At 32.2% G+C, this 72,089-nt stretch overlaps 1 protein-coding gene and 2 long non-coding RNA genes across 6 annotated transcripts in view; all 3 read left to right on the plus strand.

Annotated features, from left to right (window-relative positions):
* The first annotated feature begins 4,115 nt into the window (after nucleotides 1-4,115).
* LOC134711345 (uncharacterized) lies at nucleotides 4,116-30,341 on the plus strand. Of its 3 annotated transcripts, XR_010106175.1 has the most exons (7): nucleotides 24,321-24,658; nucleotides 24,748-24,815; nucleotides 25,665-25,729; nucleotides 26,349-27,573; nucleotides 28,299-28,368; nucleotides 28,699-28,757; nucleotides 29,862-30,341. It is a non-coding gene; the product is annotated as an uncharacterized LOC134711345 (long non-coding RNA). The 3 variants fall into 3 exon arrangements; XR_010106176.1 differs by lacking the exons at nucleotides 24,321-24,658; nucleotides 28,299-28,368 and adding an exon at nucleotides 4,116-4,394; XR_010106174.1 differs by lacking the exon at nucleotides 28,299-28,368.
* LOC134711346 (uncharacterized) lies at nucleotides 21,392-23,831 on the plus strand. Its single transcript, XR_010106177.1, has 3 exons — nucleotides 21,392-21,464; nucleotides 21,771-21,832; nucleotides 22,695-23,831. It is a non-coding gene; the product is annotated as an uncharacterized LOC134711346 (long non-coding RNA).
* Nucleotides 30,342-40,853: 10,512 nt separating the features above from the next.
* LOC134711347 (G patch domain-containing protein 11-like) overlaps nucleotides 40,854-72,089 on the plus strand; it is a 65,657-nt gene continuing 34,421 nt past the window's right edge. For both annotated transcript variants that reach the window (XM_063571892.1, XM_063571891.1), the window contains exons 1-4: nucleotides 40,854-41,030; nucleotides 61,452-61,675; nucleotides 62,378-62,631; nucleotides 63,172-63,345. In XM_063571892.1, the coding sequence (XP_063427962.1) occupies nucleotides 40,969-41,030; nucleotides 61,452-61,675; nucleotides 62,378-62,631; nucleotides 63,172-63,345 (714 nt within the window). In that variant the 5' untranslated portion in view covers nucleotides 40,854-40,968. The remainder of the gene's footprint in view (nucleotides 41,031-61,451; nucleotides 61,676-62,377; nucleotides 62,632-63,171; nucleotides 63,346-72,089) is intronic.

The raw sequence follows: 72,089 nt of genomic DNA on the forward strand, positions 1-72,089 counted from the left end.
AGTATCAAAAAATTTGGTACAATTTCAGAGTAATCATAAAATTGAGAAAGGAAATGGTGAATACGTCAAAGCGACAACCATATACTTATACACAAGTTATTATCCTGAAACTAGAAAGTGCTTTTTTGGGCCCCTTATTCCAAAACGGTTGGGACCATCATCCCCAAAATCATCCCAACCTTCTATTGTGGTAATAAACCTTCTTAAAATATTCATAGTGATCCATTCACTTAAACTCAAGTAATTGTTCGGAAACTAAATGTGTCTTCCTATGACAACGCAGACGATGACATCATACCATTATACGATCCCAAAAAATATTTTGCAGTCGTTTAAACACACTTAGTGTAATCAAACTTTTTATACCAGTATATAATTAACAATTTCTGTTCATAGAGAAATAACTGAAGCACATTAGAAGTACAAGTACCACTTTTGGATATTAAAAAGGATGTTAACTCAACAAGAAGATATCTGAAATCATGAAAATTGCAATTGGCCTTCATTTAATCACAGGAAACAACTTATCTAAATTTGAAAATATTTCTTCCAAGGCTTTTCATGTAATTGAACACACATGCCCGCCAGCCGTATATCCCTAAATCAATAAAAGAACCTTAGTGAGCCCGCTCACATACCCCACGTCCCCACATTGTAATTGGAGAAATTAAATAAGTGTAAGGAAAAAAATTGTATAAGAAAAAATATTGAATAATAATTTCCTGTCAATATGCACATCTACATGCATAGTATGTCCTTATTATCTACAAAATTTCATGAAATTTTGTGTGGTTTCAGAGGAGTTGAGATGACAAACTGTTGCAGAAGTACATTGAAGCAAATAAGTTCAAAGGGGCATAACTCCTAGAAAAAAAATGAATAAAAATGTCTTGTCGATATGCACATCTACATAGTATGTCCTTATTATCTGAGAAGGTTTCATGAAATTCTGTTGAGTAGTTTCAGAGGAGTTGCGATGACAAACTGTTGCAGTAGTACACTAAAGTAAATAAGTTCAAAGGGGCGTAGCTCCTAGAAAAAAAATTGAATCGCAATTTTCCTTCAATATGCACAACTACATAGTATGTCCTTATTAACTGAAAAGGTTTCGTGAAATTCTGTTGTGTGGTTTGAGAGGGGTTGCGATGACAAACTGTTGCAGTAGTACATTAAAGTAAATAAGTTCAAAGGGGCGTATAACTCCTGGAAAAAAAATTGAATCGCAATTTCCCGTTGATATGCACAACTACATAGTATGTCCTTATTATCTGAAAAAGGTTTCGTGAAATTCTGTTGTGTGGTTTGAGAGGAGTTGCGATGACAAACTGTTGCAGTAGTACATTAAAGTAAATAAGTTCAAAGGGGCGTATAACTCCTAGAAAAAAAATTGAATCGCAATTTCCCGTTGATATGCACAACTACATAGTATGTCCTTATTAACTGAAAAGGTTTCGTGAAATTCTGTTGTGTGCACAGTGGTTTCAGAGGAGTTGCGATGACAAACTGTTGCAGTAGTACGTTAAAGTAAATAAGTTCAAAGGGGCATAACTCCTAGAAAAAAAAACGAATCGCAATTTCCCGTCGATATGCACAACTACATAGTATGTCCTTATTATCTGAAAAGGTTTCGTGAAATTCTGTTCAGCGGTTTGAGAGGAGTTGCGATGACAAGAAACAGGACTGACGGACGGACGGACTTGGTTAGTAGATTCTGTACAGCAATAAGCATTTTATCATCAATACCATTTCGTAACAATTTTTGCCATAGTTAACTATGGCAAGTTACGAAATGATATTGATGGTAAAATGCTTATTGCTGTACAGAATCTGTATGAAAATGCAAAATCATGTATAAGAGAAGGTAATAATTTCTCTGAATATTTTGCTCCAAATGTAGGAGTCAGACCAGGAGAAAACCTCTCTCATTTAATATTTTCATTTTTTCTTAATGATCTGACATAGTTCTTATCAGATGCCTATGATGGTCTTAATGATGTATGTACTATTTCTCACTTGCTGTTTGATAATGATGATATTGAAGGTTAAATTGTATTTGTTACTATACTAGTCAACACAAGAAACGATACAAGACTTTTTTCAAATTAAAGATGAAGTTTTTCGTTTATAGGACCAATATTGAAGGTAGTGATATTAAATGACCATGAAAATATAAATCCGTTTAAAAAAAAAGATTTTTTGGGGCTTTCGTGACGTCATTTTGCGAAATTCAAGTTTTTTGACAAAATTTACATAAAACAACAATTTTAAAAACAGAAGTTCTAACTAATGATGTCAACCTTTCAATGACAATAAAGACAATGTTTGACATTAATTCTTTTTTTAAAAATCGTACAGTTTCTTTGTTTATTTGTAAAGCAAAGTTCTGCCCAACAAGAAATCGTTAAAATGTAAACATTATCAATTGATTTACCTGATTGACTGTATGTGTAAAGTGAAATTAAAAAGAACGTTAACAATCTTAAAACTAATCCGAAAGGTTCTTAAGTTACAGTGTGTTGTTTTCATATCTAAAACATTGATTTGAGACGAAAACAATTTATTTTTTTGCATTTTTGAGATTTCATAAACACATTTTTTAACCATTTTTTTTCAATTCAACCCATTATATATAATTAGTTACAACATGAACATATTAACTTGATTAGCGTTATGAATACTTTTTAAACGAATTTGATAATTCTATTTGGTACTTAGAAAATTGTGTGACGATTTTGTGTCAAACTTTCCACAAAAATAATTTGCACCCTATGATCGTTTACATGGAATTAAGGTACTCTCCGAAAGGTTTTGATTTTCATTATCACAATTGCATACATTGCAAATGAAAGCCTTTGGAAATAGTGTAACTCATTTTGTTAAAATTTTAATACTCTTTGATAAATTTTATTCTAAAGTCGTGTATCGTTTCTTTTGTTGACTAGTATATATGCTGATGATACTGTTATTTTTGCAGAATCTGGCAGCTGAATTGCAATCTGCACTAAAGTCTAAATGTGATGTTTTTATATTGTGAGACCTGGAAACTTAAAGTCAATGTAACTAAGACCAATGTTATTCTACTTTCAAAAATAGGCAGTGTGAGAATACTCAGTTTTTATATAATAATGAATAAATAGTTGTTATAGAAGATTTTCAATATCTGGGAACAGTCTTTTTTAAGAAAAGGTACACTTTCAAAAAATAAAGCTCGGCTAGTCTAACAGGCTAGGAAGGCCATGCTCTATGCCATGTGTAAAGCGAGAAGGCTTTGTTTACCAGTTGATATTTTGTTACAAATATTTGATGCAACGGTTGCACCTATATTGTTGTATGGTGCTCAAGTGTGGGGCTACGAAAACAATGAAATTATTTAATCTTTGCAATAGAATTTTGCAAGTATATTTTGAAGATTAAAAAATGTACTCCAAATTGTATTGTTTATGGAGAGCTTGGTAGAGAACCTATGCCTATTTGTATTAAAGCCAGAATGGTTGTCTTTTTGCAACTTATTTTAAATGGTAAAAAAAGAAAATATCACGTACGATATGATATGTTATATAGACTTGACGAAGATGATGTGTATCACTCTAAATGGTTACCATGTATCAACGAAATTTTACTTGAATGTGGTTATATAATCATTGTAGGAATAACCAAACTATGGAAAGAAATGTTATTCTGTCAAGACAAGTTAAACAGTTTCTTCATGAAAAATTAATTGAAAATTGGAAAGCACAAATATTTAATTCACCTAAGTGTATTAATTATAGAATTGTAAGACTGAATTTGGTTTTGAGAAATATCTCTCTGTTTCCCCACCTGAAATGATGTATACTATTAATAAATTTAGATGTGGAAGTCACAAGTTGCCAATTGAAGCTGGTAGTGTTTGTTCAACTTCTATTGATGGATCTGGAAAAAAAATGTGATCTAAGTGATAAAGAACAACTAGATTATGATACATATTTAATTGTAACTTTTTTAATGGAGTTCGTGTTGTTTCTTATTTATTATTTGTAACTGTTTATGTATAAAATGCCACGGTCTCTTAATTTCATGAGTCTTTAGGATAAAAAAGATCTTTACAAGTCATTTTTATATCAAATGTATTATCACACCTTTTTATGCTCGATTTGAGATCTAAATTTTATTGTTAAAAAAGGCTAGCTGTTGTCAAATAAATTTTGTGAGCAGTTTTAATACCGAGGGTGTGTCTTATTTTGTGAGTTTTCATTGGTTTGGAGTTTTTAGACCCTTCATTGTTGACCAGTGGAAAACTTCCCGCCGAAGTGTTTCAAATAGCACTTTGTCTTCAAACGAACAAGATGGACACATGCAGTTTACAGAAGCAAAAGATTTGATTTGAACTGTTCGTGAAACCACACATACTCAAGGTAGATATTAACCCCTTGGTATTTTCCCAGATTATTTTCATTATTAAAAATATGGATCAAAACACGACTTTTGAAATCTTTTTCGAAAAATTAAGATATGATATAGAAGACTATCTGATGAAATTTAATAAGTTGGCTCGTGTTCATTGATCGTCCTGAATATGCATGAAATATTTGCCACTGGACACCAAGTAACCAACAATCAATCGTGTTCATTGACATCGGAATAAATAAAAAAAAAAAAAAACTAGAGCATGCACTGGTTACTACAAAACAAGTGCCTGAGTCGATGCTGTAGCAAGTATCGTGATGTTTGAAAAGGTTGCACCAACTGAAAATGCAGATGGCATATTTTTGCTCAACTATCGATAGCAAAGATTTGAAAATATTTTTATTTTACTTTTTTGTATTTTACTGATACATGGAATTATATTTCAAGTTTACAGTTTTCAAGTTTATAGTAGATGCAGTCTATTTGTATTTTATAAAGATGATAAAGCCATAATTCAAAAAGTAGAAGACTTGATTCTCCATTATATTGTCCTTGATCCTCGATTTACTTACAGCCGTTTTGGTGGTAATAAATATTATGTACATGGTTTAATCTCAATTGTTTTAACACTTTTTCACGTTTTTGTTATTGATCTGAGTAAAGTTCAGTTACATAATTTATTTGCAGTATGTCCTTTGTCAGTAGATATTTTTCTGCACAGCCAGTTACTAAAGTGTGAAATGAGTAGATTGTTGTGTAACACCTATATGGTCATGTGATCAAAAGGTTAGAATTTGAACCGATATATGGTCGTGTGATCAATAGGTTAGAATTAGAAGCCAAATCAGTTTAAATTGATTTTTACTTGGACAAAGACCTAGGTATTTTTATGCCCCACCTACGATGGTCCACTGAACATAGAAAATGAAAGTGCAAAGTTCAGGTTAAAGTTTTTGGTCAAGGTAGTTTTTGATGAAGTTAAACTGAGTCACATCTACTTGAAACTTAGTACACATGTTCCCTATGATATGATCTTTCTAATTTTAATGCCAAATTATAGTTTTGATCCCAATTTCATGGTCCACTGAACATAGAAAATGAAAGTGCAAAGTTCAGGTTAAAGTTTTTGGTCAAGGTAGTTTTTGATGAAGTTAAAGTCACATCTACTTGAAACTTAGTACACATGTTCCCTATGATATGATCTTATTAATTTTAATTTCAAATTAAAGTTTTGACCCCAATTACACGGTCCACTGAACATGGAAAATTATAGTGTGAGTGGGGCATCCGTGTACTATGGACACATTCTTGTTTCATTAGAATATTAGGGGACATGAAATATGTTTGAAAGAATTTTAAGGCAATTAATTGATTCAATGTGATCTGTGTTGGATTTTAGATTTTAAAAGTTCCAGAAAATTACTTTTGGAGAATTGAATGATTTCACTAATTTTTCATGTTGCATGTGAAATTACAATATGATGACTTTACCCCATTTCTTTAAGTTTATTGATTTATTAGAGTTGTTATGTTTTCAAGCTTTTACTCTTGTATAAACATCATCCAACTGTAACTATAAGTTCTGTAACCATGGTAAAATTCATGATTGATTGTGGGTGCATAACCCCCTGTGGCAAATATATCATGCATTTCAAGTTGAAAGATCCATGTAACTTGACCAGGTATTGCTTCCAAATAGTATCTACCTACAACAACAGGAATAGGGGACACATTCATGTATATGTCTAGGAGACTGACAGTGTACCAACTGAATTTGTTGGCAATACCTTCTGAATACATTTTTTATATAAAAGTTAATTACATTTGTTTTTTCAGAGAATTTACAAGACTATTATCCACAAAATGCAAGTCTTATTTTGATGAATTGTTGAACCAGAGAAATGTGAAGACTTACAGACACCTAGACTGTATAGTCAACATAACAATGATTAGAGAATCAGACTACAGTGAACATTACAATGATTAGAAAATCAGACTAGAGTCAACATTACAATGATTAGAGAATCAGACTATAGTCAACATTACAATGATTAGAAAATCAGCCAGCTGCATTTCATCAATCAGTTTATGATGAAGCTTTACAGCATTGGAAATGATTACTCAGGTATGTATTGGTTAAAATTTTGAGGTTTGTTTTATAGGATAATAGTGGTGTTTAATTTTATCTTTCTTGAAATAAATATATTAGAAATGAGGTGAAATATGGCATTGATTAAAGGAGATGTACCAAGGAAAACATGTGACTGAATAAACATTTTATTAAAAAAGGATGAACAATACAGTTTTGAGTTTCAATCCTTTCATATATTAAAATAAAATGATATTTTGTAGGGACCAAACAACTGAGCAGAAAGAAGAACCGTATGACCTTGAAGAGTAAGCAATGTATTAAGTATATTTGGGGTTACCAAAGAGTATGGTAAGAACCTCATCTTAAATTATACTTGGTGAGTATTCTTATTGTTGGTTAAATATTAAGCATCATTATGGAAAATGGGGGATCAAGGGTATACACCAACAAGACAGTGACCAAAGGAAAATAAATAACCAAAACCATCTAGAGGTTTCAACTATAGTCTGATGTTTATACAATACGTGAACTTGTAAATCATCCAAAGTCTAAAATATTTGTGAATAAAATGAACAGACTGACAAATAACTTACATACACACAAATATCTGACCTAAGCACATGAGCATGTTGCAGGGTGAAATTTTTTTTTTAAATAAAGCTTGAGCCTGTTTTGTGCAATGCCTAACCATTTAACGACAAAATTTCATACAGAAAACTTTTCAAATTGAGGGGTTTCAAATTTTAAATAAGCCAATTTATGGTTTAAAAAAATAATGGAAATCTTGACTCCCCAACAAGAGAAAAATGTCACTCTTATCATTGAGGAAAATGGCCACTACCTGAATGGTCTTTAGAATTAATTCAGTTGCTCTGGTCATTTTTCAAAATTTAACAATGTAAGTAAATATGGAGTTGTTTGATCAATGGGAGATAACTCCTACCACATGGAATAATTCTGAAAACTTAAAGAGGGGTCCTGATCCCGAAATCCCGGTCTTAAAAACACAAAATCCTGAGCTCCCGAAATTTAAATAAATTTAGATTCTGACATCAAGAAATTAAAAAAAACCAACTGTATCCTGAAGGGGTCAATCCCTAAATCCTGTGCTTTAAAATACCAGATTCCTGAGTCCCAATATAGGTCCTATCCCCCTCACATATATAATTGATAACTAAGATAAAAGAAATACAGAAATTGTTTTGCCTTTTGCCATGCTTACAATCAACAAAAGATTTTTTTCTTCATTTTTCAAAATAAATTCCAAGACTAAGATGTAGGATGCCATTCTTCTAACAAAATACCACAGCATGGAGACCCTAATCAGCACACTAAAATGTCCAAACGTGTGTCCTACATCTTAAAATAAATATAATTTTATAAATGTTCAAGTATCTTCAAAAACATTTTTTACTCATTTCTACTCTGTTGAGACAATTTCACTAGCACTGCACTTTGACTTTGACTAAGACAAACACAATGTTGATTGAAGTTGAATGGTACTAGTGACAACTTTGTTGGAGACATGGAAAGCATTTCGTCATTGTTAGTCGTTTTATGGGCTTTCACCTCTTGAGTCACAAAGAACCTTATGTACGTTAGTTCCATTGAAATGTTATATGCATTGTCAATGCTAAACATTTGATTGACTTTGACTGATTTTTTTTTTAGTTTCGTCAGAGTGTAAATGAGTTTGAACAAAAGGCAATATAACCTTTTTAGCTCACCTGGCCCGAAGGGCCAAGTGAGCTTTTCTCATCACTTGGCGTCCGGCGTCCGTCGTCGTCGTCGTCGTCCGTCGTCGTCCGTCGTCGTTAACTTTTACAAAAATCTTCTCCTCTGAAACTACTGGGCCAAATTGAACCAAACTTGGCCACAATCATCATTGGGGTATCTAGTTTAAAAAATGTGTGGCGTGACCCGGTCAACCAACCAAGATGGCCGCCACGGCTAAAAATAGAACATAGGGGTAAACTGCAGTTTTTGGCTAATAACTCAAAAACCAAAGCATTTAGAGGAAATCTGACATGGGGTAAAAATGTTTATCAGGTCAAGATCTATCTGCCCTGAAATTTTCAGATGAATCGGTCAACCCGTTGTTGGGTTGCTGCCCCTGAATTGGTAATTTTGTGGAAATTATGCAGTTTTTGGTTGTTATCTTGAATATTATTATAGATAGAGATAAACTGTAAACAGCAATAATGTTTAGTAAAGTAGGATTTACAAATAAGTCAACATGACCGAAATGGTCAGTTGACCCGTTTAGGAGTTATTGCCCTTTATAGTCAATTTTTAACCATTTTTCGTAAATCTTAGTTATCTTTTACAAAAATCTTCTCCTCTGAAACTACTGGGCCAAATTGAACCAAACTTGGCCACAATCATCATTGGGGTATCTAGTTTAAAAAATGTGTGGCGTGACCCGGTCAACCAACCAAGATGGCCACCACGGCTAAAAATAGAACATAGGGGTAAACTGCAGTTTTTGGCTTATAACTCAAAAACCAAAGCATTTAGAGGAAATCTGACATGGGGTAAAAATGTTTATCAGGTCAAGATCTATCTGCCCTGAAATTTTCAGATGAATCGGTCAACCCGTTGTTGGGTTGCTGCCCCTGAATTGGTAATTTTGTGGAAATTTTGCAGTTTTTGGTTGTTATCTTGAATATTATTATAGATAGAGATAAACTGTAAACAGCAATAATGTTTAGTAAAGTAGGATTTACAAATAAGTCAACATGACCGAAATGGTCAGTTGACCCGTTTAGGAGTTATTGCCCTTTATAGTCAATTTTTAACCATTTTTCGTAAATCTTAGTTATCTTTTACAAAAATCTTCTCCTCTGAAACTACTGGGCCAAATTGAACCAAACTTGGCCACAATCATCATTGGGGTATATAGTTTAAAAAATGTGTGGCGTGACCCAGTCATCCAACCAAGATGGCCGCCACGGCAAAAAATAGAACATAGGGGTAAACTGCAGTTTTTGGCTTATAACTCAAAAACCAAAGCATTTAGAGGAAATCTGACATGGGGTAAAAATGTTTATCAGGTCAAGATCTATCTGCCCTGAAATTTTCAGATGAATCGGTCAACCCGTTGTTGGGTTGCTGCCCCTGAATTGGTAATTTTGTGGAAATTTTGCAGTTTTTGGTTATTATCTTGAATATTATTATAGATAGAGATAAACTGTAAACAGCAATAATGTTTAGTAAAGTAGGATTTACAAATAAGTCAACATGACCGAAATGGTCAGTTGACCTGTTTAGGAGTTATTGCCCTTTATAGTCAATTTTTAACCATTTTTCGTAAATCTTAGTTATCTTTTACAAAAATCTTCTCCTCTGAAACTACTGGGCCAAATTAATCCAGACTTGGCAATCATCATCTTTGGGGTATCTTGTTTTAAAAATGTGTCCGGTGACCCGACTATCAAATCAAGATGGCCGCCACAGCTAAAAATAGAACATAGGGGTAAAATGCAGTTTTTGGCTTATAACTCAAAAACCAAAGCATTTAGAGCAAATCCAACACGGGGTTAAATTATTAATCAGATCAAGATCTATCTGCCCTATAATTTTCAGATGAATCGGTCAACCCATTGTTGGGTTGCTGCCCCTGAATCGGTAATTTTAAGGAAATTTTGCTGTTTTTGGTTATTATCTTAAATTTTATTATAGATAGAGATAAACTGTAAACAGCAATTATGTTCAGCAAAGTAAGATTTACAAATAAGTCAACACGACGGAAATTGTCAATTGACCCCCTAAGGAGTTATTGTCCTTTATAGTCAATTTTTAACAATTTTCATAAAATTTGTAAATTTTTATTAACATTTTCCACTGAAACTACTGGGCCAAGTTCATTATAGATAGAGATAAATGTAAGCAGCAAGACTAGTAAAGTAAGATTTACAAACACATCACCATCACCAAAACACAATTTTGTCATGAATCCATCTGCTTCCTTTGTTTAATATTCACATAGACCAAGGTGAGCGACACAGGCTCTTTGGAGCCTCTAGTTTTAGTGATAAGAAGATTTGACTTTCATTTTTGATAAAAGTTTTCACCAAATTTATTGTTGATAGCAAGGCTTATGGTTTGCACAATAGAATATGCCTTTTACACAATGAGCTCAGTGGTGAATCCAGGGGAGGGGGGGTCTGGAATTTGGAACCCCACTTTTTTTTGCCCATCAATGCATTTGAATGGGAGCATATAGTTGGACCCCCCTTTTAATCTGGGTTGGGAACCCCCCTTTTTGGGGGCCTATCAATGCATTTGAATGGGAGCATATAGTTTGACTCCCCCACCCCTCCCCCCTTTACTCTTGGTTGGGAACCCCCCTTTTTAAAATGGCTGGAGCTTGTCACTTTCACTCAAAAAACATTAAAGAAACCATCAAATTCCTAAGCTTAGGTAGGAGCTTCAAATTGTTATAAAAATTACTTGATTATCATTATCTTGTGTATTTTAGCCACCTTCTGCTTAAAAAAAAATACATTTAGATAATTTATCACTTAAAGAGGCATTTGCAATGATTTAGATAAACAATAACAGCACTTTGTTTTTTTTATAAATATTAATAAAAGTGGAATAATGAAGAAATGACTTGTAATTATTAACAGTCATTTTTATAGTTAAATTGGTAAAAATGATCTGAAAAGCATTGCTGATTTCATATTTTTTTCCAAAACCACAATTCAACCTCATTTTGGTCTGTATGCATACAACATTTAATAAGAACCATTGTAGTAGATGGTTGCTCAGCTTGGTCAGATAATAAAAAGAACAGAATGTCAAAATAAAACGGTTTTGCCAACAAAAAATATTATTTCAGTGGTAAAACTCAAATGTTTTTGCTTCAATTTTTTACTCACTTGAGTGCAATTATTTGCAAAGTACAAATCTTATACAAAAGAATTATGTCTGAGACAACAACCCAACCAAAGAGCAAAAAACAGCCGAATCAACTAATGACTCTTCAACTCAGCAAGAAAATCCAGCATCTGGAGGCAGGCTTCAGCTGACCCCTACACAAAAATGTTCACTAGGTCAGTGAAAGTGGATGTCATACTAAACTCAAACATATATTAAAATGAACTGAAATTAAAAAACCTACGAGACTAACAAGGTCCAGAGGCTTCTAACATGCAAAAATGCAGTGGGTTAAACATGTTTTGAGAGATCTCAACCCACACTTATACCTCTATGAGCCAATGTAGAAAAAACAAACACAGCAATTTGCACCGTAAAACTCATTAAAAAGAAGTCTGTGTCCAACTTCAGAAAAGGTAACAAAAGAAACAGACTAATAATTTGTGTATTTTTACAACATTTAAAAGGTTAAATTTTGTGGGAAAATAAAGTAAAAGTTAAATTAAAAAAGAAATATTTAATTTTGAAATTTACTTCAAAGGAAAGAAAATAAAGTTTAATTGATTTTATTCTTATATGTGTAATGTTGTATATGTATTTATATTTCATTTCAGAGTTCAACAACAGATTATTAATTCTATAATTTTGATTTTTGCAGATTGCAGCAGTGGGATGTTACAGTCATAGACGTTGGATAGACTCCGTTGTACTAGGCCAGGGAGGGTAGCGCAGAGTTTCCGCAGCACTATACAATAGTAGCAAGATCACTCTACCATGAGCTTGTTAAAGGGCCCGTTTGATGAAAGTGACACCAACGTTCTCCACAACACTACAGATTTGTTTTTGCAGATGCAGCCGAGAGGATGTTTCAGTCATGGACTCATTTGACGGAAGTGGCACCAACATTCTCAAACACTAATAATTTACAAATTTGTTTTTGTTGTAGATGCAACCTCAGTCATACACCCTAGAGTTTGGCTATGTTGTGACAGAAGAAGAGTGGCATATAGACTTCTGTATGTCCATTTTTATGGAAGTGACAAATTACTAATCTTTCTTCTTATATCCATTTCAGAGTTCTTACAAAGATGCATAGGTATAAAATATTTATTATTTTTTGTCTTTTGGTGTATTTTTGTCAATGAGTTAAAACCCAAAGAACAGTACATCGATCAGAAGTAATAAGTTTGACTAGTGTAATTTGAGAGAGAACACTCTGAAACACAAAAAATATCCTACCTCATAAAAATTTAACACGACATCTTATTTTCACCTTTTTTCATTGAAGCAGCACACAGTGTAGTCAAGAATGTATGCATGTCCTTGAACTTCTAGAAATACAATACCTCTAATAGTTAAAACAGTCTGGTATAATGGTCAACAAGAGCTACATAAAAAAAAGGAAGATACCAAAGTTAAATTAAAAAAATATGTATTTAATTTTTGAAATTTACCTCAAAGAAAATAAAATAAAGTTTAATTGATTTTTTTCTTATATGTGTAATGTTGTATATGTATTTTTATTTCATTTCAGAGTTCAACAACAGATTATTAATTCTATTATTTTGTTTTTCGCAGATTGCAGCAGTGGGATGTTACAGTCATAGACGTTGGATAGACTCCGTTGTACTAGGCCAGGGAGGGTAGCGCAGAGTTTCCGCAGCACTATACAATAGTAACAAGATCACTCTACCATGAGCTTGTTAAAGGGCCCGTTTGATGAAAGTGACAACAACGTTCTCCACGACACTACAGATTTGTTTTTGCAGATGCAGCCGAGAGGATGTTTCAGTCATGGACTCATTTGATGGAAGTGACACCAACATTCTCAAACACTAATAATTTACAAATTTGTTTTTGTTGTAGATGCAACCTCAGTCATACACCCTAGAGTTTGGCTATGTTGTGACAGAAGAAGAGTGGCATGTAGATTTCTTTTATGGAAGTGCAAATAACTAATCTTTCTTCTTCATATCTATTTCAGAGTTCTTACGAAGATGTATAGGTATGCAGTATTTATTATTTTTGTCTCTGTGTATTTTTGTCAATGAGGTAAAACCACAGAACAAATCAATCAGAAGTATTAACTGGTGTAATTTGAGAACACCCTGGAACACGAGAAATATCCTACCTCACAAAATTTAACATGAGACATCTTGTTTTCACCTTTTTTCAAGGAAGCAGCACACACAGTGTAATCATGAAGGTATCCATGTCCTGGAACATCTGGGAATAGCATATCTCTAATAGTATTTTTACTACTATCCTCAAAATTCAAACAAAACAGTCAGATATTTTGATCAACAAGAGGTACAATCTCAAACCATGTGGTGAAAAAAGACAACACATAACCAAAAAAAGTGACGGAAAATTGTCTACACTGACAACAAAATATTATACAGCAACAACCCATTCAAAGACCTGAGAGATTCTCAAGCACCAATTCAACCAAAGACCAGGGATGATCTCCAGCACTGAGAACCAACCAAAACAAAGAACAGACATGAACTAGGGCAAAAAGCACCAACCCAACCAAAGACCTAAGAGGTTTTCAGGCACCATGCAACCAACTAAACTAAATAGCCAGGGATGATCTCAGACACCATGCACCAACCTTTCCAAAGATCAGGGATGCTTTCAGACACAACAACCTTACCAAAGACCAGGAATGATCTGACACCAAGCACCAACCAAAACAAAAAAAAGGGTGATCTCAGACACCACAGAATGTTAGCAAGTATTTGATATGTTAACTTATCTACTACTTGTGTAAGTAAAATGTTGTTTTTTTTCATTCTGTGCTGCATTTATTCTATCAAAAATTGTCAAAATGCAACATGAAATTTTAATGTGTTTTTCATCTCTTTCTTCAAAATGTTTTACATATTGAAATTTTTTGAAAATTCCATTGGACTATCAAAAATAATTAGTAAATAATTTCTTGAATAATTTTTTTTTTATTGGAAATGTTAATTTACTTTAATCAACGAATATGAAAATAAATGTTCAAACCTTTTTCATGCATAACCAAATTAATAAATGTGTTAAATAAAAGATTACAAATAAAAAATTTCTATATTTTTTTTTTAGAAAATTAAGATATGCTTCTAAGAGTTTTTACAATTGAACTGTTCCAGAATATAATAATGTATTGTTTTTTACAGAAAATATAAGGTAAAATGACAAATTATGATTCGGGTTTACATGAAAACACTGATATCTTGAATGACAGTAGCATAGGTGGATCCAGGGAGCCTTGCCCCCCCCCTTTTGTGGGTAAAGTTTGGTTGATTATATAAGGAATCACTGTAGTATGACTAGAGAGGGCCCCCTCATGAAAAGTTCTGGATTCTGCCACTGAGTAGCGAAATAAAAATTTACTAAATTAGAAGGGGAGGCAAGTTGTATAAAATAAGGGTATCAATACGATATGGTATTTCAACAAATGTTGATGCAATTTTGCTCTAAATTTGTGAAGTAAAATTCAGGTACACTATGCCAAGATCAAATTCATGTATATTTTACCCTTGGGAAGTGGTAAAAAACTGCTTGAAAATTAAGATATGTCTTCAAAGTATTTAGTAATTGGGGAAAATATGGTTTGGTTCAGATTAATTGAATAAGATTTTGAATTTCTGAAATTAGTTGATATTGTAATAAAAAAAAATATTTATGATTATCCCAAACATTCACCATCAACGATTCTGGAAGATTATGTCGAGCAATTTTTTTTTGTTGTAAAAGTTTTCATCCAATAATTTATAACTGTAGCCAAATAATAATTTGATTAATTAAAGCCATGGACACCTTCTCATAATTTAAAAATATTGAGATAAATATGCCGATATAAATACAAGTGGTACTTATTTGATTCTTGTCGGTGGATTCTGGAATAATTTTCATTTCATATTTAAAAATTACCAAAAAGTATTTTTTTTGAGAACATATTCAGCTTGAATACATAAATGACAGAGATTTTTATTAAGCATTTCATGTGAACAACCAAGTTAGAAATTTGACCGAAAAAAACTCAAAAAAAGATTCAGGCATACAAATTATAATATACATTAAAAACTGGATATTAAATGATAAAACCGTGGAAGAAGATTGATTTAATTTGATTACAACACTATTTAACCATTGAACAAGATTTTCTTCTGAAATGCAGCAAAATGGTTTGCCCATCAATTTCAATAGTTAAATTGATATATATAGGAAGATGTGGTATGAGTGCCAATGTGACAAATCTCCATACTTATATATGCAACAACATTTGAAGCTAAAAAAGAGGTTGGAGATTAACCCAGAGTGGAACGCCCATTTATTTAATTTCTTTATCAAATTGATCAATGCAGAAAGGGTGATAGTTGAAATAACTTAGGATGAGGTTTATTAGGTTGTAAAACAGTTTAAGGTCCTTGGATCAAATGATCAACAGATATTTATAAAACATTTTTAAACATTGTCTTGTTTGCGTTGTTAGTGCTTTCGGGTGGTTGAAATTTTCAAAACAATTCATGCAGTTTTTGGTGATACACTCGTTTAAATGATAAAACTGAAATTTCAGTTTTGTAATTTAACAACTTCCCTAAATATTTTACTGTTTTCAATACATCTTGATTGTCAAATTGGAGAATAACAGTACATTTGTACTTGAAACTAAATTAAAGTTTGTCATCTGCATTTAAAGTTTCATAGCTGAACATTAATGTTCATCTTGATTTTTTTTTTGAAGACAGCAAATATCAAATGACCATTTCAGAAATACATTGAGCTCAGAGCGCTGCGTTTCTTATCTATTACTAACATAGTTTCTCTTTGGAGTAGCTTGCAGTTGCTAGGGTCTGGTTGTTTCTTTTGTTTTTTCATTGGTTCTTTGAATGGTGTCATGGTTTTCAAGTGTTCAGGATATGGTGTTTTGCTTTTGAGGGAATCTTTATATGTAATTCTGAAATGAAAATATTTGATATTTGTTTGGTAATTTAAGTATTAAAAAAATTATAATTTTGAGCTTAAATCTGTAAAAAAGTTTTATAATTTTCAAAACAATGTCCAAAACAAAGGTCTTTAATCAAATTCTAAATTATATTTGACATATTATGATGTATTGGAATCCAAAATATTAAAAATATATTTGTATCTTAGATTGAATTCAAATACCTTATTGTGAAAAATTACCCAAAATGTTATATACTTAAGCATCATCAAAATTATTTCAGGGTATCTGTTTCTTAAAAGCACTGATTGCTAACAAGATAACGGTGAAGTAAAAGTAACATTTAAAAATTATAATCTACCTTTTAAATTAAATTCACCTAATGCTTTGACCAAGTGGGAAGAACAAGTATTTAAATCATTTCAAATACCCCCCTTAAACCTTCATTCTTATTTATCTGAAACTATCATCATTTCCCAGAGTTATTTAGATAAAAATCCCTAGTATTAAACAGAAGTATCTAATTATTTTGCTTCAAATATATCATTCTTGGGTTCATTTTTAACTCTAACCCCCAATAATATGCTTTCATTCAGATATTTTACAAATTCTCCATACAAATCCCCCAAAAAATAATTTTGTGAAAACCTAAAATTTGTCATTCACATGAATAGTAATAATAAAAAAAACTGTCAATAATAAGGAATCCACAGTATTCACATTTTGCTTGAAAAATATTTGTAATCAAGTATCATCAATTAGCCTCGAATGTTGTATTTAAGCGAAATAGTTGTTTGTTTCTTTGCTTTGTCTTTACACAGCTGAAAACTTTTACTTTTAAGCAAGGGAGATAACTTGTTTCAAATTTAATTTAATTAAGAAATTTCTAAAAATGACATTTGTCCATTCGGCATCATATTTTTCTAAAATCAGTGTAATTCTTAAAAATGTTTGGTATAACTATTTGGTTTATAATTATCAGTAACTTTTTCGTCACATTTAACAATTACTCATCATGACAAGATTTTGACATTTCTTTTCGAAATTCCCCTTATATTTCTTTTAAAAATTGCATACAATATTCACTTTAAACATATTATAATTGTTAATGTTTGTGTCATTTTTGGTCTTTAGTGGATAGTGGATAATTGTCTCATTGGCAATCATACCTCATCTTCTTTTTTATAACTAAGCAGGTTCAAATTAGATCATGTACCATACTTTAGGGGCAGTGGTAGATTCAGAGGGTGGGAGTTCTGGAGAGGTTGGATCCTCCTTTTGTCGAGCCTTTGACTTAAGTTGAAAAAGTGACACATAGCGATCCTACATTCCGTCATTGGCATCGTCAACAAATATTCACTCTGTGGTTAACGTTTTTAAAATTTTAATAGCTTTCTTAAACTATCCTGGATTTATACCAAACTTGAACAGAAGTTTGTAAATGATCATAAGATAGTATTCAGAAGTAAATATTGTAAAAATAAAATTCCATTTCTTCGTATTTTACTTGTAACTGGACTTAGTTTTTCTCCTGGGAAATATTACATTCACTCTGAAGTTTTAAAAACTTTGATAACTTTCTTAAACTCTCCTGGATTTGTACCAAGCTTGGACCAAAGCTTGTTTATGATGATAAGATAGTACATGTACCCAGAAGTAAATTTTGTAAAAATAAAATTCCATTTTTCTGTATTTTTCACTTATAACTGACTTAGTTTTTCTTCAAGTTAACATAACATTCAGTCTGCTGTTAAAGTTTTTAAAATATTTATTAAATTCATAAACTATTCTGGATTTTTACCAAACTTTGACAGAACTAGGACATGCTTCTTTTAATCAAAAGATAATAAAAAAAATTAAGGGATTGCTAAAGTGAATTTGATAAGATAGCCATATTTTGGATCCTATGGCACCTTCATCAGGATTGAAACTATAGGGAACTGCAGAATCCTGTAATGATAATTTGCATTTCACAATGTCACCATCAGGATAAATTATAAATAGGAGAGTGAAGGTAGATGCGAAAATAAACTAGATCAAGAATGTTAAATAAAATATGTTTTTGTATATTTGGACGACATTTGACTTGCAATTATGTACCATTTACTAGGCTGGATATAGTACAGACTTGCATACCGTACCATTTCGACACTGGAAGCAGTACGTTTGTCTGAGCGAAGCCAATTGGAAGCATGTACCTCTTAGTGAAGCTAATTGGGAGCACATACCCTCTGTCTTGTTGCGAAGCTGATTTGAAGCAGTACATATATACCTCTGTCTGCTAAAGCTAATTAGAAGCAGTACCCCTGGCAGTGCGGTCCCAATTAGAGGCATGTAACTCTGAGGGAAGCCAATTGGAAGCATGTACCTTTGCAAAATTTGATTAAACACTATTCAACAAATTTTATTTAACATTCTTTTTAAACCATTAATACTTTTTGTCGAGCCTTCAACTTTAATTGAAAAAAACATGAGACTTAGCCATCCTACATTCTGTCAGCAGCGTCATCATTGGCGATCACAAAAATTCACTCTTTAGTTTAAGTTTTTTGAAATTTTTATAACTTTCTAAAACTATTCTGGATTTCTAAAACTTCCACCGAAGCTTGTATATGATCAAAAGATAGTACCCAGAAGTAAATTTTGTAAATGAAACAAATTAATTTTTCCATATTCTACTTATAAATGCCAGGATACAATACATTCACTAAATTTTTAAAAATTTTAATAACTTTCTTCAAATATTCTGGATTTGTAACAAACTTAGACAGAAGCTTGTTTATGATCAAAAGCTAGTATCTAGACAAAAAATAGTTAAAACTTATTTCCTGTTTTTCCGTATTTTGCTTATTAATGGACTTAGTTAACCTTATATTCTGAAGTTAAAGTTTTTAAAACAATTATTAGATTCATAAACTGTTCTGGATTTTTACCAAACTTGGACAGAAGCTTCTTACAATCAAATGATAGTCTTGAGAGGAATATTTTTATTGATATTCCCCCCCCCCCCCCCCCCCCCCCCTCATTTTTGTTGAGCCTGGGATTAACAGCAAAAGTAAGAGAGACAGTGGGATCTGCAGAACCTGTACAAATTTTTTGGTTGCAATTAAATGAGAACAGAACCTAGTTTGAACCCTGCCTTTTATCCTGGGTGGGAGCCCCATCTCTTTAAAAATGGCTGGAACCACCCCTGGGGGAGAATAATTGCTTTTTTATCATTTGAAGATGGAAAAAACTATTTACGTTATTACATGGGATTTGTTTCCAAATGGCAGAAAAGAGGTGTTTCCTGTCTTGTGTATTGACAGGAGCTAGTTCTGACTGTTATCCTCCATTTAAGGAACCAGTCATTCCCAAAAATTACCTTGTGTCAGTCCATCTCTATTAATGTCAAGATATCAGTGATTTCTCTTCTCTTTAAGTTTTTTGGAAGCATTCTTATGAAAAACAAATTGTGACATCACCGATTAATATGGTTCATGTATCAAACTTAATTTGGGAACAAAAATGTAACTTTTGAATTGTAAATTTTGAAACTATTTCCTTCAACTATTCTAGTTTAATGATTTTATTACATGGAATTTGAATTTGGACAATTATTTTTTAATTTAAAGAAACAGGATTTTTTGAGTTTACAATATTTCATCCTAAATTTTATCCTAAATGTAAAGATTTCTTACAACATACCACTATTTTGTATTATATTTGTATTTTATATTATCAGCGTTTCTTTTACCATTGAAACTTCAAAGGAAGATTGCACTCACGTTGAAGTTGTGTTATTCCTAGTATGAAACTGGTTGAGAAATTTCCCCCCATTTTCCCGAAATTTGTGGAATTTTATTAAAATTTACAGACAGTACTCGTTTGTGTAATCAACTCCTGCAGTTATAATTTTTTCTATTCTTGAATTAAGATATTTTTTTTTAAACCTTTGTAAGAATGTAACAATTTTTGTTTAGAACTCACATGATGAGCATGCAAATTGATTAAGGTTAATCGTCATCACATATGTTTGACCTTTTATATTTCCATATATTTAAATTTCAGTAAAGACCATTCTCCTTTGTTGATGGAAAATATGAACTTGCACAACTGAGCTACTTCAGGCTATGATCAATTTTTGTAGAATTATTTTCATACTTATGATGTGTGTGAAGAGAAACTTAAAACAAGGGAAATTTTATTAAACTATGCTCCAAAATATTAAAAAAATGTTTGTGATTTATAGGTGTTAGCCAATAAATATTCTGTTCTTTTTTTATAACCTCTTTTTTTAGGTATTTACATATCAGATGTCTGCTAACTAATATAAGAGCAATAATTTGAGCTATGTAAATAAAAAAAATGTAAACATAGTTCTAAATAAAAATGGAAAGAGAAATTGTGGGTATTTAAAAAAAAACATTTGGTCAATTTTCAAAATTCAAGTTACATGTATAAAAGCACATCTGATATTTTTACTGTTTTATGTATGAGTTCAAACAATTATTTTTTATATTGAGAATTACTTCCATGCTGCCATGAATGTAAAAAGAAAATATTGTGAGATGCTTTGGAACATTCTTTGGACAATTGTATATTGGATTATATACAACGGAAAGGACATTGGAATATTAAAATGGATTCAGTGAACTGGTTATCACAAAGAATTATGTTGAAAAGCATGAAAAGTAGCCATGGCAGCAGCTCCAAGGAAGATGGTTACATAAATCTTCAACCAAGTCTGAGGCTTCACCAAGAAAATAAGAAGGCAAGTTTAATTAAGCCAAACATTTTCTATACAATCAGTAATTTGATAAAAATTGTATATTAAGGGCATATGATAGAGTTGATGTTGCTAATGTAAAATGTTATTTTTGCAATTCAATGGGAGATAACTCATAATTTACCTTTATAAACAATGGATTATATTTAAATTATTATTTTTGTGGAGTTGAAAATTCAATCAATAAACTTAAGACTTACTGTTTTTGATTTTAATCTTTTATATTGATTTTACAGTTATTTATGTTATAGTAAGAAATTGGAATAATGTTTGGTAAATGTCAGGGAAATTGAAATATAAAGTATATAAATTGTAAATTTTCATATATTTCAGGTTTTTTTTGTGAGATTTTTTCATGGTGTGGGAATAAGACTTGGAGGTCTAATACAGCTAGTATATAGGTAGGTGCCAGTAAACAGTTTCGAATAAAATAAATGTTTTATAAATATTCTTTTTAAATTTTATGTGGTTCAGGCTTGAAAGTTTGTAAGAGTTTGGTTTCTAGTTTACGCATTTTTTTTTTTATCAGTACAAACATAACGTAATTTTGAATATCGAACCTAATTATTTAGTTTGTTGGATTGCTATCTAGTTAATATATGTTCTCAGCCTCTATTACACATATATAACCTATTTCTTTATAATTTCATATGGTAACAGTGATCTTTTGAAACCATTCTGGTAAGACTTAACACTTTATATTTCAGATTAGCATCAGCTTGTCTGTAAGGATTGAGGCTGAGAATGGCCATTGGAGCTGACTAATATGGTAAGAACCAATACATAAATTAATGAGTCATTTAGCCAAGAACATGTAAATACCCTAGAATGTTATGCAAAGAAGTATTATATTTTAATTATGCAGATCTTGAGACGTAGTAAACTTTATTTTTTCTTGAACTATAACTGTGATATAATCTAAAGGGAGGTATCAAGATAAATAAAGGAAATAGTAAGATTTCTAAAATTGTTCCCGTATATACATTGTATAATGAATGGGATGTGGACCATCATGTGGTATGATTGCCACTGAAACAACTATCTCCCAGAGACCAAATGATATGTAAGCAACAAATGTTCACTATGGCCTTCAACAATGAGCCAAACATATACCTTACAGTTAACTTTAAAAGTTAGAAACATGGCAAAATGTGAAACAATTCAAACAAGAAAACCAACAGCTTGATTTATAATGAAACCATGAAATAATAACAATTATCGCTATTTTGTGCATTTTTCCTTTGATCTTTTTTGTGATAATTTTCATATCATGCTTCTCGCTTGAGATGGAAAAATTATCGCTAGAAACTAAGGAGACCATGTGGCGTTGCTAACAAAATTGACATTGAAATTGACAAGGATGTCATAGGTAAAATAGCGATAAACAGATTATCATTGGTCATCTCAACGATAATCTATAAATACGTCGAACAACAACCAACTACTTGTCATCCCTTGTTTGCTACTGAAGACTGGTTGTTTGTAAATTCAGTCTACAGAATCACTTCAAAGCAAAGTAAAAGCAATGTTCTATTGTTCTATGCATCATAAGTGCATTTATTAACTAGTTACTTATTCCTTTGCATTGAATATTGTTCTGAAAGATATTAGAATGTATATTTCTTTTTCAGGTGACTTCAACTGTGGCTGCAGGAAATTATTGTGCAATACAACTGAAACCAAAAAGAATGTAATTCAGACTATTTTTGTGTATGTTTTAAAAAATGTTCATATTTTTTTACCAAAAAAAATAATTAAAAATTGTAAAGATTCTCCATTTTCAACAAAGCTGGAAGTTGTTGGCTAAATTGATACTTCATAATTTTCCGATTTTACTTTTAGACCTACTCTTGATATCTTAATTATGGTCAATGTGTTATCAAACATTTCCAGAAGGTTAAAAATGGAGAATCTAAAAAAAAAAAGAAAAATAATGTTATTTTGTTAAAATGTACATTTTGGTTTTCTAATTTGTTGGATGTATCTCTTTTTTTCTTCATTAGTTTGTTATTTTTTGCAGTGTTTTTAGCTATAAAAAAGATTATTTCACAAGAAGCACAGAAAAAAACACATCTTGGTGAGAAAAGATTAATTCAGATTTTTAGTGTTAAATGCCACAATAAGCAAGATTTGTTATATATCTTGGTGTCCATTTTTTCAATTGGTTGAGAAAATCGGAGTAATGGAAGTGAACCACCTAGGTGAACAATGATGTACTAAATATTTTTGTTAATTATTTAAATAATTTATATCAAATTATTTATTATTTATTATAGCTATACCATCTTGTATTTTTGTTAGATATAGCAATGATGTGGAGTCTAAACAGGTGAAATTTTTGGCAAAGGGAGGTAATAAATTATTCCCCTGTTTAACTCCTCATTCTTTTAAATTTATTATTTTACTTAAATATTCATATGTATAAGTTTTTTGTTTAATATCAGATGTATACTAGCTAACAATGACTATTATTCAGAGTTCTGTAAATTAAAAAAAAATGTAAACAGAGCTCCAGATAATAGATTTAAGGGTGGGAGAAATTATGGGACACTATCGGTAGAATTGATTTGGTGAAATTTTCAAGATACGTGATTAATTGAGAGTGCATCTGATATTTTTTTTTATTTATTTCTATAAATAATGGACCAAAAACGAAAAGATTGCAATAAAGATAATGATGACAGCCACTCTGGCAGCCAGGAGAGCAGCTCTAAGGAAGATGGTCAATAAAATTTTCAACCAAGTCTGAGGCTTTACCATGAAATTGAGAAGGCAAGTTTATTGAAGTCAAACAATTTCTATACATTTTCTAGAAATATTTGTTAAATGTACATATTCATCCTTATTTTCTGCATGAAAAACATCTTTCAAAAATTTATTTACCAGTTTAATATTTTGGGATACCATTGTCAAGGGGTACAATCAAAATCACGTGATGGATATACACACACCAGAAGTAACAGTCAGGCAGACCGCTTGAAAGGTAAGTAGTCGTATTTACTTGTTTATATCAATGAAATTTAATAAATAAGGTAGTGCACGGAATGTCGGATACTATCTAGTTTTGAAATACACAATTATCATTGCTGGAAATCGTGCAGTTAATGCTAACACTTCGACACAAAAATTTGTTGAAAATTTGGAACTGTGGTGAAGTGTTTTCAATAACTGCACGCTTTCTAGCAAAAACAATTGTGTATTTTAAAACTACATACTATCTGACATTCGGTGTGCCAACTTATTAATCAAAATTTAATTGATATAAACAAGAAAATGCAACTACTAACCTTTCAAGCGGCGAGTTCGACTGTAACTTCCGGTGTGTGTATATCCATCACGTAATTTTGATTGTACCCCTTGATTGTACATTAACAAGAATTTCTATTACAATTGCAGGAGTAAATTCTAAAATAGGAATTAACTTTCAAGGGGAGACTAGCACAATTAACAGCAAGATTTGTTCATTCAATGGGAGACAACTCATTTTCATTATTCAAATTAGTTGAGTGCAGAATTCAAATCATAAACCTTGACTACTTTTGTTTGTTTTTCAATCTTTACAAAATATGTGGATTTTATACTATTGGTACTTGAAGTAAGAAATCAGAAAATTGTGTAAATCAATCTTTAGGTTGACATAGAAATTGGTTTGTAAAATTAATAAATGTGTTAATTTCTTTTTAGGTACTTTCTGTGGCATGTTTTCATGGTGTGGGAATAAGACTTGGTGGTCAAATACAGCTAATATGTAGGTAGGTACCAGTATTGTTAATCCTGTTTAAAAAAAATTAATCTAAATAAGATTATTTTAAAATGAATACTGACTTTTTTTAGGGTTAAAGGTTTATAAGAGTTTGGTCAACAGTATATACTCTTTATTTTATCAGTATCATATGACAATGGTCTCTTGGCAAAGTATGGCCTTATAATAGATTTTAAATTTCAACTTTTATCATAGAATATCAAAGGGGCCCCAATTTGGATCTTAAATGGATATATTTCAAGAAACTTAATGTGACTTAAAATAAATCGCTTCTTTATAATACATTGTAGTCTCCATAATTAGCTATATTGGGAGATATTATCAAAATGCTATAATTTTGTGAATTTTCTTACCTAAAAGCTTAAAGAATACCTTTGATCCAAAATGTTTCGTAACTTATAGGAACCAAGGGTAATACATGTATTTAAATAAAAAGACGTAGACTATTACTGGATATGCTAAAAACTGTTCTGAATTGTGAAAAATTGGACCTTAATTGGCGCTTTTGCGAATACACCAGAATTGCATAATCAAGATGTCATAACTTAATAGTTTATAGTGTCAGGTGCCAAAATGAAGTGTTTATTTTGTATCAATAATGATACCAGAACAATATATATGTTAAATTTGTAGAATTTGGGCTTGATTTAAAAAAAAAAAAAATCTTAGGGCCAACTTTACCCTTTTAAGCCTACTCCTTTTAGGATTGAATTGTGTTGTTGGATTGATGTCTAACCAATGTTCTCAAAACCTATCGCATATATAACCCATTTTATATATCATAGATACAGTATTTCAGAAGTTATCCTTTAAAACAATTTTGTATTTTATATTTCAGGTTAGCACCACAGCTTGTCTGCAAGGATTGAAGCTGGGAAACGGCCATTGGAGCTGAATTTTATGGTAAGAAACTAAAATATTGATTAATAAATTTTTAAATTCACCATGTATTTTTTTATGAACACATGTATTTTGAAATATTTTCCAAATTAATAGTTTTAATTATACTGGTAATCTGGATTGGGTATTTAAGAATAAAGAGATGTTATAAGATTGCCAACTAGTCAACTATCAATAAGAGAAGCAAATTACAATCACTAGGACCTTCAGCAATGAGCAAAACCTATATGAATGTAAATAATGCAACTGGTTGAATATCACAATAGGAACTTGTATTTATAAATCTAATCTCTAATGCAAAACTTTGAGGCCAGATTTTTCTGAAATCTTGGGATTATTTATCTTGCATATTTGTCCATTTGTTGAAAAATCACAAGAATAGCATGCAATAATTTCTGGTTTTACAGTACCAGTTTTAAAGGCCCTGCCTGAACATAACAAAATGTGAAACAGTTTCAAACTAGAAACCAATGCATTAATTCATACAACTAATAAAGGAAAATAAACATGATGCACATCAACCATTGATTTTATCATCCTTTTTTGCTAATAATTGAATAAATCGGTATATCGGTTTGATCTTGTTTTGACAAATGTTTAAGAATGTTTATTTCTATTTCAGGAAGCTGTGGCTGCAGCAATGATTATGTGATAAAACTGAAGAATGTTATTCCAATTTTTTTTGTATATATTTCAAAAAATGTAATTTTTTATAAAAAAAAAAAAAAAAAAAAAAAAGGTGTAAAGATTCTCCATTTTCAATTAGATTGGAAGCTTGTATTTACAATTGTTAGATCTTCTTCGTTATTCCCCCACCCCCTGTATCTCTATTTCATTTTTACTTTGACTTTGAAAATGAAATGGAACAGACAAATTTTACTTGTCAACTTAATAATGGTCTGTCTAGTCAAAAGGCCTCCAGTTGGTTTAGAATGGAGAATCTAAAAAAAAATATGTAAAGTGTTTTTTTTTAGTTTCCTGAAATTTTATATACATTTTGTTATTGCTCCCTTTCAATTTTTATAAATTCCAGATTTTAAGTTTTGGATTTATGGGGCTTTATTCATAAAAAAGGGGGATTTTTCACACCTGGACAATAACTCGAAAAGGCTTTCACCAATGTCCATGAAACTTTGGTGAATTGTTTATATCTATTGACATAAGCTCCCTTTCCCTTTTTATTAATTTTAGATTTTACGTTTTCTTAAGTAATGAATTTTTATACTTAAAAAAGGGGGATTTTATGCAGTTTTGGTGAAACTTAAAAGAGCAACGTCCGTATCATGTGCTAATGCGCATCCCTTTATTGAAATGTGTTGTAGTTTTTACATATTATTATTTCTTTATTTTAATTATACAAATTTTGTATTGTTAAATATTTAAAGGGTGTGGAGTCTCAACAGGGTGAAATTTTCAGGACAAAAGGGAGGTAATTCCTTTGTTATACTCATTATACTTGAAATTTCCTGAGTGTTTATATGGAATATAACTTTTTTAATTAAAATATTCACTTTTGTACACATTTTCTTTAAATATCAGATGTATACTTGCTAAAATTACTATTATTTAGAGTTCTGTAAATAAAAAAAAATGTAAGCAGAGCTCTAGCTATAGATAATAGATTTGGAGGGTGGGAGAAATTGTGGGCAACTACAATTGATTAGGTGAAATTTCAAAAGACTTAAAAAGTGCATCTGATATTTATTTTTACATAATGTTATTTCTGAAAGCAAATGGACAATAAGATGAGGACATAAACCACCTTCCAGGTTAGGATAGCAGCTCTTAAGGAAGATGGTCAATTAAATCTTCAACCCAGTCTGAGGCCTTACCATGAAAAATATGTGGTGAGTAGAAATATTCCACAAAACTAATGATCATATTATTATAGGCATTTTAAATTATTTGTTTATAATGGGTTTGATTTTGAGGACATCTACATCACTGCTGAACAATTTAATAACACATTAAAAGAAGATGTGGTATGATTGCCATTGAGACAACTATCCACAAAAGACCAAAATGACACAGACATTAACAAATATAGGTCACTGTACAGCCTTCAACAATGAGCAAAGCCCATACTGCATAGTCAACTATAAAAGGTTCTGATAAGACAATGTAAAACAATTCAAACAAGAAAACTAACGGCCTTATTTATGTAAAAAAAATGAACGAAAAACAAATATGTAACACATAAACAAACGACAACCACTGAATTACAGGCTCTTGACTTGGGACAAGCATGTACATAAATAATGTGGCGGGGTTAAACATGTTAGCAGGATCCCAACCCTCCCCTAACCTGGGACAGTGGTATAACAGTACAACATAAGAACGAACTATAAAAATCAGTTGAAAAAGGCTCAACTCATCAGATGCACAAAAATACAAATGGATGTGAACAACAACTTGTATTCAATTGAATTGTTTTGTACCTTAGGTATCAAGTCAACATACAGAAAATGATAGTATAAGACAAATTCATAAGAAATGTGACAAGGCATAATTTTGTTACACTTTTAAAAAAAAATCTTATGTACAATTTAATCTTAAAAACATTTTTTTCCAGGTTGTTGAAATTACAATGTTTTCATGGTGTGGGGAGTAAGACTTGAATAACTGATATTGTTAACATGATGGTAGGTATACAAGCTTTTAGTTTTTTTCATAATTTAATAGTAATTGATATCAATTGTTTTTTTAAAGGTTTGAAATACTATACTATATGATAAAGTACAAGTTTATTTTTGTATTGCAAACTTAATAGAATTGAAAATAGCAATCGAGAATGAGTTGGAGAGATAAAAAAAACATACAAAGAGCAGAAAACATAACCATTAGTTTGATTTTGAATACCAATTATTTTCTCACAGAATTTTGTATGTTATTCGAGAACTTTTAATCAATTATTATGATCTATATATATTTTTTAAAGTTGCGAATAACTGACCTTGAACTTTGTTTTACAGGTTAGCATCACAAGTTTCCTTTGGGTAACTTGCTTGAGGAGTAAAGAGAGCTGTTTAAGGTGAGAATTTATTAATCAACAAACAATTTAAATTTTAATTATACATGTATCTATGCCCCTAGATATCTATGTATCCATTTTTACTGATTTTTTGTCCCTTTCCTGAACAAGAAATATAAAGGGGATATAACCTGATATCAAGTAAAAAAATAGCTTTTATAAAAAGATGCATAATAACTGCCTTACATTCAGTGGTTCATATATTCGTTTCAACTTTCAAAAGAATTTTATTCCTACATTTTTAACATAAATTTTGTGTGGAGTAAGTGTCAACTAAACAACAAGTAACATACCGTATTCAATTATTTTAACTTTTGTTTAGTGAATTTATCAGCAGCTTCTGCATTCATCATGTTGAATATTTCAAATAATTACTCATGGAAAATTGATGTTAAGGTGGTACCCAACACTTTCACTAAAATTAATTTGGCTCGTTTATATTTTCATAAAATTTTGACAAAGTATTACTTTTGACCCTTTGACAAAAATATAAAAATTTCAAAAACGTTGAATGAACTATTTTATCAGATAAATTACACTGATTATATAGCAGTTTTACAAACACTACTTTTGATCATTAAAAAGCTTAATCCTCCCTAAATAACACAACGTAATTAAAACGTTTAGCTGATTTTACAGAGTTATCTCCCTGTAGTGTAAGGTACCACCTTAAGTCTCAGAAAAGTTTGGAAAGTTTATTTTTGTCTTCAGGAGCCTGTTTCTGGGGTTGTATGTTGATGTGTTACATATTTGTTTTTTGTTCATTTTTTGTACATAAATGAGGCCATTAGTTATCTTGATTGAATTGTTTTACAGATGTCATTTTGGGAATCTTTTATAGTTGACTTGATAATGGTTTATGGGCATTGCTCATTGTCGACGGTCATACAGTATAGTTGTTTTAAATTTCTGTATCATTTGGTCTCTTGTGGAGAGTTGTCTCATTGGCAATCATACCACATCTTCTATTTTTTATATTTCACATTCAGTGATATCAGGTTCTTTTTTTATTTGAAAAATTGCACATTAAATGTTATTATATTCCAGCATAATAATTAATTCAAAATCAAACAATAATTAAAACTTGACTTTATTTCTTTTCAGTTGAAAGTGTCACCTTTGCTGCCTTGTGTGGTACAATCTTCAGACAATATCCTGCAAACGGTGGCTGAACTGTTACTATCTTTTTTTAGTAGAATCCTTAGACAGTAATCTTGTGGCAGAATGAGTTGTAAACAAATTGTTTTTATTCCTGTATTGAGTTTCAAATTGGATATTTTTTTATTTATATTATTTGTATTCCATTTGCATTCAATTATTGTTTTTTAATTGATGAATCATTAAAACTTAAATTTTGCGGGGTCCTAAAGGACTTTCTTAGAGGGGGCCAGCGCAATTGATTAAACAAAAAATTTTCCCGCAACAGGGAGAGGAGACATCCCCATAAATATGCCTTTGAAATGGGGTGTTAAAGAAGATTTGTATTGTTTGTTTGTTTGTCCATCATCAGCTCTCATCCACAGCTTGGTAGATTTTCATTGAAACTTTCAGCTGATTTTCTGTACTAAAGGCAGTATGTTTTTTAATTTATTATAATGAAATTTTGGGTTTTCCCAACCTTTTTGAAGTGAAAACAATGAAACACAGTGTTGGCAGATACTGAAGATTATTTGAAAGTTTAGAGAAAGTCCCATTTAATCTTGATAATTGTGGGTTAAAGTTGTAGATGGATAAACAAACATATCATACACTTACTCACTTTACCTATTTGCGAATCCAGAACTTAACATAAAGGGGCCCAACACCAGTCATTTCCTGTACAATCAACCAAATTTTTCCTCCGAAAGGGGTTGGGGGGGGGGATATTTAATAAAGATTAATATGCTTAGAAATTTGGTGTGAGTAAATAAACTTTACTTTTTATTTTAAAACAGCATGTGATTAAAAATATGAAATGAAATGTTAAACATATCCTTGGTGATCTAATAATTTTTTGCACAGATCAAGATATTTAGTCAGTGGTGGATCCAGAAATTTTCCAGGAATATGGGGGGCACTGACTGCTTCAGCGGGGCCCTGCTCCAGTCATGTTTTAGTGATTCCCTAAATATTAAACCAAATTTTTCCCACTGAAGGGGGCCCTCTGAAAAATCCTCTTAATCCACGTCTCTGCTATTTTGTTTTTTTATAACCCAGTAAATAAGTTGAGTTTGTTCTCAAAAAATAATTTGATTCATGTATTTTTTATTGTAGCATAAACATAGCTTTAATTTCCTTTGTTTAAGAATTGTAATGTTTTTTTAATGTCATTTTTTTTAAAGTTGGCACTAATTGAGGATTCTGTTGTTTATGGAATTCTTTTATAAGTTTGGTTAGCAATAAAAAGGTTTTTTTTATTAAACAAAGAATAATTACTCTGTTTACAGAATTTAATACATGTATCAAAAATTAGACATGATTTAATTTAATTCATAATGCTTATTTAATTGGAAATTACATTAGGATTATCTCCCCCTAATTAGTATTCAAAACAATATTATAAAAACAACCCGGAAAATAAATAGAATCCTCAGTAATGTCAACATTTATTTTGTATAAATGTAATATTATGCTAATGATACAAAACCCATGATGCAGATCCTTTTCCTCCTTTTTATTGTAGAGATAATTTACAGACGTGTCCAAAATCATATCCCTAGAATCAATTTGTTTTTTGATATTCGTACACACATAACAAAAGCAGATTGTGTTTGGTTTCATTTGGATATTTTGTATCATTGTGATATATCATAATAATTATAATTGGTAAATAAAATATATTTGAAAAACCAGCCTCATTTCATTTGAATTTGGATAAGTAAAGGGGGAAGAGATTTCTGTGGTCCACGGTATGACACACATGCAGATGATTTATATTTCCATTAGGTGTCGATCATCATCATTCAACTTTAAGAATTTTTTGTGTAATTTCTTTGCTGGTTTGAATAAGACCCAAAATAAACGATGCTTTAAGCACTACCTTACAGAATTGATCATTGTGTTTGCTGATTACCATCATATAGCTACCAATGCTGTTAATAGGTGACTATAATGCTAAAAGGATTTATGTAAAATCATAATTATGCAAACTGTAGAAGAGGCTCGATAGCTCCATATCTGTATGCAGATGCCTCATGGTGTTTCATTATACATTTTACCCTATATTTCAGGTTCAATAACCAGGGTGTTTTTATGCCCAATCTATGATAGTAGAGGGGCATTATGTTTTCTGGTCTGTTCGTCCGTCTGTCCCGCTTCAGGTTAAAGTTTTTGGTCAAGGTAGGTTTTTTTTAAGCTGAAGTGCAATCAACATGAAATTTAGTATGTATGTTCCTTATGATATGATCTTTCTAATTTTACAGCCAAATTGACTTTTGACCCCAATTTCACGGTCCAATTAAAATAGAAAAGGAAAGTGCAAGTTTCAGGTTAAAGTTTTTAGTCGAGGTAGTTTTTGATGAAGTTGAAGTCCAATCAACTTGAAACTACATGTAAAATGATAATGCGAGTGGGGGCATCCATGTTGGGTACTTTGAACACATTCTTGTTATGACATGAATTTGACATTTCCCCCCCCCCCCCCCAGAAAATCAAATGGTTGCAACCTTATGTGTAATATGGCTGACTATATATTTGGTATATTATAAAATTATAAAAAAGGTATACATGTCCTTCATACAAAGATTACATCAGTGGTCTTGTGTTATTGCGTTGGTCTCAAGTTGGACCCCCTGGCATGTTAAAACCAATGATTTAAAAAATGGCATTTGCTGCTGCTTTATTTGTGGATTGCACAAAGTAGGCTTAATATTCATGAACCTATCCTGAATATGCATTTAATTGCCACAGGACTTTAAACAGCAATTCATTATTACCATCCTGAGGGAATGCCTAGCCGAAACAAGTCATGGTTCAGTGATTAATGTTCAGTTTTGTGATTATGTATTTGTTTCTCTGAAACAAGTGTGGACACAGATGAGTGTGGATAGTATGTTTGGATGTTGGACATTGTCTTATGACAAAAGGAGTTCTATGTTTTTCCTTTATGGTGTTATTTTTTTGTCTATCTGATGAGTTAAGCCTTTTTTAACTGATTTTTATAGTTCGTTCTTATGTTGTACTGTTATACCACTGTCCCAGGTTAGGGGAGGCTTGGGATCCCACTAACATGTTTAACCCCGCCACATTATTTTTGTATGTGCCTGTCCCAAGTCAGGAGCCTGTAATTCAGTGGTTGTCATTTGTTTATGTGTTACATATTTGTTTTTCGTTCATTTTTTTACATAAATGAGGCCATTAGTTTTCTCGCTTGAATTGTTTTATATTGTCTTATCAGGGCCTTTTATAGCTGACTATATATGCGGTATGGGCTTTGCTCATTGTTGAAGGCCGTACGGTGACCTATAATTGTTAATGTTTGTGTCATTTTGGTCTTTTGTGGATAGTTGCCTCATTGGCAATCATACCACATCTTCTTTTTTATATTATTAACTGTGTTGCACGGTGACAACCAACCTGGGCATTAGAACTGTTATTTATTTAATTTTTTTTTTTATGTTCAAGACAGGCATGGAGGAGATAGTTATAACACTAGTTACTGAATGATTATGATAGAATATGTTCTACATCTTTGATTTTGGATACATTTTGTATCTAGGAGAGCAACACATAATAGATTAATTTTTTCACACGTTTTTTTTCTATATGGGAGATGATATCTAGATTTGAGAACATGATATAAGGAGCCTGTAACTCGGTGATTGTCGTTTATTTATGTGTTACATATAAGTTTTTTTTTTGGTTTTTTTTAACATAAATAAGGCCATTAGTTTTCTCGTTTGAATTGTTTTATATTGTCATTTCGGTGCCTTTTATAGCTGATTATGCGGTATTGGCTAATTGTTTATGTCCGTACAGTGACCTATAGTTGTTAACTTCTGTGTCATTTGGTCTCTTGTGGAGAACTGTCTCATTGGAAAGCATACCACATCTTTTTCATATGTATTTGCTTACTATTGGTATGGTTCACTAGATTTAGTTAAAAAAAAAATTATGTTAAGACTAAATAATTCTTCAATGTTTCCATTTGTAAAAGGGCATAACCCTAGAATGATAATCAAAGTGCTTGTAATCACTGAATGGTTATTAAAGACTGCTTTAATTTATCAGTTGGTAGTGAATTTTGCATTGTATATTGTATAAAGCATTAATTTAAGTTGATTAAACTACTATTCTGGACAGAGAAAGACAACTCTAATTTTCAAAGAAGATTTCATAAAGCATTGGTTTTAGGTAATTCAACAACCATTCTGGACAATTAATGGTCTCGACTCTACAAAAATGCTTGTTTTTGGCCCTCAATTCCTCGACTGTTTGCCCCAATAACCCTTAAAATATACCCCAACCTTCTACTTATGGTATTAAACATTATGGTACAATTTCAGAGCAATTGAAATACTTATACACAACTTTTTGTACTGACACTAAATTAATGCTTGTTTTGGGCACCTTTGGAACCTAAACCTTATGGACTATAACCCCCAAAATCAATCCCAAGCTTCCTTTTGTGATTATAAACATTGTGTTATAATTTTATTTATTTCTGTTTGCTTATAGTTAAGTTATTACATTGTATATGGAAACCATCTGTCTTCGGACGACGACGACAGGATACCTATTTAGGACCGCAAAAATTTCTGTGGTTGTATAAAAATTTCAAGCATGAACAATGAAATATAGTTTAAGAAATCGATAAACCTAGATAGAACTTATCGTTTTTTTAACATAATTGAACAAACATAATATGTTTGGTTCAAATTAAAATAGAATGCTTTTATCTCCCTAATACTTACATTGTACATAAGAGGTGATACTACTTTGACAAATCCTTGTACATGAGAGTTGTCTGTCAAATCTTTATTTTACAAAGAAAGAATTGCATAACAATGAACTGAGCTCAAAGCAAAGTAATTTAATAATACACTTAGACAAAGAGCTAAATCCAGTGATATACTTTGTACTACAGGTCCTTCGTGAACATCCATCGACCAAAACCATATCTCAAGAACATTCCATACTACATGGTTGGATTCAGAAGTCCTGAAAAAGACATGAATTTTTTATCGTATTTTAAGTATATATATGCACAGGTTAAAACTTTCTTGTGGTATAATCATTCAGTATCTAGCAACTATCAATTTGCTTCATGCACATATTGATATAGGTTTAGTGTCCTTCTGTTGGAAATAAGAACACACACACCTCCATCTAGTTTTAGTCAACTGACAAAATATTCATAACTATAAAATGTTATCTAAGACCATAGGTGGATCCAGGGGGGCCGCCCCCCCCCCCCCTTTTTATGGGAAAAATTTGGTTGATTATTTAGGGAATCACTCACTGAAGCATGACTGCCCCCCCATGAAAAGTTCTGGATCCACCATTGAAGACTTATCAGTGTCTTTTTATCATTGCCACTAAATCAGTGATATATGTACACATACATATATGTAATTATATACATGCAAGACTAAAATTATAAAGTACATATATAAGACTAAAACTGGCATTCAGCCTTTACTACATCTTCATTCCCAAATATAAAAAAGAAGATGTGGTATGATTGCCAATGAGACAACTATCCACAAAAGACCAAAATGACACAAACATTAACAATTATAGGTCACCCTACGGCCTTCAACAATGAGCAAAACCCATACTGCATAAATAGTCAGCTATAAAAGGCCCCGATAAGACAATGTAAAACAATTCAAGCTAGAAAACGGCCTTATATATGTAAAAAAAAATGAACGAAAAACAAATATGTAACACATAAACAAACAACAACCACTGAATTACAGGCTCCTGACTTGGGACAGGCACATACATAAATTATGTGGCTGGGTTAAACATGTTAGCGGGATCCCAACCCTCCCCCAAAGTCATTTTCAAATTGGACTTCATGATAAAATAAGATTCGATATCTACTACCAATGAAAATGAAATATCCCTCTAATAGACTAGCATTTAAATCACTGTTTTCTAAACTGGTAGCTAGGTCACCATGGATCTTAAATATTTCAAATGCATGTACATTTAATAATATAAATTCTCCAAAATTCACTATATTTTCCCTTTTTTTCTCTTCTGTTTGATATATACCATTTTTTGAGTCTATATATTGTCTATATATATATTGTCCTTTATATTGAGGTAATTTTTCACAAAATAAACCCATTTAATCTGAACTTTAAATGCAAAAGACCCCTAAATGGCTAACAGATATTCCTATAAAGAATTATAGTCCATGATTTATATACATGTGATTTAAGAATTCATGAAATTTACACTGATGCACAATACTATTTTATGAGACCTGTTTTAACTTAAGGACGACACCAAAAGTTCAATGAAGGATTAAAAACTTAATTCACATAGTTTTTTCACTGACCCTCCTACCCCCTTCTTAACTTAATTTGGGAAAAACTGATTGACCCATATGGATATATGTAAAAATCAATGTCAGATAACCAAATTTTGCAGCAGTTCAACCCCCAAACTATTTGAATTAAGTTTTTTATCTTACATTGATCTTTTGATGTCGTCCCTTATCTTTAGATGTCGTCCCTTACCGTAAAAACTTTAAACAAAATAATTTTTTACTTCAATTTTAATTTCGAAAAAAGTGGATCATACTATATTAAGGAGCCTCCAGGGTATAAAATTTTCAGAAAAAAAATAAACATAATTTGTTTTTCATTACAAATTTTATTTGTTACCTTTTGTAGTTGTTACTTTATCATATGGTACAAAAATCATTCAAAACAATAAATTTGTGTTGGCCCCAGATGACTTTTACAGGGACTAAACTTGGGAATTTCAAGCTAGGAGCCCAGACCAGATATTTCATAATTAGTTTGTATATGTTCAACTAAAATTTAACTGAAAGTTTAGGGGCCCAGCTCAAAATCTAGGAGCCATGGGCGACTGGGCCCCCTTTAAGTTTTGTCTCTGTTTTAGAATGTATTCATCATTGAAAAAGTTCCAAATTATCTCCCTTTGGTGGGTAAATGCCATTTTTTTGCTTTAAAATTGAAATATCTTTTTCAACTCATCTGTGACCTATATTTTTTAATATCATTTCCATATGTAAGCTGTACTTAAACTAAATTATTGTAAAATTTGAGCGATTTCTGTAATAAATTTCTTTTTTTATTTCGATATTAACTTTATTTCTCCTATTACTTCAACAGAAAAAAACACTTTTACATAAATATATGCTTCTTTGGAATACTGATTATGAGCGCAAATGAAAGGTGACCCCACTTTTTTTATTTTATTTTTCTATTAACTATAATCAGAGACAGGACTTCTAAATAGTGTATTTCAACTGTGCTAAACTTATTTTGAACATTAAAGTTATTTGTCCTGGTTAATTGTGCGGATGTCAGATTTATGTACCACATTTCACTATCTTCATAAGGAAAAATAAAAACGGATATTACATTCAAATTCTCTTAAAAGAAACTTTTCAAGACAACTTCCCTCTGATCTTCATTAATATCGATATACTTGTAATACATGTACATCCTGAATAAATCACTTGTTATTTTTTATAAAATTTAGAAAAAAATAAACGTTCTAAAACGTTTCCCGTAAGAGCCTTATCTTTCATTATTCTGTCTGTATAGATGCTCCATGGTCTCTATACCTTATCCCTTATGACCATGAAATTTTCTTCCAATGTGTCGTGACTTTCTATTGGCTCCTTTTTTTCAGTTAATCAAATTTCTCAGAATTTTCAGATAATCCCGGTTTATCTCAGATAAACTAAGATTATCTCAGCTTAATTCAAATTCGAAAAAAATCTAGTTTATCTGAGAAAATATAGAAAATCCATTATCTGGAGAAAATCCCGGTTTATCTGAAAATTCTGAGATATACCGGCTTTATCTGGAAAAAATCGAGATAATCCCGGTTTATCTGAGCTTAATGTAAAAAATTGAGATAATCCTACTTTATCTGAGAAAATCCTGGTTTATCTGAGATCATTTAGGATTATCTATAAAAGTGGTTCAGGCGTGCCATACATATGGTATGATAAAGTTTTACCTTAAACTATTAATCTCACCAGGCGACAGTTAGACACAATTAATATACCTTTAAAAATCATAATCATGTTCTGACAGTTAGGTACCATTAACATACATGTATATATTCGAAATGCTAGCCCTGATTGCATGCGTGTATTAAATTTACGTTAGTTTTTTGTGCTTAATTCAAATGCATCGGACATTGTCAATTTTTTAAAGGAAGGGTGTATATGCATGGGTCGTGCAGCATTTTATTTTGATATATTGTGAAGCATACATGATATTGTATACAGAATATATCTAGTTAATTTCAATGAGATTTATTAAGATTTTAAACAGAAAAAAGACACTTTTTGTTGTTGTACCTTTAGAAAGTAAATTAATTTTCACACATATATATATACATATATAGTTTGGCATTTGATTACATACATAAAATGAACAGTTCTGTCGTATATTTGTTTTTGTGTCAGAAAATTCACGTTAGTAGGTAGAAAAATGATACTTAATGCGAAAAAAATAATGTTATATTACAGTTGCTACCCCCCCCCCCCCCCCCTTTTGGACAAAAAGAAAACAATTGTTGTCATTTTGTCGATAGCAATGAGGTCTTTAAGATTTAAGAGTGAAATATCTGCTTACTTGGATCTTTTGGCATACATGATCCTTCTTTTTGACAAGTTTCGCGAAAGCGATACTAATTAGCGATCCTAGATTCCGCCGATTACTTAGGTTCAGACTGTGGTTAAAGTTTTGTTTTACATCAAAATCGTTGTCAAACATAATGGAATTTCGGGATTTTGGGGCAGAAGCTTCTTTATGTCCAAAATACAGTATATATGCAGGGCAAAATTTTGCAAATATTTATTTACATTTTCCGTATTTTACTACAAGATGGACTTCGTTTCTCCTAAACAGCTAATTTCATGTTTTGTATGAGGTTAAAGATTTTCATGCATTCATCAATAACCGTTTTGTTTAAACGTCCAGTTGCAAGTTAAATGCATATCCATGCAGGTCAAGATCATGATAATGATATATGAATATTGAAACTATTTTGTTCTACATTGCGCTGAACTGTACTCGTTTGTTCAAAATGCAACAGTCAGAGTAAAGGCATTGTATAAATCAAGTGAGTGCGGCTTTTTGGCTAAGAGTTTCATTCCATATGACGACCTATAGCTGTTTGATTTTATGGGAACTTATATTTCATGGTTTGAACAAGGAACGTATAAACTGTTCCAAGTTTTAGCGATCAGATTATTTATACAATATTGAAAGCATAACATTTATGAACCCATGGTTATTTTTTATTGAATACATCGCATAATATCATTCATTGCGACTATGTGTGATGACCAGCATCAACATTTTAAAAAGCTCCGGTTTAGATTGCTTATTTATATTTTCCCGACAAAAGCTAAACAGAATAAATAATGTAGTGTCACCAGTGTATGCTATACTGTTTTGTCAATTAATGCCATTACACCAGCATGTTTCTGCACATAAACTTCCTCAAAGTTCTAAACAGCCTCCAGTGACTTGAAGGATCTCGTTCCTTCTTTAGAGGTCCTTCTTTGTCAAATTTTTCGTTTTTGGTTATATGCAAGCCGTAATTTCAAATTTCTTTTCCAATTTTCTCCTGTTATTTTCAAACACTATGGTTCGAAATTTTTCACAATTTTTTTGTTTTACTTTTTTTAATATAAACATTAACAAACAAAAAACAGATGACACTCAACGACTTCACAGGTAAACGGGAATGCGGCGGGCGTCCTAATAAACGCCTATTAAACATCGAATATTGATGTGTACCATATATGACTTTGCCCCCAGTTGATCCAAATCTCGCATATTCTCGTATGAATTTTAATTAAACGCTTGACCCACTCAGAATTCTAGGTCGCGAACAAGCTTTCCCTGAACTAGTGTATTAGGTCTAGTAGATTCGGTGTATATATGGAGTCAAATTGAATGGAAGTTTTTTGTGTTTTTGGTCTTTTTTTCTTGTACTATATGCAATAGGTCTACTATGTTTGGTGTATGGAATGATTGCAAGGTGTACATGTCCAACTGGCACGTGTCATCTGACCTTGACCTCATTTTCATGGTTCAGTGCTTATAGTTAAGTTTTTGTGTTTTTGTCTTTTTCTCATTCTGTACGGAATGGGTCTACTATATTTGGTGTATGGAATGATTGTAAGGTGTACATGTCTAGCTGGCATGTGTCATCTGACCTTGACCTCATTTTCAGGGTTCAGTGCTTAAAGTTAAGTTTTTTGTGTTTTGGTCTTTTCCTCATACTGTATAGAATAGGTTTACTATATTTGTAGGAAAAAATATTTTATGATCTATATGTCAGTCGCGTAGGTTTTATTTGACCTTGGCCTCATTTTCCCAGTTCATTGCTCAGTGTTCATTTTTTGTGTTTTGGTCTGTTTTTTATCATTATTTTGCGTGCTAAGCGCGCGTTGAGAGAATCATTAATCATGAAAATCTCATGTAGACTTAACCTTGGTTCTAGGTTACCAAATTGATTTAAAGTCTTGGTAAAGTTGATCGTTTTTATCTTTAATGATCTTTAATGCACTCTGTACGAAAAAGGTGGCATGTTTAATGATCTTAGCGTCCGTCCGTCTGTTCGTTCTGTTATCTGTCCCCTCCATATCATGTTAAAGTTCTTATAATGAAGTCATGAATTTTGGTACCTATCTTAATTGTGATGCATTATGATGTGGTCTTTTATAATTTAATGCAATGGTACGTCGGATTTGACCACAGCAGAGTCAAACTATATTATATGCCAACTCAATATAAGTTACACAAAAAAAAAACATAAGCTTTATCACATAATTTAAAAACAATTTCAATCACAAAATAGATGCATTTAAGCAAAATTTGATACGAATAGATAAATTATAAATAGCGACTGAGAATGCGACATTTTCCGGAAATGCAACGACGTTGTCTCTTTTTGTTCCTGATATTACATGATCTTCAGAACATCCGCTTATTTTTTGACAATCAAAAAATAAAAATAAATGTGATTTTTCCTGTAATGCCATTGAATTTGAACAGAAATGTCTGCCAACTTAGACGACGAAGAAGATGATTATATGTCTGATACCTTCCTAACAAAATGGTTGAGTACTATTTTAGAACTTTCGAACTAAGTTCGTAAAAGAAAAAGAGGGGGGATGGATAAAAGGTTTGGAAAGATCATTAAGCTAACGAAAAAGCACTATTGAGTCTATAGATGTATAAATAAAAAAGCTTTGTTAATTGAAAATGTCGGGGCATATATAATAAAACAAAGAAATTACATGTAAAAAGCTCTATTTGTTTTTAATCAATTATTTACTTCATAATTAAAATATTAATTAATAGATCCAATGCATTTATGTATATTTTACAGTAACAAGGTGAAATTAGGAATTACATGTAATTACTAAAATTTAGGAATTACAGATATTTCCCGGTGCACTTAGTTAATACAAGTAATTCCTGAAACGGCCCAGTTATTACCAGTAATTACTAATTTTGAAATTAGTTTTTACACCTATTTACTGACTGCTAAAACAATGTTGTATTATGGTCAGATGATCAAAAGTTATGGTAATACTAACTAGAAGATCAGTTAGTACTGTACCCTTAAAATATTGAATGGTTGATTTGTATTAAAAATATCTTGAATAAATATAGACTTTCAAATATTTGGTTACATCAGAGTAACTTTAGTTTTAATCCAAAATTGTTAAAGTTGAGCATTATACAGATATTTTTTGACCAATTTCAGCAGACATGGAAATCAGAAATGGAAAATTCTCCCAAAGCATTATGTTTTAACTTTTTTCAAAAAAACTTTGAGTTTGAAGAATATTTAGACTTATTACCTTATAAAGATCAGATAACATTGTGAAGGTTAAGAACTGGAATGAACTGTTATGTGCATTAGCTTCGAGATATAAACTAGAGGCTCTAAAGAGCCTGTGTCGCTCACCTTGGTATATGTGAATTAAACAAAGGAAGCAGACAGTTCATGACAAAATTGTGTTTAGGTGATTTTGATGTGTTTGTACATCTTACTTTACTAAACATTCTTGCTGCTTACAATCATCTCTATCTATAATGAACTTGTCCGTGTAGTTTCAGTGGAAAATGTTAGTAAAAATTCACAAATTTTATGAAAATTGTTAAAAATTGATTATAAAAACGATAACTTCATAGGGGGTCAATTGACCATTTTGGTCATTTTGACCTATTTTTTAGTCTTAAATTGCTGTATATTATTGCTGTTTACAGTTTATCTCTATCTATAATAATATTCAAGATAATAAAATTACCAATTTAGGGGCAGCAACCTTACAACCAGTTGACCCATTCATCTTAAAATTTCAGGGCAGATAGATTTTGACCAGATAAACAATTTTGCCCCTTGTCAGATTTGCTCTAAATGCTTTGGTTTTTGAGATATAAGCCAAAAACTGCATTTTACCCCTATGTTCTATTTTTAGCCATGGCGGCCATCTTGGTTGGTTGGCCGGGTAAAAAAACACAAATTTTAAACTAGATACATCAATGTTGATTGTTGCTAATTTTGGTTTAATTTGGCCCAGTAGTTTCAGAGGAGAAGATTTTTGTAAAAGATATGGAAATTTACGAAAAAAGGTTAAAAATTGACTATAAAGGGCAATAACTCCTAAAGGGGTCAACTGACCAATTTGGTCATGTTGACATATTTGTAAATCTCACTTTGCTGAACATTATTGCTGTTTACAGTTTATCTCCATCTATAATAATATTCAAGATAATGACCAAAAACAGTAAAATTTTCTTAAAATTACCAATTCAGGGGCAGCAACCCAACAACGGGTTGTCTGATTCATCTGAAAATTACATGGCAGATAGATCTTCACCTGATAAACAATTTTACCCCATGTCAGATTTGCTCTAAATGCTTTGGTTTTTGAGTTATAAGCCAAAAACTGCATTTTACCCCTATGTTCTATTTATAGCCATGGCGGCCATCTTGGTTGGTTGGCCGGGTAAAAAAACACAAATTTTAAACTAGATACATTAATGATGATTGTGGCCAAGTTTGGTTTAATTTGGCCCAGTAGTTTCAGAGGAGAAGATTTTTGTAAAAGTTAACGACGGACGACGACGACGGACGACGACGACGGACGACGGACGCAAAGTGATGAGAAAAGCTCACTTGGCCCTTTGGGCCAGGTGAGCTAAAAATATATATATATATATTTTTGTTTTGTTAAATCATTAATAAAAATGATATAGTGAAATTATAATTCACTGTTAGTCATGTTAGTAGCCAATCTAGTTCTATTTTGTTAAATTAGCTGAGAAACAAGGATAATGAGTTGTGCACTTGCGAATGAAAATTTGGACCTCATTGAATATGTATTCATGTGACCTTCAATTCAACCCCTAGCTGAAGATGGGTTATCGATGTATTAAGCTATTAAAATTGTAAGGGTTTCGCAGAACAAATAGTCTCGCCTACTTTTGCTTTTAATCGCAGGCTCAACAAAAATGAGGAAAAAATATTTTAAATTTTTCTCTAGATACTATCTTTTGACTTGTACTATAAGAAGCTTCTGTCAAAATTGGGTAAAATTCCAGGATGGTTTATAAAATCTTATGTTTTTAAAACTTTAACTGCAGAGTGTATTTAATGTTAACTGGAAAAAAAACTAGTCCATCACTCCATTTATGTTAATAAGTAATATAGGGAAAAAAGGATTTTTTTTACAGTCTTTACTTTCGGATATTATCTTTAGATCATAAACATTTAGCTTCTGTCCAAATTTGATAGAAATCCAAGATATTTGGAGAAAGTTATTTTAAAGTTTTAGACCACAGTGCATGATTGAGATTTTAGTTTAACAAAATTATGGAAATCAATTTTGGATTGATATCATTGTCTTGCATGCATATATTTACGGAGTTTCAAGACCTATAAAACAACTGTTTTCCAGTTTCAATTCACAAACACTAAAGAGTATGCACTTTTGATGTGCCTTATATTCCTACATCCTCAAGTAAGCTGACCCTTAAAATCCCTATCCCTTTGTTGTGTAAAGTAGATACAATGCGTTGTGTATAGATCGTGTTTATTCTAACGTCTAGCCATTGCTATATAAGTAACGTCATAATATACATAAGTCAAGTAGCAACGTTAACATGTATATATTTGCGCTAAATTCCCGACATTCTCGGGGCCGGCCAAAGTCGCAGCTACATTAAGGCCGTTTTCACACTACTTTCGACAAGGGCAGATAACTCCGTTCAATCTCATTAAATATTCATGCGTCGTTGTACACGCCGCCATGATGGAGGAGAAAAAATGTCCAGTTTACCATCTTTTGATGAAGCAGCGTTGCAGCAATCGTTGCCTTAGGATGCGGAATGGTCCAAGTCAGGGTAATTATAGAAAAATTGTAAAAAGTCATGGATAAATTATATGATTTAGGCGATTTTCTGTCGAGTATTAAGCCCCGCCCTCTACGAATATTTAGCCAATCAAAAAATACCTGCTTCATTTAGAAGCTTGCATCAATATTTTTCTCGAGCACCTGTAATGTGACGAAAAATAGGAAATATGGACAGAAATGTGGAATTTGTGTTAATCTAGATAGATATTTAGTAAGAATTAACCCAACAACATCACAAAAAATGGAAACGGTACGTTTAAACGGAGTAGTCTGCAAATCTCAGGCCTCCGACTTGTGATGTTGTGCCTCCGACAGTGTCGGGGGTATAACTAGCCTAATTTATGCATTCTCTCGGTTAAAAGAAGTTATTTTGCACTGATCCAATCTATTGTTTTCACATTTTTGTTGATTTTAATGAATGTTTGATACATTTCCTTTACAAATGAAGATAAACACAAAAAGGGGGGGGGCACATTTGTTTCAAGATGGTGAAATTATACCCCCTTATCATGTTCATATAGTCTTCAAGCCAGGAAAGTGATATATTTATACCAGAATTGGTGCAGTTATGCAGACCATCTTGCTGAATGTGTGGTCAAGCCCTTTCAGTCATTCATTTTGTGATAGCTAATATGCAGCAATTAACTTAAAGCTCCTCTAAAAATTCTAAAAGTTATCCTTTAATAGGCGTAGCTCAATATTATCCTCGTCTCTTGGTTGTTCTTGCCATTAAGAATTGTGATGTCACGCTTTCAATGCTTGTTATTTTTACTTTGGCACTTTCCTATGACTGATTGGAATAGACTTAATGATTAGTTAAGTTAGCATATGTTTAAAATAGTTATCTAAGGTACCAGGATTATAATTTAGTACGCCAGACGCGCGTTTCGTCTACGCTGTACAGTATATTGAGTCAGTATTTTCTAACGATAATGATAATTTGAGATACATGTACATAAGTTTTCATCTCTAACTGTACTTTTGCTTGTATGTTTAGGATGGCATTTACTTCCACACGTTTATATCTTAGCTTTTTTGCATTTGCACGTCTTGGTTGTGCACGAATCTTTTCACCTCGCTCTCACCCCATATGGAATTTACTGACCCCATATATTTCGTATAAGGTCACTACATGTAGCACACTATGTAACTAATAATACCCATATAGTCATGACCATACTCGTATGGTCCGGAACATATATATATATATAAATATAGTCAGTTTGAGTAATAATTATCACATAATACCCTATGGACATAATGCTTTTCATATCATCATTTTTGAATGCGTTTTATTTCATACTGGATACAAAAATTCAATATACTGTACATACATGACATAGACACATATATGCCAGAAAAGAAGTCATGTGCCAGATACACTGTATATACATAAACATTAATTAACATTTCCCGTCATCTACAGTGTACATGTTAAAATAACTTTTAATATGGACATATCTCTTATTGTCATGTCATGATGTCACTATTAGAACGACTCGGTGAGAGCTTCAGTCCTTTCACTAAAACTGGGTACAATTTTACTATATCCAGAAATTGCATGCCAGAAAGGTAGGCAAGTGAGAAATAAATATTAAAATTCAAATGTATGCTAAGTTAGCCAGCTATGTTGACATGTCAGCTTTGAGTTAAATACATTCATCGTACATGTACGTACATTTGTACCAACATACATTTGTACATGTACATCTTGAATATAATATATTTGAAGCCGGTTCCGGATGACTACCAACTTACTAAAATGATATAGTTATTTAAGCAAGATATTATATACAAAAAAGAAGATGTGATATGATTGTCATTGAGACAACACTCCACAAGAGACCAAATGTAACAGAAATTAACAGCTATAGGTCACTTTACTGCCTTCAACAATGAACAAAGCCTATACCTCATAGTCAGCTATAAAACCATATAGGTGTTCCAGACCACATGAGTATTTGGACCTGACTATACATGTATTTAAATCATTGATTGATTGATTGTTGGTTGCTTTATGCCGCATTTGGGTAAAATTGATATAAAGATTTATCAAAATCTTTATTTTTAGTTTTAAAAGTTGAAATTATTACCATAAGATGGATAAAGTGAACATGCGAACAATTGAAATTAGACATTTGATTAATTGTAAATCTGAATGCTATTTTTGTTCTCTCGCCCAAGGTGACACTTGCTACCACAAGTAACGTAATATTTTTTTATATTAACATGTTGCAGTTCATGCATGATCCTAAGCATTTGCACTTTTTGTAAAGTTGCTAAATATTATAAAACAATTGCCCTCCCACATTATATTTACTTCCCATAACTTCAATTTCAGTGGCCATAATTCAAGTGATGAATTACTGATCGACATGCTAAATATAAGAGATTAACAGATTTAATAAGCGTGACTTTTTTTAAATAGTTTGAATATAAACTTCTTATTTCAATTACAATTGAACTTTTATATTAATTTGAGAGTAAAGTTATGTTGATCTGTTATATGTTATATGCATTTGTATCCAATAAACTTGACTAACTAATGAGTAACTTCTTAATACTAGTCAGACTGTTCTGTTCGCGTACGGTCGACCATATGAGTATTTAAAAAAAGTATGCATACAGTCCAAACGGTACGCGTACAGTCCAATAACTCATACGGTCTGGTACATAGGCATTATATAGTTTTTCCACTTTTGTTTATATTCATTATGTTATTTAGTTTTGTAATTGAATGGCGTTTGCTGATGTCAACTTTTTTATTCAACAGGCACATGCTATTTTTACTTTATATATATAGCTTCCTAGAAGATCAGGCAGGGTATATATAGCTTCCTAGAAGATCAGGCAGGGTAACTCTTGGCATTATGCCATATTACCTGGCTGGTAACTGTTTATGTGCTATTTACATTAAAATTGTAGCACTTTACAGTTGCTGGGTAGGTTAAAATATCTCATCATTAAGAACATGGCAGCAATAAAGAAGATGAGGCATGAAAAAATGAAACTGAAATGATGAGTTCCTTGGGTCATTGCCTATTTCAATTGTTGATGTAAAAGAAGTCCATACTGACCATGTACTTGTAAGTTTTACTATCTGGAATATGCTGTTTTACTTATATTATCAGCACTAACTTATTTAAGACTGTATGAAGTCATATAATTGCTTATCGCCACTTCATTTTGTGTCTGATCATGTGTGGCAATCATACCACATCTCATTTTTGTTGAGTCACCGACTTTTGTCATAGAAGGGAGACATCACAATCTACATTGCATTGGCAACGGCTTCCACAAATATTTATCTGCGGTTAAAGTTTTGTAAAAAAGAAACTTGATTATCCCTATTTTACTTATAAATGGAGTTTTTATTCTAGTAAACATTACAAATACTCTGTGGTTAAAGTTTAAAATTTTAATAACTTTCTTAAACTATCCTGGATTTGTACGAAACTTGGACAGAAGGTTGTTTATGATCAAAAGCTAAAAAAAAATCTTATGGAGGAATTTAAATAGAGAAAAATAGTCAACAAATGACCGAACAACGCATTATTTTTATATTGGAAACCACGGTAATTCATTGTAAGCACTGTAATAAATGTATTCAATCGTAGAAAGCATCATACATTCAAAATTAAAATTAAACTGAAGAAGATATGTGTGAGGAATGAAAATTATTTGTTCTTATTGCTGACAATAAAAAATTATGGACCGTTATTTAATATGACAAAACACTATAATCCCTAGGTCACTCACGCTTTTTGCATTTTAAAAGTAAGTGTAACAGATGTTGAATTTAATATATTTGTACATTATTTTTTTATATGTAACAGTTAACTGTTACAATTGAGATACTTGTAAGTTCATATCATTTTAATTTAAACCAAATTATAGGACCATGATAGTTTTTTTATATCCAAACTTAAAAAACATATTGCTTTGATTCCCTTACCAATATATCAAAGATATATTATGATTTAAAAGATGGTTAAATTCGTGCTTATAGCATAAATTTGTAACAATATTATTTCATAAATTAATTGTAAATTCTTGCAATACAATCTTACCATGAGATTTTAAAATAATAAAATATACAATTAATGGGTGCAAAATTCATTCTATAACATTAAAGAGATGTTAAAGATATATTTATCTCTATATTTTGTTTAGTATTTTTATGTTGCAAATATGTCAATGGTTGATTTTGCGGTCACAATTTAACAAATAGAATTTCTGTAAATTTATTCTTGCATATCTGACACTGATTACTGGTATAAATGGGGTTGCAAAAAAGGGTTATATTACTACTGAAATTTTGAGATTTTGTTATTGCATTGTTAGATTTGTAAGATCACAGACTGAAAAATCATAAGTTTGTAAAAGTAAAATCTATTCTTTGTCTAACATTTGTCTAATAGATATAGGAAGATGTGGTGTGAGTGCCAATAAGTTCATTACAAAATGTAGAGTAATTTTTCTTCCTTAATTTCTGTTGGAATATTATGCTTGCAATTTTTTTTCAGATATATCAGAGTATACATGGTATACACTTAAATGTATCTTGTTAAATTTAAAGATTATAGGTTCTTTTAAAATGAAAAGTCACATGTTGACAAAATTGTATTTAACATGATCATTGCAGATACATGAAGATTGAAAGCTTTGCCGTTTTTAGTAAATCAATATAAGGTCCCATATTATAAATAAAAACGGACACATCTTATATATCATGAGTACTTTTATTCACTCACACAAAGTGTAAATATTCTTATAAATTTTAAAAACACCGGCTTTTATATTTAAAAAACGTATTATATCATCTCTCATTAAGCGCGGAAACAACCCTCGCTTTCCCCGGTACCGATTCAAAATCGTTATCTTTGTTGCGCTTTAAAATATTGCCGACAATAGAATTTTCGTTTAATTTTCAATATTTTGACCTAGCACAACCTTTTAATCTCAAACAAATGCCACCAACTGAGGAAAATTATTTTAAGAATTTAAATACGATCATGAATCTTGCTGGGGGTTTCTCCAATTTTATTTCTGAGAGTCATACGAGGTAAGCAAAGTTGACAAAATCACGGAATTTGACCTTCAAAGACGTAAAATCATTCTAAATAAACATTTTTAACAAACTGTTCTAACCCCCAGCACTTTTAAGTGACACTGGTAGTTGCTTAACCTATTGTTAAAATTTGGATGAGAATGGTGAAGGGTAAAAGGTTGTGCTCGAGCCAAATACAGACGACAGTTTTAACATATGAAAATGGCATGTCACGTGACAGTGTTAGGGTCACGGGGTCATATTTTTATGTTCAGTGAAGAGAGATCAGACGGCCTTTCGTTATTGTCCATGTACGACTATGAAATATTTGACATTAAGCTGATTCTGACAATTCCGTTTTCACCCCCCTTTTTTCGTCAAATTTACAAAATTGCGTCCTTAATGTAGCTGCGGTTAAAATAGTGATGAACAATATAAAGACAACTTATGTCAACTTGAAGAAATAATAGACAAATACCAGAAAGACTATGATATCTTAATATGTGGAGATATGAATGCTTCCCTTGTTAGGAATAACGGAGCAAGAGATTCAACCTTCAGAAAATTTAAAGATGAGAACCAATTGCTACTAGTAGAAAATTTTCCAAACAAAAACACTTTCTACCATCATAATGGCCTGTACAAATCACAGATAGACTATTTTATGCACAAGAGCAACTTCCAAACTCTAGAATATAAAGTGGAAATCTTAGATATGGAACCGCTAAATGTCTCAGACCATACAATCGTATATGCAACTATACAAGCAGAAGTAGTAAGAACAAAGAGAAAAACAACTAAAGTGATTAAAAGGCCAAACTGGAAAAGGTGTGACAAAAACATTTATCAGGCCTCTATTCTAAAAAACCTTGATGAAATTAATATTCAAAATCTTAGTTCACCAGCTGAAGAAATAGAAAAATTAACAAACATATTGCATACGGCAGGAAAAGATTCAATACCAAACTACAGGAAACAAGTAACATCAAAAGCAATCGGAAATGGTATTTGGAATGAAGAAATTAGTCAGGCTTCAAAACACTCCAAAAAAGTTTTTTATGAATGGAAGTTGGATGGACAAAACATCGAGAAAAAGCAGGAAATGACAAAAGCCAAACGTCTATTAAGAAGTGCACAACGAAGGGCTAATGCATCTAGGAAAAACACCTTCATAGAGCAGATTATGATGGCTTCCCAAAACGACAACAAGCTATTTCATCAGCTTATACAAAATCAAAGGGGTGTCAAGAAAGTGAATACAGATGTGATGATTTTTAATGCAAAAGAACAGGCAGAACCTGAAGATATACTGGAAGGTTGGAAAAACTACTTTGAAGATCTGTACAGAAGCCACAACACTGACAACGAATCAGAATACAACACCGAGAGACTTATTCTTGCCACTATGCAAAATGAGATTATTGAACAATTAGAAACTAATAGGAATGAAGAGATAAAACAAGCAAACGAAGAGGAAGTTACATTATCTATCCAAAAGCTTAAAACTGGAAAGAGTCCAGGTGCAGATGGAATCTCAGCTGAACACCTTAAGAATATGCCAACTGAACTTCTACAATATATCATTAACATTATTAACCTTATATTCAAAGAAAAGGATGTACCTTCAAAAGTGAAAGAAGGGGTCGTTACGCCTGTACTGAAGAGTGGAAAAGATAAGATATATCCTGAAAACTACAGAGGCATAACAGTGACTAATTGCTTTTCCACATTGATTGAAAGTATACTTAAGGACAGAATAGAACCCAAGCTTCTACCACAACAAAGTAAACTTCAACGTGGATTTACTGAAAAATCATCGTCACTCAATGCAGCCTTTATTGTTACCCAAAGTGCAGATTTCTACAAAGAAATACTTGCTCAACTTGTCCTCCTGACATTAGATGCTCAGAAAGCATTTGACAAATTAGACCATGAGATTCTCTTCAATAAACTCTACCATGACGGCATAACTGGCAACATTTGGATTATGCTTAGAAATATGTACAAAAACGTAGCAGTTAAAGTGAAATGGGATAATACTCTGTCAGATCAATTTATTCAGAGACAAGGGGTAAGACAAGGAGCCAAACTTTCCACGATACTCTACAAAAGATACAACAACAACATATTAGATGCTTTGGATCGGGCTGATATAGGAGCAAAAATAGGCAACATAAGCGTCGTAGCACCAACTTGCGCAGACGATATAGCGCTGTTAGCTAGTAATCAACATGAGATTCAAGCACTATTAGATATTGTACATGATAGCACAAAGAGAGATCTTGTGACAATAAATCCAAATAAGTCTGATTTAGTACCATTAACAACAAAATGTGAAAACTTCTCTGTTCAACTTGGAAATGACATTATAGATCAAAAGACAGAAACAAAACATCTAGGACTAGTCAGAGACTCCAAAAATAAGCTGAATATCGAGGATAGGTTGAAAACCGCAAGGAAAACTGTATATGCAATGTTAGGTCCAGGCCTTCATGCACGAAAAGGAATGTCACCTATAGTAGCACTGAAAGTATGGCAAACATATGCAATTCCAAGATGCTTGTATGGTATAGAGATCATGAATTATACAAAAACTGACATTTTAAAGCTTGAAAGACTCCAACAACAGGTCTGTAGACAAATTCAGGGATTGCCAAACAGAACAGCAAACGCCGCCACATATGTTATGCTTGGGGTGGAGCCAATACAGTCAACTATCGATCGTCTTGTCCTTACTTTTTTCGGAGGCATTATTCAGGATAGTGCTAGCATCGAATTTATGATCATAGAAAGGCAACTATGCATGACACCACCAAATAGTAACAACTTTATAAATAGATTAAAAGAAATTTTGGATAAATATGGCCTACCAAAGGCACAAGAAATAATGAACAATAAACCAACAAAAGAGATTTGGAAAAGGACTGTAAAAAAGGCAATAAACATGCATTGGGAAAAACAGTGGTTAGTAGAGAAAGAAAATAAAACCACTATGCAATATCTCGAAATAAATCAACAGCCTATTGGAAAGCCTCATCAAATCTGGCAGCTAGTACCAAATACAACTATCGAAGTGAAAAAAGCCGAAATTAAAGCAAGGTTAATCACAAGAACTTACACATTACAATCAGACAGAGAAAAATTCACAAGAGGTCGAGAAAGTGACAAGTGCCTGCTATGTGAAACTAGCCGTGAAGATACCCACCACTTTCTGATAACATGTACTGCATTAAAGATAGAGAGAGATAAACATTTGTCGGTTCTTAAATCCTACATGAAGAACAACACACCAGTTGGAACATTCAACAGAGTAGAGGAACAAGGATTGCTTGTACTATTTATTCTTAATCCATCAGCAACAAAGTTTAAAGAACTATTCAAACTGAAGAAATCAATCTGTAAAGATATTGAAGCTATTACAAGAACATTATGTTACAGTCTTCATATAAAACGAACTTTATTAAATCAGACTAAGGCTTGATTGGATTGCAAATTTATCAAATATACAAGAGCATTATGCTTAACATCAGAATGACAATCTAAAGTGAAAGACATTGTATATATTGAGAATGTGTCGTTAGTAATCAGGGCATAAAACTTGTGTATAGAGTGATGACTTTTATATATGGGTAATGGTGCTACTAACAGGTCCCTGTAAATATTCATATTCATGTAAATAATCATATTCTTATCCTTCGGGAGTGCTCCTTAGATAGGAGGAACATACCAGTAACAGTAACAGTAACAGTATGAAATTATTAATTACTTTAAAAGTCAATCGAATAGATTTTACTGAAAATTAAATAATTAATTGTCTTTCTAAAACAAATTCAAATAATTCACTTATTGATTATTCACTTTTAACGAAGTCTATTCAAATAAAATTGTCAGTTAGTAGTTCACTTTTGGGTAGTCCATTTCTTTATGTTCTCTCGAGCTCGGACAGATGCCTCTCGTTTTGGTAGAATTCTTGTCAATCCCTCTGTTGAAGTATCATCTTTTTTGTCATCTAAATTGTTTATGTTTGTTCGGATTTCGAGCGGGTACAGTTTTACTATAGGGCGTGAAGTACGTCCTGCACTAGTTCGTATTATAGCTGCTCGTGTAAAACCATCGTTTCCGGTGATCAATTCATCAACAACGGCAATGTTCCATCGGTTTTTCGGTAATTTATCATCTTGGACTTGCACTACATCTCCAACTTGCATAGTTTGTAAATTGTTTCCTGTTTGGCGATGAAACTCTCTCAGGGTCGTTATGTACTCGGATTTCCACCGGTTCCAAAAATGCTCCATTAAACTTGACTGTTTATTCAAATGTTTATGCAGTTCTTGTTTTCCACTATTCACGGCAATGTATTCAATATTCGGTTGTGGATACGGCGTTAAAGTTATTCTTCTTCCGTACAGCAAGTGTGACGGAGTTAACGGCTCCTCGTCCTCAATATCCGGTGATACGTAGGTCAATGGTCTATCATTAATGATCGCTTCTATTTCTGTCAGAATTGTTTGAAGTGTATCCATGGTAACGTAAGATCTGCCTAATGTTTTCTTCAAACAAGTTTTTGTTATTCCTATAAAGCGTTCCCACCATCCACCATACCAGGGCGCTCTTTTTGGTATGAATCTCCAAGTTGTTCCATATGTTGATATCGTATTGTTTAGCGATGGTGAATCGGTTAATTTCTTTAATGTTTCCGAGGCGGCTAAATATGTCGAGGCGTTATCCGAAATCATGGTATGTGGTCTAGATTTACGACTAGCGAATCTTCTAAAGGCTTGTAAAAGGGATGTTTCTGATAAGTCCGGTACAACCTCCAGGTGTACGGCTCTCGTTGAAGCACAAGTAAACAGACATATAAAAACCTTGTTTTCAGTATCATGTGTATCACGAACGTACAGCGCTCCAGTAAAGTCGACGCCGGTAATTGTAAAAGGCGGCGCTTCCAGTAATCCAACTTTTGGGAGTGGCGGCGGATCAGGTGCTGTATATGGTTTACTGTTGATTTTTCGACAAATTACGCAATTTCGCAAAATTCCTCTTACGTATTGGCGAATTCGGGGTATCCAGTAAGTTTGTCGTATCTGAGTCACTGTTGATAAAACTCCTGAGTGTTTCATGTACTTGTGTATATCAAGAACAACTAATTTCGTAAAATGATGACTTCTGGGTAACAAATAAGGAAATTTCGTATTTTCACAAACAGGTGCGTTATGAATTCTCCCTCCACAGCAAATTGCGTCTTTGTCATTCAGGTACAATCTAAGTTGTCTAACTAAAACAGTAGGTTTAGTATCCTTTAATTTCAAGTGTATCATTTCGTACTTAAATGAAGTTCTTTGGCAATTTAGTATCCAACACTCTGTTGCATCCTGTAATTCCTCTCTTGTAACGTACTTTTCCTTATTTCTCTGTAATATTGGCGAACGGCAATTTCGTATAAATCGTAATAGATAAGCTGTAATTCGTAGTAATTTTGATAATGTGCTATATCTAGTAATTTGCACAATTTGGTGTATTCCTTGTTGATTATCTATTTCATTGTCCGCTGTACTTGAGTCTTCTATATCTGTACTGGTAAGTAGTACTGTTGTGTCATTTGGCTTCCATGACGGCCATTTTGATGCATCAGTGATCCATTCGGGTCCGTTGAACCATAGTGTGTTCTTTTCAAACTGTGACGCGCTGAGTCCTCTAGTAAGAAGGTCAGCTGGATTATCTTTCGTTGGGCAATATCTCCATTCTTATGTATTGGTCAATTTTCGTATTTCCGTTACTCTATTTCGTATGAACCTTTTCAATTGCTTTGAAGTTGATAACCACTGTAGCACTATCTGACTGTCTGACCAAAAAGTTATGTCTTCTATGTGTATAACTGATTTTACGTGATCGGCTAGTCGTGTTCCAATCAATGCGGCCATTAATTCCAGCTGTGGTAGTGTCAATTGCTTAAGCGGTGCTACTCTATTCTTTGCAATAACTAATGATGACTCATGATGGTTACATATGTAAACAGTTGCTCCGTATGCAGTTGTACTAGCGTCTACAAAAACGTGAAGTTGGGTTTTCTGATCTGGTAAATTGGGAAAATACGGTCTTTTCAATTCTGTGTAAGTCGTTTTCTCCAAATCTTTAGCTAAATTTTCCCATGTTGTCTGTATTTCTAATGGTAGTGGCTCATCCCATCCATACTTCTGTTCCTACAATGTCTGCATTAAGATTTTTGCTCGTACGGATACAGGGCTAAGTAATCCTAGGGGATCGTAAATACGTGAAGATTGTTTAAGAATCTCACGTTTCGTAATATTAGGTAGTTCAATATCAAATAAGTCGACTTTTTGAAAAGTTATCGTATCTTTAACTGTGTCCCATTTCAGTCCAAGTATTTTGACAAAAGTTTCTTTTTCACATACGTTATGTTTTTTGGCTAAATCTGTAAGTTTTGAGCAATTTGAACTCCATGAACGAAGGTTGAATCCAGCCTCCGACATCAATGATCTGGCTTGTACAAAATACTTTTCGGCGTCATCTTCATTTTCCAAACTGGACAAAATGTTATCCACGTAAAGGTCATTCTTCATCATCGCTGAGATATTTGTGTTGCATGCATCCAAGTGTTTAAGCATTGTTGCATTTAGGATGAACGGTGAACTTGTTGCACCAAACAAAATAGATTTAAATCGATATGTTGTAAGAGTACTGCTGGGATTATCTGTGTCGCTCAACCAAAAAAAGCGTGTAAAATCTCGATCTTTCTCATCTAATCCAATATGTAGGAAAGCCTTTTCAATGTCCGTGCTTATTGCGTACTTCTTGGTTCTAAATCCCATTAATATTTTTGTCAAGTCGTTCAAATCTGGCGGGGTTGACATTAGGCAGTCATTCAAACTTGCGTGATCTGGAGACTTTTTACAGCTACAGTCGTACACTATACGAATTGGTGTTGTTGTCGAATCTTTTTTTACGGCATGATGTGGTATATAGTGAGTTCTTTTACCATCGTCGTTCTCGTCGTTTACCTTCTCTATGAACCCTCTCTTCATTTGGTCTTCAATAATTTCTGAATATTTTCGTAGTAAATGTGGTTCGCGACTTAGTCTTCTAATTGTGCTTTCGGTCCTTGCTTTAGCGATCATGATGTTGGAAGGTAAGTCCGGATGATCCAGTTTCCATGGCAACTTGGCAGAATAACGTTCGTTTTCAAATTTGATACAGTCTTGTTGATAAGTCTTTACAAAACTCTCCTCGTCGTCCTGTTGTGGTAAACGTATTCCTAACGATTCTAGATTCCAGAATTTCTCGATGTCGCTTTCCTTTGCATGATGTGAAGTAACATTCAAAAGAACTGATGAAGTTAAGGATTTCTCTCAGTTTCTTATTACCGGTCCAGATAACAAGTAACCAATTTTTGATGCTACGGCTGTAGGTCCATTCCCTCTTATCACGTGATCTTGAACTATATCCCAATAGTAATCGGCTCCTATCAAGAGTGAAATTTCAAAGCTATCAGCGTTATTTGCCGGATGTGCGAGCTTTAAATTTTTCAAGTATGGCAAATCAATCAGCAATTCGGTAGCAGCATCGGTAGTAACAGTTTTGTTTGCAAAAGGGAATTAAGCTTTCCTGTAAGCACCATCATACAGTCGCAGTTACAAAATATTGAACTCGCTTTTATGCTGACAAAGAGTAGACAAACTAGTGACAGAATGAGATAAGATACAATAACATGTATATGATTCTATCTATAGAGTAATTAGGTATATATGATATGGGTGCAGGGGAATTGGAATGGAGTTTTTGACATTTACGTGTAGTTCCGTAATTTCAAATTATTTCTGGAAATAGTTGGTGGAATTTTAGTTCCACAATCTATAAATTTAGGGGTTAGGGGTTGGGGTGTCTGATTCCGAAACCCCGCCGAATATAAAGAAACGAAATTCTGCAGTCCCGAATAAGTAAAGACAAAATCCTGTGTTAAAGGTTCTACCATTTCTCAATAATATCAAATTGGAATATGGAATATTCAATTTAAAGCTAATCCATGCATTCATGTTTCATATTATTTATATTTTATTTATCTGTAAAGAGAAAGATTTAAGTTCGAGAAATGAATACGCAGATAGGACTGCCCCCTTCCGAAGACCAGTACTTGATTTGTCAGTCTACTTATCCTAATGAAGTTATATGCAATACTCAGACTCTGTTCACAAACAAACTAGTTTTCTAGAATTATTCCTTCTTTACCTTCAGTGTCGACGCTTTTCCTTTTTCTGCAAGAGGCAGTTTTAACTAAAGATCCACGATGATTATCGTTACTAGGTTAATGTAATCGAGAAACATCACACGTTGAGATGCTGAGTTATATCCAGGAAGAATAGTTTAAAAGGAAATTATGATGACAAGTTATAGAAATTAAGGTTGAGACAGAACAACAGATGACTTTTATATTTATATATATGTATAAAAAAAATAATTCATGTCGAAATTTTAGCGAGGCAATTGCCTCACTTGCCTCAAGGGTAGTTACGGCCTTGCAATCTCACCTTTGTCCAAATGGCGTATATATTCTTCTCCTTGTTTCCAAAAGCTGACAGTTCAATTGTGTCCCTTCCGCTTGGTCTTATCTGTAATTTGTCTGCTATGCCCTGAGTGATGAATGACCGTTGGGCACCTTCGTCAAATAAAATACTAGCTTCTGTGATCTGTTTCCCGTATGCTATTGGTGCGATAGCTGTTTTCAATAAAACGCTAGTGTGTTGTGAAGTATAACGTAAGGGTACCCAATTTGCACCGAGTAACCAAATTGCACCTATTTAGAAAAAAATAGCAACAAAAATCTTACAAGATTTCTTAGAGACTAAACAATTTGATTTTTTATGATTTGATACTATGCACGTCTTTCAACATAGGTAAACATATTTAGATATACACAAAACGTTCATAGTTTTTATCAACAGATGGACTGTTTACTGAAAAAGCAAAATGTACGAAAACGTCACCATGCGACGTCATCAAAACGTCATCTTTTTTAAAATTAGCAAATACAATATATTATAAGTATCCATTTCGTAAAATATGAAGAGTAAGCATGGAAAAATATCCAATTGTTCAAAATATTTGAAGAAATCAAACAAAAGCCCGGTTATTAGACTTTTGACGATGTGAATCTAAGCATGGATGCAATTTGGGTACTCCTCATTACAGAATCATGGATAGTTTGGAGGTTGATTCAAACCCATTTTTCAATTACTCAATATGGATTAAAATGTAAATTGGTGTACCTATACAATCAAGAAGGATAGGGCTACAAAATAAACACAGTATAGACATTTTTTTCTTGATCATAAAAAAACGTAGGTGAAAAAACTGTCAAAATAGGTGCAACTGATTTGGGTACCGTCACGTTACATTACTGAAGTGTCTGGTTCTTCTGTTTTTACCAAGCCTACAACGGTTGATTTCTCCTTGCTCTCCTGTTCTTTTCCATCTGTAGCTTGTTCCCCGCAAATACTGGTGTGATGTTTCTTATTGCATTTCTTACATCGGTTAAGTGATTTACACTCGGAAACACCGTGGTTTCCTAGACAGTTGAAACATTTTTTCTTTTGCTTTACGATGTTCAGTCTTTCATTCACGTCAGAAATTATCGTGCAATCTCCCGGAAAATGTATACCAGTGCAGTAGATGCATGGACGTTTTTTGTCATTAAAACGTGGATTGTTTGTATTGAAATTTCGCTATGTTTTATTACGAGCTTCGGTCAGAAATGTTGCGGTAGTATGTAAACCTTCGCGGTCGGTAAATTGTCCCGCTTCAAGAATTCTCGCTTCTTTTGTGATGGCTTTTCTGAGGTTGTTTAGAGTTATATGATCGCTATCATATTCACGGGCAATACTTTTTCTCGTTTCTACTGGTAGTTTACTAATAATAATAGGTACTAATAGCGCGCCATACATTTCTTGGGTTTGACCCAAACATTCAAGACCCCTTACGTACGTTTCTAGGTGGTCTCCGTACCTTCTTAGGCTGTTCAAATCATTTGACGGTGAAGGAAGATCCATCAAAGCTTTCATGTAGGCATGAATAATCTTTTGAGGCGATCCAAAACGCTCTTTGAGCAAATTAACGGCAGTGGTGTAATTGGCATTTGTCAATGCGAAACCTTCAATAGTTTGGGCGGCATGGCCATGGAGTTGGGCCTTCAAGTAACTAAATTTCTGAATCTCGGTCAAAGTACTGTTGAAATGAATAGTTGATTCATAGGAATCCCAAAAGGTTTGCCATTGTAAAATTTCCCCATCAAAGTGCGGTAAATCTAATTTGGGTAATCTGTGGTTTTGACTGCTATTTGATACTGAAGAAAAGCCTTGGTTGTACAAATTATTTGTTGACTGCAAGTCACGATGGGTATTTTGCATGGAGCGGAAGTTATCAGAATGGGTTGGCTGTACATTCATTTCAGTTTCATTGCTGCGTATAACATTGGCATTGGTAAGCGATGAATTTGTAGGGTAAGATGGCGTAAAGCTGTTTGCATTTGGATCTAGAGACGTTGATGCGACATTTTGAGAAATTGAATTAGAATTTGATATTTTTCTAATTTTCCTAAGTTTGGACTCTAAATTAAACATATACTCATCAGACTCTTGAATTTCCTCTTCTACATCCTCCTCCGACGTTAAATCCAGTATCTTTTCATTCAAATCCACGATAGTCTTCTGTTTCTGTTCAACTGCATCCGAAATAAGTTTCACATCATCTTTGTCTAAGTCCGAATTCTTTTCAATCTCATCGAATTACTTGCTTATTTGGTATCTTGAGTTATGTTTTTAATTTAAAACAAAAACATCAAGTTAGTAAATAGCTGTAAAAATGACAAAAAAAATCAGTAATTACCAGTAATCACTGAAACAACTAGTAAATACATGTAATTACTAAATTGGCTAGTAATTACAGGTATTTACTGAAATGTTTAGTAATTACATGTAATTCCTAATTTCACCTATTTACTGTAACATATATATAGTAAACCACAGCCTTTCCATTAGGGGCTTGTATCATAGAAGAGGGAGGATAGGAAGGTTCCTGATCCCGAAATCCTGGGCTTAAAAATACGAAATCCTGAAATCCCGGACTTAAAAACACGAAATCCCGTTGTCCTGAGATTCGAAAAAAGAATTCCCGGATCCCGAAAGGATCAATCCCGAAATCCTGAGCTCAAAAACACCTGATCCCGAAGTCCCGATAAAGGTCCTATCCCCTCTCATAGAATTTTGGGCGGAAATATATGTCAGTCGACTGCTGTTCTACAATGTGTTTTATGGCACTTTAACATAGAACTGTAGAAGGCACAGGTATTTGGGGAATGGACCCCCCTTTTTTTTTTGGACCTCACTAAAATAAAATTTTGGCGTTTTTTTTATTCATTTACAATTTTCTACAATGTATAAACATATATCAAGTCTCAACAATTCATTGCTAGTCGATTACAATAATTTTTTTACTATCCATACGAGCCCCAAGTGAAAAAAGGCTTCTTTTTTCACTTGGGGCTCGTATGGATAGTAAAAAAATTATTGTAATCGACTAGCAATGGATTGTTGAGACTTGATATATGTTTATACATTGTAGAAAATTGTAAATGAATAAAAAAAACGCCAAAATTTTATTTTACGGTGAGGTCCAAAAAAAAAAGGGGGGTCCATTCCCCAAATACCTGTGGTAGAAGGTATACCAGTGTACTGGCACTGGTATACAATACAACCATACAAGCTCATACAGAGTCGCTAAACTGAATCCTCTATATCTAATTAGAATCAATCTTGCATAGCTCAAATATTTTGTCAAAAGGTAACAAAATATAGGTAATAAGTCATTTTTTTGTAAGTGTAGTATTGATCATATTATTCTGATCATTGCATTGCAAATAAAGATTTCCTGTAAAGTTTTTAGTTTGAAATATTAAAACCTTAATGCTCTATAAAACAAATTAAACTTTCAATGCATTTGTTTAGTACATTTCCATGTAAATACATGTATCTTTTCTTTATTCTATTCACAGTACAGACACAAGACCAGGCCTTATATCAGGCAATACTGCAAGGATTCATAAAGTAGAAAAGAAAATTAAAAAATCTAATATTAAAAATAAAGTGAAACCAAAGTCTGTAGTTGAGCATGAGAAAAGAGAAGAGGGTTTACAAGCAGCCATTAAAAGTGACAATAAAGGGTTTGCTCTACTAGCAAAGATGGGATATAAACCTGGAATGGGAATTGGTAAACAGGGTAAGCTGAAATGAAGAATTAATTTACAGCTTATTTCCTAATGCATGTATAGCAAGACTTTGGTTGCTTCTTGGTTTGTTTATATATTGTAAAATTGTATTTGGGAAAACATCCAATTAAATTTAAATATAATATATATACATATAGGTTTAAATCTGCCTTTTTATGCTGCTTTGCAGATGTCAATCTTAATAACAATGCTTGAGAAAAAATTTATACAAACAAAGCAAGCAAGTCAACCAAACCTTTGTCTTGTTAGCATTATAAAAAGAGCTGTAAGAAAATTAAATGGTTGTAGGTTATAAGAACAAATGCAATTGATCAGATTTATTATGCATCAATCATGACAATCATCTCAATTTTATAATTATCAGCTGCTTGAAACTATAAGGAGTTAAAACAAAAAACTTTATTTAATTATTTAAATAATAAAAGATGATGAAATGCCAATGTTTGGTCATTTAATGTTCAATAACTACATAGGAGTGTCAGTCATTAAAAGTACATGTATGAACATTATAGAACCAGAGTTCCCTGATACATTTATGTCATAGATGAGAAGATTGCTTAATGTCTACTTTGTTATTTTAATTTTAATACATGTAGTGACTGACATTGATCTATCTAATGATGGTGCACACTTTAATAGTCTAATAATATTACTTATTAAAATTTAATGTGTAATTGTTTGAATATCTACAGGTGAAGGAAGAAAAGAACCTGTTGGTATAAACTTTAGAACAGGAAGAGGTGGTTTAGGTGCTGAAGCAGACAGAAAAAGGCGAAAAGAGAATTGGACTGCCATGAGAGCCAGTCGTCATATCAAAAGACAGAAAATGGAATCCAATTTGAAAAGAGATTTTCAACAAAGAATGAGTAGTAAATTCACAGATGGCAAAGCAGAGAGAGATGTGATAAAAAGTCAGAAAGTTTGTGAACATCTAGATTCAGAAATGGTAAGATGATGATAATTGAAATTGAAAACGGTTTCAAAATCATGTCCGTCTTTCAAGTGTGCTTGTACATAAAGTATGCACTTCTTTTGATAAGTTTTATCATACATTTGTCCTCATTTAGTAACTAAGAAGAAAGATCTCCAGTGTTTATGCATTGCATGATTTGACTTCACCTCAAACAAACCATATCATTAAAAGATTCTCTACTGAATCATGTATGGGCATTTGTCCATCACCAAAAACCTAGGTGACCTAATTTTATATCTTTTGGGTTGACCATAACTTGACATATATATTACCAAGGTCTTATTAAATCCAAATATATATTTTTTTCTTATTATTACATGTTTTACCATAGTAATCTGACTGAAAGGAAAAGTAGATCATTGAGAACTTGTTTATAAAATTTTCACCATTAAAGCACTTAAAACAGAAGATTATGATTTTCCAAAGAATTGGGAGGAATCTTTGAGTCAGAGAATAATCTTAAGTAAATGATTGAGATGGATAAATCTATGATCAATGGCCATTTGTTTTTAGGGTACTACTATTCCAGATGAATGGTACTTTTGGCCCAAATCAATGTTGCCAAAAAGGAAAAAGAAAAATGAAACAGAGACGGGGACAGAGACAGGGTTATCATTTGAGGTAGTAGAGGAAGAAGAGGATGATGACAATGAAGAGGAAGAAGAAGAAGAGGAAGACTTTTTAACAGTCAGTATATTGTCCATCTTTGACTTGTAGAGTACTTCAACTCATACTAACTGTGCTCTGTATACTGAAAATTCAGAAATTATTGTGTGTATTTATTTTTGCAATTTTATCATTTTAAACTTAAATGCTATTTTAATGTTTACGATTTTGAGAAAAGTCCTGATTAATTCTGATCAAATATAACAAAATGCAAGTTTTAATTATTGCCTTTACAACTCTGTCGCATAATTCGCAATAATAAAAACCTTGCAATAATTTCTGAATTTACAGTAGCTTTATATTGTGTTGTTATGACTGATGACTGTCAACACAGTGTTGAAAAAAATACAAGCATGAACTAAATAACAGACATTGCCTCAATTTTGTCTGTAACAGAAATACATGAATGCAAACAGAATGCAATACATCAAAGGATTATCTTAAATTTATTTTTCTAAAAGCATATCTACAATGTAATAAGAAAATAAAAAATCTTTATATAAATGTAGAGAGAAAAAAATAATTCACTTTGGCATAGCTATGGGGTAGTGCTCATTTTACACAGATGTCATTTGGATTTTGGATATAATTAAACATGAACAATAATTTTTTTAAGTGTCATTGCTCTATGACTATTACTTTCTGATTCTAATTAACAACAAAAAGTGATTCCTGTGTACAGCTTTTTGACATGCATTTCAGGCTAAACAAAAGATACTGCTAAAGTCAAAGAAACACAAAATTTCCTTTCATTCTAAAAACAAAAAAGTCCAATTTGTTAAGGTGGTATGGATGTTTTTCGCCATCTTGGATTGTGCAAAACAGAGAATCTAAGGTCCATATTTTCTAGCAAGTTAGCAAAATTTGATGCAGGAATGCACATATTTAATGTGAATTTTCATTATAAAGAACTAATTTATAAGAATATAACTTAGAAATATTAATATTTTTACAAGTGTGAATTATTTTTGGTTATTTTTGAATATTTTCATTTTTGCATTTTAAGGGGAGGTAACCCTAAAACAGTGCATTTTCTGAGGGACTCTACATGAAATTTTCCTATTTTGTCTTTTAGCCGTAAAAAATGTACGGTGACCCTATCTTTTCTTTTGATATTCTCAAAGCAGTGTCTGAAAGCTATCTTTTCCTAATTTATTTTACAATTCTATCATTTTGTTTAGTTTCTTTTCACAAAATTGTGTTTTTTCCTGTATAATCCATACAAAATTCGTCATTTTGTCACAACCTGTAGCTTGAGAAAATGCACGGTGACCTATCATTTTTGTCAGGCCTTCAACTTTAGTCGAAAAAGCGAGACTAAGCGATCCTACATTCTGTCTGCGTCGGCGGCGTCAACAAATATTCACTCTGTGGTTAAAGTTTTTGAAATTTTAATAACTTTCTTAAACTATACTGGATTTCTACCAAACTTTGACAGAAGCTTGTTTATGATCATAAGATAATATCCAGAAGTAAATTTTGTAAAAATAAAATTTCATTTTTTCCGAATTTTACTTATAAATGGACTTAGATTTTTAGCTCACCTGTCCCGTAGGGACAAGTGAGCTTATGCCATCACTTGGCGTCCGTCGTCGTCCGTCGTCTGTCGTCGTAAACTATTTCAAGAATCTTCTCCTCTGAAACTACTGGGCCAAATACTTCCAAACTTTAACTGAATGTTCCTTAGGGTATCTAATTTATAAATTGTATCCGAAGTTTTGATCTATCAACAAACATGGTCGCCATTGCTAAAAATAGAACATAGGGGTCAAATGCAGTTTTTGGCTTATAACTCAAAAACCAAAGCATTTAGAGCAAATCTGACATGGGGTAATATTGTTTATCAGGTCAAGATCTATCTGCCCTGAAATTTTCAGATGAATCAGACAACCCGTTGTTGGGTTGCTGCCCTTGAATTGGTATTTTAAGGAAATTTTGCTGTTTTTGGTTATTATCTTGAATATTATTATAGATAAAGATAAACTGTAAACAGAAATAATGTTCAGCAAAGTAAGATTTACAAATAAGTCAACATGACGGAAATGGTCAGTTGACCCCTTTAGGAGTTATTGCCCTTTATAGTCAATTTTAAACCATTTTTCGTAAATCTTAGTAAACTTTTACAAAAATCTTCTCCTCTGAAACTACTTGGCCAAATACTTCCAAACTTTAACTGAATGTTCCTTAGGGTATCTAGTTTGTAAATTATATCCGAAGTTGTGATCTATCAACAAACATGGTCACCATTGCTAAAAATAGAACATAGGGGTCAAATGCAGTTTTTGGCTTATAACTCAAAAACCAAAGCATTTAGAGCAAATCTGACACGTGGTGACATTGTTTATCAGGTCAAGATCTATCTGCCCTGAAATTTTCAGATGAATCAGACAACCTGTTGTTGGGTTACTGCCCCTGAATTGGTAATTTTAAAGAAATGTTGCTGTTTTTGGTTATTATCTTGAATATTATTATAGATAGAGATAAACTGTAAACAGCAATAATGTTCAGCAAAGTAAGATTTACAAATAAGTCAACATGACGGAAATGGTCAGTTGACCCCTTTAGGAGTTATTGCCCTTTATAGTCAATTTTTAACCATTTTTCGTAAATCTTAGTAATCTTTTACAAAAATCTTCTCCTCTGAAACTACTGGGCCAAATACTTCCAAACTTTAACTGAATGTTCCTTAGGGTATCTAGTTTGTAAATTGTATCCGAAATTATGATCTATCAACAAACATGATCGCCATTGCTAAAAATAGAACATAGGGGTCAAATGCAGTTTTTGGCTTATAACTCAAAAACCAAAGCATTGAGAGCAAATCTGACACGTGGTAATATTGTTTATCAGGTCAAGGTCTATCTGCCCTGAAATTTTCAGATGAATCAGACAACCCGTTGTTGGGTTGCTGCCCTTGAATTGGTAATTTTAAGGAAATTTTGCTGTTTTTATACGACCGCAAATTTTGAAAAAAATTTCGTCGTATATTGCTATCACGTTGGCGTCGTCTTCTGCGTCTTCAGTTTTCGCACTCTAACTTTAGTAAAAGTGAATAGAAATCTATGAAATTTTAACACAAGGTTTATGACCATAAAAGGAAGGCTGGTATTGATTTTGGGAGTTTTGGTCCCAACATTTTAGGAATTAGGGGCCAAAAAGGGCCCAAATAAGCATTTTCTTGGTTTTCGCACTATAACTTTAGTTTAAGTTAATAGAAATCTATGAAATTTTGACACAAGGTTTATAACCACAAAATAAAGGTTGGGATTGATTTTGGGAGTTTTATTTTCAACAGTTTAGGAATAAGGGGCCAAAAAAGGGCCCAAATAAGCATAATTCTTGGTTTTCGCACAATAACTTTAGTTAAAGTAAATAGAAATCAATGAAATTTAAACACAATGTTTATGACCACAAAAGGAAGGTTGGTATTGATTTTGGGAGTTTAGGTCCCAACAGTTTAGGAAATAGGGGCCAAAAAGGGACCCAAATAAGCATTTTTCTTGGTTTTCGCACCATAGCGTTAGTATAAGTAAATAGAAATCTATGAAATTTAAACACAAGGTTTATGACTATAAAAGGAAGGTTGGTATTGATTTTGGAAGTTTTGGTCCCAACAGTTAAGGAAAAAGGGGCCCAAAGGGTCCAAAATTAAACTTTGTTTGATTTCATCAAAATTGAATAATTGGGGTTCTTTAATATGCCGAATCTAACTGTGTATGTAGATTCTTAATTTTTGGTCCTGTTTTCAAATTGGTCCACATTAAGGTCCAAAGGGTCCAAAATTAAACTTAGATTGATTTTAACAAAAATTGAAACCTTGGGGTTCTTTGATATGCTGAATCTAAAAATGTACTTAGATTTTTGATTATTGGCCCAGTTTTCAAGTTGGCCCAAATCGGGGTCCAAAATTAAACATTGTTTGATTTCATCAAAAATTGAATAATTGGGGTTCTTTAATATGCCAAATCTAACTGTGTATGTAGATTCTTAATTTTTGGTCCAGTTTTAAAATTGGTCTAAATTAAAGTGCAAAGGGTCCAAAATTAAACTAAGTTTGATTATAACAAAAATTAAATTCTTGGGCCTCTTTGATATGCTGAATCTAAACATGTACTTAGATTTTTGATTATGGGCCCAGTTTTCAAGTTGGTCCAAATCAGGATCTAAAATTATTATATTAAGTATTGTGGAATAGCAAGTCTTTTCAATTGCACAGTATTGTGCAATGGCAAGAAATATCTAATTTCACAATATTGTGAAATAGCAAATTTTTTTTTAATTAAGAGTTATCTGTCTTTGTCCAGTATAGTAAGCAAGAAATATCTGCAAGATTTTTTTTTAATTGGAGTTATCTTTCTTTGTCCAGAATCAACTTAAATCTTTGTTATATACAATATACAATGTATATTCACTTTTTACTACCAACTGATAAATTTAAATAATCTTTACCATTCAGTGATAACAAGCAGTTTTTTTACATCATGTATTTAAATGAGTAGTAATTGTTGCAAACTCCATTAGAATATTTTAATTGAAATTAGTTTTGGAATAAGGGAAAGGGGGATGTGAATAAAAAATTGGGTTAAATTTTTCTCATTTGAAATTTCATAAATAAAAAAAAAAATTCTTCAAACATTTTTTTGAGAGGATTACTATTCAACAGCATAGTGAATTGCTCTAAGAGAAAACAAAAATTTTAAGTTCATTTGAATACATTCATTCTGTGTCAGAAACCTATGCTGTGTCAACTATTTAATCACAATCCAAATTTAGAGCGGAATCCAGCTTGAATGTTGTGTCCATACTTGCCCCAACCGTTCAGGGTTCAACCTCTGCGGTCGTATAAAGCTACGCCCTGCGGAGCATCTGGTTGGTTATTATCTTGAATATTATTATAGATAAAGATAAACTGTAAACAGAAATAATGTTCAGCAAAGTAAGATTTACAAATAAGTCAACATGACGGAAATGGTCAGTTGATCCCTTTAGGAGTTATTACCCTTTATAGTCAATTTTTAACCATTTTTTGTAAATCTTAGTAAACTTTTACAGAAATCTTCTCCTCTGAAACTACTGGGCCAAATACTTCCAAACTTTAACTGAATGTTCCTTAGGGTATCTAGTTTGTAAATTGTATCCGAAGTTATGATCTATCAACAAACATGGTTGCCATTGCTAAAAATAGAACATAGGGGTCAAATGCAGTTTTTGGCTTATAACTCAAAAACCAAAGCATTTAGAGCAAATCTGACATGGGGTAATATTGTTTATCAGGTTAAGATCTATCTGCCCTGAAATTTTCAGATGAATCAGACAACCTGTTGTTGGGTTGCTGCCCCTGATTGATAATTTTAAGGAAATTTTGCTGTTTTTGTTTATAATTATAGATAGAAATAAACTGTAAACAGCAATAATGTTCAGCAAAGTAAGATCTTCAATTAAGTCAATTTGACCAAAATTGTCAATTGACCCCTTAAGGAGTTATTGCCCTTTAAAGACTTTTTTCACAATTTGTTCATCATGTTGACTTACTTTAACCCTTTAACATTCAAGGATTTTTAACCTTTTCTTCCCGAATAAAGGATATCTGTTTTCAATCAATTGCACATTTCGATAAAAAGCTCACTCAAAGGACAAGTAAGACTCATCTGATAGATAATTGACCAAGGTTTCAGGAAAACTTGATTTAAGGAAAATAATTCTAACGTTGGTCACGTGATATCTCTCAAAAGTCACGTGACATGCTGAATTAAAGTGACAAAAATGTACAATTCAAGCGGAAAAGCGGTTTTACAGACATTTAGTGACAAAAATAGAACATAGTTTTAGTGTTAAATTAATGCATGAAGACTTTCGGCAACGTTATCGGTGAAAACTTTATACAGAAATATGCAAAACATGTCTGATTGGTAGAAATATCAAGACTCGAAACACCGAAAAATAGTGGATTTTTTGAGAATTTTTGTCATAGTCAAATAAATGGCCCAAGTTTATGTTAAATAGGTACTATTCATAACTGCCTACAGAATGAGGCTTTAGGAAATAATTTTGAGTAAATATTGAATGAAAATCTGGTATTATTGAGTGCCCAGGCTAAGAATGTAACAAAAACAGTGAGAGGGGAGAAAAAAGGGGGGGGGGGGGGTAAAATTTTCTTTTTGATGTAATCATGTATTTCAATTTCAGTTGTCTTAATTGAAATTGAAAGTAAAGTTAAGTTAAGTTTCATTTAATATAGGAATTTATTTTTTCATCCTCCGGCAGTGAGGTTTGAACAGGCGATCATCCGGGTGGAAGACTGTGCATCTTTCCACTGAGCCACAGAAACCATTGGAAACCTTATGAAATTTAAGCATATAAGTCACCCTCTCTGTAAAACTAGAAATTAATTTTGGGAGAACATAATCCAACTTCGTTTTCTTAAGAAGCAATTTTTTTGAAAATTATTATTTTTTCAAGCAAATTTGTATGAAAGTTATTCAGAAATGTTCGTTTTTTCGTCTATATGTCACTATTTCTATACCTTAGCGATACGATATCCAACACCCTCATAACCAGACACTAAAGAAACAAAGATTTGTTATTGCTATTCCGACTTGGCTAACAATTTTTAACACATTTTAGGTGTTCTCATCTCTTTTGCTATAAAAACTGACAAAACAAAACATGAAAACACCTTGTAATTTGAGTTTTGTTTCAGTGTTGATACTCTATGAATCAGATTTTTTGTATGTGTATGGGTTTTACTTACAGTTTTGATAGTACTCTTGTAAATGATCACGGCACAGTTATGAAAATTGTCATTTTAAAACAAAAAACAGCAACACTTTGTCTTGTGACATTTTGTGAAAATATTCTATTTAAAAATGAAAATAAAATAGTTTTCCCCCAAAAAAAATCTTGTCAATATAGGGCAAATGGACATAATGCATTGCATTTTGTTGGTTTCAGACACCAAAAATCAAGTTGGTGGTATACTGATCCTCAATTTGAGCCCACAACCAAATATGTACGTCAAAAATTGTCAACGATACAAAACTTCATGCAAACTACTCCGCCACAAATTAAGCTTATCGGTCAGATTGACCGGTAGGAACGTTAAGAATCGTTCTTAACCCTTTAACGTTCAAGGATTTTTAACCTTTTCTTCCCGAATAAAGGATATCTGTTTTCAATCAATTGCACATTTCGATAAAAAGCTCACTCAAAGGACAAGTAAGACTCATCTGATAGATAATTGACCAAGGTTTCAGGAAAACTTGATTTAAGGAAAATAATTCTAACGTTGGTCACGTGATATCTCTCAAAAGTCACGTGACATGCTGAATTAAAGTGACAAAAATGTACAATTCAAGCGGAAAAGCGGTTTTACAGACATTTAGTGACAAAAATAGAACATAGTTTTAGTGTTAAATTAATGCATGAAGACTTTCGGCAACGTTATCGGTGAAAACTTTATACAGAAATATGCAAAACATGTCTGATTGGTAGAAATATCAAGACTCGAAACACCGAAAAATAGTGGATTTTTTGAGAATTTTTGTCATAGTCAAATAAATGGCCCAAGTTTATGTTAAATAGGTACTATTCATAACTGCCTACAGAATGAGGCTTTAGGAAATAATTTTGAGTAAATATTGAATGAAAATCTGGTATTATTGAGTGCCCAGGCTAAGAATGTAACAAAAACAGTGAGAGGGGAGAAAAAAAGGGGGGGGGGGTAAAATTTTCTTTTTGATGTAATCATGTATTTCAATTTCAGTTGTCTTAATTGAAATTGAAAGTAAAGTTAAGTTAAGTTTCATTTAATATAGGAATTTATTTTTTCATCCTCCGGCAGTGAGGTTTGAACAGGCGATCATCCGGGTGGAAGACTGTGCATCTTTCCACTGAGCCACAGAAACCATTGGAAACCTTATGAAATTTAAGCATATAAGTCACCCTCTCTGTAAAACTAGAAATTAATTTTGGGAGAACATAATCCAACTTCGTTTTCTTAAGAAGCAATTTTTTTGAAAATTATTATTTTTTCAAGCAAATTTGTATGAAAGTTATTCAGAAATGTTCGTTTTTTCGTCTATATGTCACTATTTCTATACCTTAGCGATACGATATCCAACACCCTCATAACCAGACACTAAAGAAACAAAGATTTGTTATTGCTATTCCGACTTGGCTAACAATTTTTAACACATTTTAGGTGTTCTCATCTCTTTTGCTATAAAAACTGACAAAACAAAACATGAAAACACCTTGTAATTTGAGTTTTGTTTCAGTGTTGATACTCTATGAATCAGATTTTTTGTATGTGTATGGGTTTTACTTACAGTTTTGATAGTACTCTTGTAAATGTTATGAAAATTGTCATTTTAAAACAAAAAACAGCAACACTTTGTCTTGTGACATTTTGTGAAAATATTCTATTTAAAAATGAAAATAAAATAGTTTTCCCCAAAAAAAATCTTGTCAATATAGGGCAAATGGACATAATGCATTGCATTTTGTTGGTTTCAGACACCAAAAATCAAGTTGGTGGTATACTGATCCTCAATTTGAGCCCACAACCAAATATGTACGTCAAAAATTGTCAACGATACAAAACTTCATGCAAACTACTCCGCCACAAATTAAGCTTATCGGTCAGATTGACCGGTAGGAACGTTAAGAATCGTTCTTAACCCTTTAACGTTCAAGGATTTTTAACCTTTTCTTCCCGAATAAAGGATATCTGTTTTCAATCAATTGCACATTTCGATAAAAAGCTC

The sequence above is a fragment of the Mytilus trossulus genome, chromosome 3 (assembly GCF_036588685.1).
Source record: "Mytilus trossulus isolate FHL-02 chromosome 3, PNRI_Mtr1.1.1.hap1, whole genome shotgun sequence".
Taxonomy (NCBI): domain Eukaryota; kingdom Metazoa; phylum Mollusca; class Bivalvia; order Mytilida; family Mytilidae; genus Mytilus; species Mytilus trossulus.